Here is a 72,089-nt window from a genome sequence, read left to right as displayed (position 1 = left end):
ATGAGTAAAAGGTAGAAGATCAAGGACAGAGATGAAAATGAACACAGAAATTTAGATAGAGAAATTCATGACCACTGCACAAAAGCTAAAGAGGAATAGCTGAACAAACAGTGCGCCAAGATAGAGAAGTTTTAATGCAAACGATCCCAGGGTCTTTAAGAAGGTAAATGACCTTTCTGGAAAGAAACTTCGGAGCTCCAAGTTGGGATGCATCAAGGCAAGAGATGGATCAGTACTGGTTGAAAAGGAAGAGGTACTGAACAGATGGACTGAGGACATTGGAAAGCTTTTTGACGATGTAACAACAAAACTTCCACACTGGAGGTGTGTATACCTTGAGTAAAAATAATTAATACTGAAACTATCATGATTTGAAATACCAATGACCAAGGCTTAAAATTTGAAACTCATGATTTGAAGTACCAATGACCATTTTTGTCGCTTCATTATCTTTTGCATGTATTTGTTCCTTACTTCATCTATTTCTATAAACGTGATGTATTTATTTCTTATAATTATGTATTTTCTTGAATATGACTGTAACGCCTGTAGAAAAAAAAAATTTCTATGTAACTTGTTTGCAAAGACCAAATAAAATATCTTGTATCTTGCATCTTGTATCTTGTATCTGGGCAGGATATATTGAAGGATCTAGGATTCTGCTCTCAGAAGTGAGGTCAGCGATCAGTATGATGAGGAGGAATAAAGCTGCTGGTCCTGATGAATTAATAATGGAGATGGTCGAAGCATTGGAGAACTATGGTGTCATGAAACTAACTGAAGTCATCAATAAGATCTATGATGATGGAAAGTTTCCAGATGACCTGTGCAAATCGATTTTTATTACACTTCCCAAGAAACCTGGAGCAGTGGAATGCGGGCAAAATAGAATCATCAGCCCCATGAGCCATATCACAAAGATCATCTTGCGAGTTCTACTTCAAAGAGCAAGGAATCAACTTAGTACAGAAATCAGTAATGTGCAGTTTGGTTTTGTCAAGGATGCCGGAACTACAAATGCTGTTTTTGTTCTGCGGTCTATAGCAGAAAGGGCCGTATAAATGCAGAAAGACGTCTTCCTGTGTTTCATCGATTATACAAAAGCCTTCGATAAAGTAAGACACGATCAGTTATTTGAAGACTTAACCAAGATTGGACTAGACACAAAGGATATAAAGTAAACAGAATTAAGTGACTACATCAACATCACGAGGGGGTTCGGCAAGGATGTGTCATGTCTCCAGATCTCTTCAATGATTACTGTGAGTTGATACTTAGAAACCTAGAACAGGAAAGAGGATTGAAGGTAGGAGGACATAATATCACAAACATAATCGCAGAATCAGAGAAGGACCTGCAGCGACTTTTGGATGTTGTCGTCAGAGAAAGTGACAAGAGAGGATTATCATTAAATTAGAAGAAAACGGAATGCATGGTAATTTCAAAGAGAGGAGGAATACAATGCTCTCTTAAGATCAACAACAATCAAATAAAACAAGCCACCTCTATTACCTCGGGACTACAATTACAGACGTGCAAGAGGCGAGCAAGAAATCAAGAGAAGGATTGCACTTGCAAAATCAACTTTCTCCAGGTTAGAAAACTGAATAAGAAGCTGAACATTAAAAGAAGACTCCGTGTACTAAATTGCTATGTGTATCCAGTTCTAATGTATGGATGTGAAGCTTGGACCCTGACATCAGACCTAAAGCGACTGGAAAGTTGTGAAGTTTGGTTCCTGAGAAGAATGCTAAGAATTTAATGGACAGAAATAGTTTCTAATAATGAGGTATTTGCCATGGCAGGAACAAGACGAAAACTTCTGAATGATATAAAAGGTCGACAGCTGAGCTTCTTGGGCCCAAGTCTATACGGAAGAATGGTTTGGAAAATCATGCACTGACTGGAAGAATCGAGGGGAGGAGGAGTAGGGGTAGAAGGAGGATTCTGTGCATGAGTAGCTTAAGGAGTTGGATTTCTGAATGTGGAATTGATCTCGGGGAGAATGAATTACTTCATAGAATATGGGACAGAGAGTTGTTGCACTCCATGGTCGCCAACGTCTCAGGATATGGCACGTAGAGAAGAAGAAGAACCCTCTTCGTCGATTATAAATAATGACCGTTGTGAATAATGACCCTTATGAATAGCGACCCTCTTTCCGTTACATGAATCAGGCGCGGATCCAGGGGGGGCGAGCGGGCCTTGCCCCCCCCCCCCCCCGCAAAAAAAAAGAAAAAAGAAAAGGGGAGAGAGAGAAGGAAAGAAGGGAAAGGGAAAAAGGAGAGAAAGGGAAAAAAGAAGAGGAAAAAGAAAAGAAAAGAGGGAAGAAGTAGAACGGGGGGGGGGGGGGGCAAAAGGACTTGCCTCCCAGGCTGTTGCCCCCCCCCCCCCAATCAAAAAATAAAAGAGAAGGAAGGAAAGGGAAAGAAAAAAGGGAAAAGAGGAGATACAAGAAAGGAAAAAAGAGGAAGAAGAAAAGAAAAATTAAGGGGATAACGACACAACAAATCGTCTTCTTTCTCTAATGATTTAATGAAACGTAAGCTTCCGCTTAGCGCGGGAGGGGGAAAACTCAATACAGACGAGGATTATTTTTGGGGAACGGTACAACAAATCGTCTTCTTTCTCTAATAATTTATTGAAATGTCAAAGCTTCCGCGTTTCGCGGAGGAGGGAGGGGGAAACTCGCCCCTCCCTGCACCCACCCACCCCCAATTACGTCACTGCTGGTCACCATTACGAACCAATATTTGGCTCGCATAATTTCAAATTTTGCCCCCCTTCCCTCAGAAATCCTGGATCCGCGCCTGATGTATATACAACGGCAACAGTTTCAATATAAAATGTAAGTTCTTCTTACTTAAATCATTGTTCTGGATCAATTATTTGCCCATTGTTGTGTATTGTATTACATTTTCACTGACAATGAATTCACATTGTAATGCAATTTTCAAGTTTCCCAGACCTATTTAGGAGAACAGAAGATTGATATTGTTTAGTTGTACGATAACATCACTCAGTTTGATTTGATTTGATCGGAGTTATATCTCATTAAAAACAGAGTAAAGGCTATACAGTTTCAAACAAACCTACACCATTAAACTTCAAGCTCACCCACACATGATTTATTGCGACACTTTCAAGGCTACTTATTATTTCAAGTTCATGTATATACAAAGGGCAACAGCTTCAATATTAAACGTAATTAAATCAATGGTCTGGAAAATGTTAATGCCCATTGTTGTATATTATACAACATTTTCCATAACGATGAATATACATTGTATAATGCAATTTTCAAGAAAACCATACGTGTCATTACTGTTATATTTGTTATATGATACTAAAGCAAATCGTTTCGCTTATCGATAAGATAAATCAATGTGAAGTACGTGTCAAATAATGAAATCATTACGTGCTATTTTTAACCGGACTAGACATTTGAAACGTATACAAAATGTATACACTATTGACAGCAAGCAAGTTTTTTAAACAAAGAATTCAGAAATTGAACCACATTGCACATTTTAGTCTACACGATATGCTCTTCACTCTTAGTTGGACTGTAAACAGTTGTCTTCTAAAGTCTTCCATATAAATATAAATTTAAAGGAGGTCAATAATCATTATGAAAACACCACTTTCGTAAGGTTGACACATCAATATATATTGTGCACACATGTAACAATGTGATAATATTTTTTCTTGGGGGGGGGGGGGCGGGAGGAGGGCAATCCAAAAAGGGACTGATATGTGAACATTAATATTGATAGGTCGCTTCACAAAAGAGGCATACATAGTCCTTTTTTGTGGATAGTTTTTTTAGCAAAACACAAAATAGGTGGAAGGACGGGGTACACGTCTTCCTTCAATTTTTTGAGGGGGATCGTCCCCCATGGATAATTTGAAAAAGTGCACACCAACAAAATGTATAGCAAATACTGACTAAAGACTGCAACACACTTTAAGGCTCTGGTGGGCCCAAGAGTACAGCATTTAGACTAATAGAAATGCTAAAATCTTCTCGCTCGGTCTCTACACTCCTTCGCATAATATCCTAAAAATATACAAGTAAATATTGAATAAAATATGTATTCTGTTGGTATCACGTATGTACAAATTACACTGTATGTTAACAAGATTAAAAGTTATAGAAATAGATCAGTGTTCCAAAAATGAATATTCAGCTTGCTCTTTTAAGAAGTCCCTTCCTGCTCAGTCAAACTAAAATTTACCTAGTAAATATTTACAACCCTTCGGACTGCACACTAGATATCGGCAAAGTAAAAGTAAAGCGTGAAAAAAGTATATTGCTTGTTTTTATGCTGTAGTTTTGCTAAAGAATGTAATTTTGTAACACAACAAAACTTCAAAAACCTGTGAGGGGTTTACATATAAGACTTATCATACAGCTTTATGAGGGTAGTCCCTTCCATCACCTCCGCCTCTTTCACTGGCGTACTGATGGGGGGGGGGGGCAGTAACCCCCCCCCCCCCCAAATACAATTTGAACATGGGTTATTTTTAATTTGATACCAGTGATTTACAAGTATTGCTAAAATGGCAGTATTTTTCCATGAGCTCCCGGGGGCTCTACCCCCTGGAACCCACCAAGGGCCCTAAGACGGGCCCTGTTTGCTCATCTGGCCGTAATTAAATGCCTAAAGTCCTTGAGCTTTCGGGGGCTCTGCCCTCTGGACTCAACCAAGGGGCCTAAGGCGGGTCCCTAGATGCGTAATTTGGTGCCCAAAAGCCCTTCCGTTATGTATTTCTTATGTATTTCTTTGTCTTTCTTTCTCCATATCCTCTGCACTCTCTTTATGTATTTTTTGTTTTCCCTTTTCTATTACCTTCTCTTCCCTGGGTATACGTGCTTGCACATGAACTATATATGGCTAAACAGTTTTGTAAAAAATATATGCGCGAACGGTCAAGGAGTAAGAAGAAGGCAAAAAGAGAACAAAGACGGCATCCATGGAAGCCATGTGAGAGTGTCCACTTTTTTTCGCTTTTACTTTCACCCTTGCATTCTTTCCTGAATCAGAGTTTTCTCACACCTTGTAGACTCGTGCAGGTTATGATTTTGTGTGTGTGCGTGTGTGTGTGTGTGTGTGTGCGTGCGTGTGTGTGTGTGTGTGTGTGCGTGTGTGTGTTGTGTGTGTTCGTGTAACGAAATAAAGTATACAATAGCTTGGCAATTCTCATGGTTATGAGATACAATGTGAAAGGAATTGAGAGAATAATGGTCGCGTAGCTTAAGTCAAAGTTCCCCATTGCAGTCCTCTTTTTTTGGATATTTTTGCATTTTGTTTTTGTAAGAGGTGTAGCGCCAGAAGAAGGAAGAGGAAGAAGAAAAGAAACGGGTGAAGAAGGAGATCGGGGGGGGGGGGGCGAAAGGGCCTTGCCTCCCAGGCTGTTGCACCCCCCCCCCCCTCCAATAAAAAAAAAAGAGAGAAGGAAGGAAAGGGAAAGGGTGAGGGGAGATAAAGGGAAGGAAAAAGAAAAAAAAGAAAAGAAAGGGGATATCATTTGCAATTTTCCCGCCGGTGGATCGAGGAGGGGCAAAAGGCTCTTACCTCCCCCCGCCCCCGCTATAACAAAGAGAGAAAGAAGAAAAAGGGAAAGAGGAGAGCTAAAAGGGAAGGAAGAAGAAAAGAAAAGGGTGAAAAGAACGGGAGATCAGTTCCGGTTAATCCCGCCAACAACGTGTGGATCGGGGTGGGGACCGAAAGGCCCTTGCCAAGCCCACCCCCCCCCCCCTCGGCAAACCTTAAGGAGGAGAGAAAGGGAAAGAAGAAAAAAGAGAAAAAAGAAAAGGGGGGCACTGGCGTACTGATAGGGGGGGGGGGGCTTGGAGGAATTCAAATTCAAACGTGGTTTATTTCTAATTCCATAGCGGTGGCTTACAAATAATGCTGAATTCTTTCCGAGATTTTTCCTCAGTTTTTAGTAAATTATACTTTTGTATGCGTTTGTTGGAAAATGACAAATTCCTAAATTTACAGCCAGGCAAGAAATATGATTCTTGAGAAAAGTTAGGGCCCGGGGATTGGCTGGAATCGCAAGCCTCGAGCTCCCCCCCCCCCCCTCCACTTTTTTTTGAAAAGGTATAGTAAAGAGAAATAGGAATAAAGAGAGCAAGAAAGAAAGAATAGTTAACTAGCTGCTCATCTGACCGAAATTAAACGCCTAGAAACCACTGAGGTTCCGGGGTTCCGTCCCTTGCACCCCGCCTAGGGCCCTAGACTCCCCTGGATGCTGATCTGACGGAAATTGAATGCCTAAAACCCCTGTTTTCTGGGGGCTTCGCCCGCTGGACCTCACGGCAATTAGTGTCCTGCCAGTGTCACAAATAAGGTATAAAAATATGTTCATCTGACCGTAATCAAATGCCTAAAACCCCTGAGCTTCTCGGGTCGGACAAGGTATCAAAATGTGTTTATCTGACCGCAGGCGCGTAGCCAGGGGGGGGGGGGTAGAAAAAATAGAGAGGAGAGGAAAGGAAGAGGACGTAGGGAGAAAAAGGAGCAGACAAAAAACATCTTTGAAATTCAGACAAGAATTAAGAGTATAGAGAACGGTACAACGAATCGTCTTCTATCTCTAATAATTTAATGAATCGTCAAAGCGTATGTGCTTCGCGGAGGGGGGGATTGAATTAAGACAAGGATTAAGAGTATAGAGAACGGTACAACGAATCGTCTTCTATCTCTAATAATTTAATGAAACGTTAAAGCTTCCGCGCTTCGCGGAGGGGGGGGGCTGAATTAAGACAAGGATTAAGAGTCGAGAACGATACAACGAATCGTTTTCTTTCTCCAATGATTTAATGAAACGTAAAAGCTTCCGCGCTTCCCGCGAGACGGGGGGGGGGGGGGGGGGGCTGAATTAAGACAAGGATTAAGAGTCGAGAACGCTACAACGAATCGTTTTCTTTCGTCAATGATTTAATGAAACGTAAAAGTTTCCGCGCTTCGCGCGGGAGGGGGAAAATTGCATTCAAACGAGGATAATTTTCGAGAACGCTATAACGAATCGTCTTCTTTCAATAATAGTTTAATGAAACGTCAAAGCTTCCGCGCTGCGCGGAGGGGGGGGGGGCTGAATTAAGAGAAGGATTAAGAGTCGAGAACGGTACAACGAATTGTCTTCTTTCTCTAATACTTTAATGAAACGTCATATATAGCTTCCGCGCTTTGCAGAGGAGGGAGGGGGAACTCGCCCCTCCCTACATCCCCCTGCTTTACGTCACTGCTGGTCACCATTACGTACCAATATTGGCTCGCATAATTTCAAATTTGGGCCCCCCCCCCCTAAGAAATCCTGGATCCGCGCCTGACATGAATAGCGACCCTCTCGGCGTATTGTGAATAGCGACCTTCATTTCGTATTATGAAAAGCGACCCTCTTCTGGTATTATGAATAGGACCCTTATGAATAACGACCCCGATTTCGTATTCTGAATAGCGAAAGAGTTCCACTAACTATTGAAAATAGTGCCGTACATAGATCTGCTCAAAGAACTCACCTGTTTGAGATGCCCGAGTAACAAGACGGATGATGTTTGCATTGATGACTCTCGGTGTAGAATTCCAAGTCATTATACAACACTCTATCCATGTTATGCAGGTGAAAGAGAGTTATTGTGGTTAGGGATCTTGACTCTCATTTAAGAGGTCCCCGGTTCGATCCTTGCTTAGTGCTTATACATCATTGGACAAGATGCTTTGTCCGCATTGTCTCTCTCTACCCGGGTGTAAAATGGATACCTGAAATTGCTGGGGTAATGATACATGCAGGAATATCAGTATTAACAATGATGTTGCTACCCTGGGTTACATGTCGGTTTACTATTAAACATTAAATATATGGATGTATCTTTCCTGGGGACCGATTGACGAGTTTATCCATTGAAGTGACTCGGTAACAGTGTTGAAGGTTGATGACACAATTTGTGTATGACATATTACTTATTATATTCCTTGTACTGTACTAACCCTCTTTGACATGCAAAAAAATCCTGAAAAGTTCTCAAACAACAAAGATATATATGGTTTTATTTGGAGGCGTCGCTGTGCGACACACTCTAACAGTAGATTCTCCCAACTATTTTTTAATTTTCCCAATACCATTTTTCCTTCAAAATAAAACATAAGACAGGCTTTTAAATATCTGTCAACACTTAATAGTCTGGAATGGTATATATAACCAATTCATTGCTTTGAGACGATTTATATTCATCTAAAATGTACTTAAATTGTAATAATATAGTTGGGAGAATCAAGGAATCGTTCAGATCAATTTTTCCAATTGTTATCATCAATAATGGTCTATTTTCACTCTAACCTTCAGATTATCTTTAATTGTACATCTCGCATTGAAGTCACTACATAAGCATCATTTTCTCTTATCTGAACAATGTTACAAAGTCCCTTTAACGTGTTATCAATGAATGAACTACAATAATTCAGTCCGTATATACTATTTGTTGATACATCGGGCAAGGCACTGACAAGCATCCAGGTTGTCAAGAACAACCTTTGTTTAAAAGTATGCATTCAATTTGAATATTTAAGTTGACCGGTCTATTAACATCCATTAAAGCGACTACCATTACTTTATCGCATAACACAATTAAAACGGCTCTATGACTATGCGCATTTAAGGATTTATTACTGTACACCAGCCATTAAAAAAAATGTTGCATACGGCATTCTGTTTTTTTACTACAAATGTCAGCTTTGGCTTATCATTTGAGAAAGAATTAAAAAGATCATAATTTTTAATATTTTGACCGAATATATACTATCTGAAAAAGATCTTTCAATTTTAATTTTAAGTGTGAGTCTGATGCAATGTACTAATATTAATATATACATTTGAAAGTGAAATATATTACACACTAAAGTCGACGCAATAAAACGTGAAAGTGTGATTTACTTAGAAATGGGGTCATTACAAATAATTATATAAATTGCAATGTTTTTTTTTAATCTGTCCATTGAAACAAATGTTCTTGATTAAACATGTAATATATAATGTCTTGCCACTCACTGAAAAGAGTAATCAGATAATATGATGGATAATTCATGTTATGCTATCCCAAATGATGTTGATATATTTTTACACGATGCGCATTTGAGTGGAAAACACACCGTATAATAATATACAAATAATAATAACAACAATGATAGTGCTGCAACTACTACGTGTATAAGACTTTAGACGCTAGATGGCGTAATCTCTGTAATCATATAAAACACTGAGTAGAAGAGTTCAATGCACTAACATTCCTCTAAAATTTCGGTTGTTAGTACTTTAAACATTATTTAGAAGCTTAAAATGAGTAAGATGAGGTTTGTTTCGCTTTCCCATCTCGTACGATTGCTAAGTCTTCGAAAGTCTGATCGCAGGACGATCGTGTAGTGTTCATTCGGCTTTAGGCTGAATTTTTTTTCAATCAATCTTATTATGCTTACAAGACTTTCATGAAGTGATATTCATATTATATACTCCTTTTCCTCACTGGATGTTGAAACATTTCCTAAAGTTTTCACTTGCTTTAAGTGATATTACTTGTATAACAGACCCGAAATCGCGTTCCATAGCATAGGCTCAGATTGTAAATTTCTTAATTTGATTCCAATATTATTTGTATGACATATCGTCTGTTGAGAGCTGAGAGAATGTTGGTTCTATGTTATGAATGAGTTAACGCCCTTCTGCCTCTCTACAGACGATACATAGTACCCTCACTCGCAACTCGATTCTGAATATATGTCATGTTTTTGACCTGTTTTTTTAAATTTTGTTACCGATTATTATTATTATCAATTTTATTATAAACTGCCCAATTTATGGAGATACATACCCTAATAAGTTCTGACGTTATATACAATAAATATGAAGTATTGTAATCATGAGCTTACTTAAATTTACATGTATTTTACAATGTGCAATCATTTGATTGTAGCCCATTCTAATTCATCTATTTATTCATTGACAGCTCATTGACTTTATGTATATTATTTCTACTCTATGTTTGTATTTATATTTTTTATTTGAAATCCAACCTCAATTTTTGATTGAAATAAAGAAACATTAATAAAATCTGCGCGATCCTGTTTAAAATGAATCTCAAAACTTGTCATAATACGATCATTTTTCATTATTCCTTTAATAGTCATCTGAAATCCATTCAAGAGGCGGCGCTCTGGGAGGGAGGGACAGGGTCACAGTGGATTCCCGCTTTGTTAAGTACCCCCCAAAAAGTGCCCCCTTTTACATAGGAAAAGTATCAAATTTTACTTTGACAAGTGCCCCTTTTTCTTGTGATAAGTGCCCTCATGTTGTTTTATAAAGAGCCCATTTCCCTCCTCATAACTGCACCTTTTCACTTCTGATAAATGTCCCTACCAATATCTGATATATGCCTCTTTTTCTTCAACAAAACTGTTCCGTTTCTTCATCTCTGGTGAGTGCCTCTTTCACCGTGCGAGGAGTACTCTATTTTCAACCCTAATCAGTCCCCTTTTTACTTTGACACGTACTCTTTTCTTTTCTAAAAGGTGTCCTTTTCCCTTTTGATTATTGCCCCCTTTTCCTTTCTCCATAACATGCACCCCTAATTTAAAGCGATTTTAAGTAAATTTCTCCCTGCGTCTCGCTCTCTCTCACTCTCTCTCACTCTCTCTCTCTCTCCCTCCTTTCCTCCCTGTCCCTTCCTCCCTCCCCATCTCTCTCTCTATCTATTTCAGAGGTAGCACTATTCACTTGGGAAAAATAAAAGATATGTGAAGTGCATGGACGGCTTACAATTTGTTCAGTCCTGATATGACTTGTATTTCTGTAATACTTAACAGACCGGTTTACTAGTGTGATAAATTAATGTATGAACTACACTACTTGTAATCCAGTCTGCATACGTTATGTATTGCTATGTCGGGGAAACTGACAGCAAGATTCCATGTTTTCAAGAAAAGCCTTTGTTTAAAAAGTATACATAAATTTAAATGTTAGTAAACCGGTGTATTGCCCAAGCAGAAGTATTGCATTCGAAAAATCAGACCTTTAAACTTCCTTCGATATGACTTTATAAAAAAAACAATCCTTCAGCCCAGGGTCCGATGTGACTTTCAGTAGAATAAAGGCCAAGGACAACAAATTTAAAGTTTGTGACGCTACCTTTCTCATCGTCAAACATTCTGCTGAGATCCAAAAGGGCATTAAGGTTTGCGTACAAACTGTACATTGTGTTACATATGTCCTTATGGTTCTTGACAATGGGATAGGAGAAATATGAAACCAAATGTATGTTACAATTAAATTACATTGTGTTATTTTCCGATTATTTGATAACGAGGGTTGAATTAGGTCATTTTAGGCCGTATTTGGAAGTGAAACTTGTAGATGAATCATGAGGGGAATTGACTGCTTTAAAAAGTGCAAAAGTCATATTTGTACGGCAAAGCCGCATGACTTCTTAAAAAATTCTTGATCATTGTTTTATGTCTTCGTTTTGTTCTACTTTAAAACGAAGCAACATACCTCCACAATTTGTATGGTTATACAAATCATATTGCAAGCCCCTCACAGACTCCTACAGTTCTTATAGCATTTTAGAAAAAGGAAACAGTCACGGTTTATTCTCTGAAAGGTCATGAAGGAAATAATGAGCATCGGTGTGGATTATATAGTGCCCAAGTCTTTGTAGCGCCCTTATCTGCACATACTCATAACTGCATGAATCTAGTGAAAACTTAACACCAACGAAGATGAATTTTTCGTCTCTAATAAACCAAACATATTCATGCAACAAAACAAAAAAATCATTCACAAAAATAAAAATAAAGAATTTAAACATAGTGAGAAAAGTCCGAATTTATTCACAACTCTAGACATGCTATCTTTCACATCAAAAAAACTGAATATGAAAATTAACGTGTGCGCAGATCTTTCTACCCTGTATTAATGTCAAAATGACACCGCCGCCTTTTCTCGCGAAGATCACATTGCTCTTATTTGGATTTTGATGACATTTTCTCAAACTTTATTTTTAGAATATAAGGAATAACATGTTATTAAGCAGTCAAATGAATATAAAAGAAGATATAAGGTCATATATATGGGTCCGTTCAGAAAGTTGAGGCACTTTTTTGACATACCAGAAGTGAGAAACTATATATGTCTCCTATCAACTGTAACAATGTTTGCTCAAATTGAGTTTTGCATAGAAAGCATAGCCAACTATCTTCAGAATGCTGGTAAAAGGTAAAACAAATTGTATTAAGCCGCAAAGATTTTGAAGAAAGGCAACTGAAACAGGAACGTTTCCGGCCGGGCACTACTATATTTATTTATTGCATACAAATCTTCAACAGATAATTTCATCTTCCATATGTATTAGAAGACCTCATATACCTACGTTACATGGACACCGTCATACATTTGCCCCAACTTTATGGATTGACCCATGTACATGCATGCCTATTGACAACCAGCATCAACAATGCATCAACTAATGATTATAAAGTACTCTGCCTAAACTGAATGCTATAAGGTAACATAAACATGTAAAAAAATTATCAACATACCACCACAAGAAAATAGTAATAAACTTTTAAACGAACAGAATATTCAAGAGATTACAATAGAACACTAAATTGGCTGTAAATTAGCTTTTACTTATGACAATTATTATTCATATACATCTGACATATCTGAGTAAGCGCAAGTTAACACAGTCATTTGTAAATATATAGCCCTTTTAAAAAACAACCCTAAACTTGCCAATGTTATGAATTGTTTATAATATGTCTTTGTCAGTGAAAACTATATCTATCAACAAAATTGAATTTTGAATCAAACATTAGGCCCTTACGCAACAAATCAATTATTTACATATACAACCATATTACATCTAAACCGAAAAACGCAAGTTTGACTGTATAAACATACCATGATCATTCACAGTCTAAAATCAGTTGGATAAAACCTCGTTCAGATAGGATGTGGCAAAACTACAGCTGTTTTTTTTATAATAATGTAATGACGTAAATTTCTGTATCTTATAACACAGAGCTTAGTGAATACATGCAAGACCTTTGTTGGGCGTATGCCATTCATTTACACAAGATAAACGAATGTGACGACTTTTTTGTGGCGGATCACTGCACCATGTCTGAACAAACCTATAGAGTGCGTAAACAAAAGTGTACCCAACTTGTGTAGCTTCTAATTAAAAAGTTATAACCTATGTGAAGCTTGAATCATATTTTATTGCAAGGGTTTACAACTTATACCCTGTCTTATGATAGCATATTTATAATTGTGCTGAATGGATTACAGAGCGGCAGGCTTTTCAAAAGTTTTGGCTGAAGCAGTGTTTTGAATAAAAAGCCTAGGGGTGTTTATTTCATTCCAAAAATAATTGCTCACTTATTTATATTGATTATTAGGCAGTTAAAAAGAAAAGGTGTTAGTATCCCTTGTTTAAGGTAATCCTTCTCATTGAGTGATACATAATGGATTAAATTAAGTTGGGATGTTAACTTTTTAATGAAAGGCTACTGTCAATTCTTTGATACTTATCTCATGTGTACTTTTTATATTTTGGTTCATTAACCTTTGAGTTTTCATTCGCTAGTATGCTCCTTCCGAGTGTAAAATGGCACAGCTGACAAGTGAGCAGAGAGAACTTAGATATCGTGAGACAAGAAGTTAGTAGGCTGTTCAAAATAATCAAAGGTTAATCGAAAGAAGGTTCTGTGAAAGCCTGGATGCATTGCATCATTTCACAATGAAACACTGAAGCAGGAGACATAATTTAAAGGTTTTATGACCAAAGAAGCACATGCATGACCCACATTTGTTCCAACATCCGAAACTTGTTACAAGGTGATTTTGACAACACTTTTTAAAGACCCTGGTCCCCAGTCACCCGTGGTAGAAATATTATGAATATTGTACCATTGGACAGAAAACAAGTGACTGTTCATTACTAAATAGATTGATATGTATATGAATTTTTGATTAGAAGCTACCAAAATAGGGTACACTTTCTTGATACGCATTGTATTTGGTAAGATGCGAACATGCATTATTGTTGGGTAAAATTAGTATTACATGTAGGTATGATGTACCCAAATCGGGTACAGATTTATCCAAAAAACATACAAGTTTCCAATGTACTCAATTTTACCCAACTGTTAAGAGACCTATCTGGGTAAGTAAATGTTAACACTAATTTTAATAATATGCATACTAAGTATTCTGTATAAAATACAACACGATAAAGTAATGATCCACCACCATAACAAACCTGCATTGATAATCATGCGTATGAAATACACATTAAAGACGACAACTAATAACGGAAAATACAATATGAATATAAGCATACGATACATCTGAGTATTAAGCGAAAGTAAACATCCAAACATAACGACAGACAATGAATGACAGAAATTTTCGAATGTAAATATTGTAGTTACATTTTGGGAAACAAATATCAAGACCAGAAGATGTGAACCAAAGGACTAAAATTTAAATGGTAGTATTATTACGAGTATTTAAAGATACCATGTCCTTTTGCAGCCAACATCAAATTATGTAGAACTTTGCAGGAATTATGAATATGTCATGGATTTCCTATTTGTGAAATTTAAAGACTATCAGTTTCCTAGTATTCAAATTAGGCAAGGAAACCAGTTTACCTCCTAGACTTCACTGTCAGACACTATTGATGTGACTGACTGACATCCTTTTCTCTTTGGCAATAACATACATTAAAATGAGCTGTAACAGGTACATTAGCATTTATCTACATCAATGACCCACAAAATTAAACTGATTGAATCTTTGTGTAGCACAAAATACAACTATTCGGTAAAAGGGTCTGAAAATCGGACTATTACAAAGGTGATTACAATCACTTATGTTCATTCGACAACTAAAGGTCGTTATTTCCCCACTAAAAGCCATCTTAAAGCCCTTTCATTTTGAGGAAGGTTCTAAATCAGTATTATTTTTCAAATGTAGTAGGAGTTTAACCTTTTAATTTTGGGACATGGTATCTTTAAGTTTGCAGCAGAGGCGTGAGTGACCCTTTTCAGGTACAAGAAGTGCCCCTTTATACCATCTGTGATAAATGCACCTTCACCTCTTGTAATTGCCTCTTTTAAAATTTGAGAGGCATCCCTTCTATTTTGACACGTGCCTTTTTTTCCTTTGTATGCACTTGTTTCATTCTTAATAGTGCCCCTTATTCTTTCTAATTAGTGAAATTTATTTCTGATAATTGCCCCTTTCCTTTGTAATAAGTGACCCTTTTCCATTCTCATAACTACCTTTCCCCATTTCTGGTAAGTGCCCTTTATTAGGTGCATGAAGCGCCCCATTTTCACCTCTGACAATTCGGCTTTTTACTGTAAAATGTACTCTTTTTCTTTTCTAATATTAAAGTATCCTTTTCCTTTTGGATATTAGCCCTAAAATTGATATAATTATGTTTCAGAGGAGGCGCGATAGCTCAGGCGGTAGAGCAGTGGTCTCGTTATCCGGTGACCCGCGTTCGAAACCGAGTCGATGGTAAGGCATTAATCCTCATTGCCAGGTTCCTCGGAGAGGACCTTTAAGCCGTCAGTCTCCTTGTTGCTTTAATACTAACAAGCATTTACTGCTTTCTTAGCTGTCAGGCAAAATAACCACCACTATCACTATCACTAATTAGATTGTGCTTAAATCCCCATCAGGATTGTTTTTTCCTTCTTTGGAAAATGTAATTCTTTTGTACAGCGACATCCCAAATCTTAAAAATCACACCGAACTGCAAAGTATAACGTTTATATTTTGGACTATGTAAAGATGTATAAACATTGTATATTTTCACTTCAAGATTTCCCTTTGTAGGTAACCCTATTTTTACTTCAGAAAGTGCCCTTTTTGTAGGTGCCCCCTACAATTTGAAAGACGCCCCCCCCCCCCGCCCTGGTTGGCAGTACACCTTAAATTGTTTTTTGTTAAATGTTATATATGAAAACCGTTTGAAATATCTAAATTTAGCATTCAATAATTTGCATTTTGTAGCTACGGATATGATGTCAGCTAATTTCAATATTTAAAGTTTTGTTGAGTCAGTTTTTCACAAAATAGCCACCATCAAAACTATTTTTTCTCAGAAACTGAATGTAAAAAAAAAGGGAAAAAAAATTCTTTCAAATTGCCTTTAACTGTTAAAAGCAGAGTGGTAACTCAGAGTTTTACAAATGAGTGGGCCTTTACAAAAATTTAATATTGAAAGGAAATGTGAGTTGTGCAGGAAAATCATTACTCACATTCTCCAGAGATATGTTCATCGTTATCAGATTTGCTCAACACAGACTCGTTATACGGATTCTCTGTTCCTGTCACTGTCGTCTGTTTGATACTCATCAGACCTGCATCTGTCGTCAAGGGTAAATCCTGGAAACAGCAACCCAGGTGTTCCCGCAAACGCGCACGGCTTTGCGGTTGTCGGAGAACGTAGAAAACAAAGATGAAGAATCCTTGGAGAGAGTTGAGTAGGATGAAGATGACATGGACTGCGAGATTGAGTTGTTCGATCACGGTGAAGTATCCAACCAGCCAGGTCAAACCGAGTAGGAGGAGGACGCCAATCCCGTTTTTGAGACGGCGCATGATCTCGTGGCGGGCTGCTGAATTTGATTCGCTTGCTTTCCTGCCACCCGATTTGATGCGCATGAGACGACGCATAACAAGAGCGAAGATGATCAGGTTAAGAGCGAGAATGAAGGCCATTGGGATCAGCAGACCGCCCACGAGAGGCCATTTCTGAAGAAAACAGCTGTACAATTGAAAAGGGAAATAATCATCTTAATATACAGATTTACAAAATGCTAATCTAAATTCTGGTAATGGCTTGTATAAAAATAGATGCAGAAATCAAACAATAGCAGTGAATAAAGATGACATAATAATAATAATAATATAATAAATAATTACTTATAGAGTGCACTTATAAAATAACTTACTCAAGGCGCTATACAAAACAAAACACACAAATCTTTCTCCAGAATTTTATCAACATAATATCATTAGTTACTCTAAGTAAATAAAACCTTTTTAACATGTTTCTGAAAGGTTTGTAGGCATTGAATGTTTCGAAAGATGTTCAACTTGAAATCATCAAAATAAACCGCAAGGTTGCGAAGTAATCAAAGTAACCAGTCTTTGGCTGGAAGATTAGCTCGATTTCCTCTGCTTTTTTTGTTTTCGTACATTCATACTAATTTCGATAGTTGCAGTTTTCAGTGAAGTTTGGTTATTATCTGAAAGATTTCTTTTCTCTGTTACCGTAGCAGCTGAGAATTAACTAAATCTGATTCAACTCAATAAATGACTCCATATCAGGAAATAAAACACGATGGTCTTTACAAGAAATTAGACAACAACACATTCTCTAACATTCTGAATGTTTGTTGGATAGCATGAGCATAATGTAGAGAGTACTTACTAGTCGGAGTTGGCGTAATTCTGTCTCGAGATAACACCAGTTAGGAGCACTATCGCAGCAGGTAATCCTGTCAAACAAATACATTGATATCACATGGTTGATTAATAATAATAATAATAATAATAATATTCATTTGTAAAGCGCAATAATTATGTGGATATATTCTATTGCGCTGCAAGAGCTCGTAAATGCTGTGCTATACATACTATATGAACAAGTGAGTTTTCAGTTTTGATTTAAAATTATTTAGTGATGGGGCTTTCCTTATTTCTAGTGGTAATTTATTCCATAATCTAGGGCAGCACAGAGAAATGACCGGTCCCCTAGGGTTATTTTGGTTTTATATGGGGTATTTGCAAAATAAATGTGTCTTGTGTACTACGAAGGTTACGACCATGAGTTTGGAATTTGATATGCAACAATTCAGTAACGTAATACTCTCTAATGAAAAAATAAGAAGAGGCATGAAAAAAAAAGAGAAAAAAAAGGACAAATTATGTTCCAGTAAGAGAAGAAATGCAAATTGATCAAAAAATGTATAGGCCTACTTTAATCAAAGTTTAGCAAGGTGTGACTGATCAATTTATTGATTGATTCACACAAATATAAAAAAATATTAAAAAAATTATTGATTAATTTCCTTTTCAATATGAACATGATAAGCTTATACAAAGTACATATAAATTCAATAGTTGAAAACAAAATGTAATAGTATAGTATTAATGACTGCTTTGAGAGAATAGTTGTTTTATTACGCTCAAGGGAAGGTTAGAATTGTGCTATTCCCCGAGGCTTGCCGAGGGGAATAGCCCAATTGTAACCTTCCCGAGAGCGTATGAAAACAACTATTTCTCGAATATTAAAGCAGTCATTAATACTTTTATATGCCGAAAAAAAATAGACTAAAAAATGAAAAATTAAAAATATTTATTAATTTTGTCGAAGACGGGATTCGAACTCTTGCGTACAACAAGAGGTGTACCGAAAACCAACGCTTAGACCACTCGGCTATGGCCCGCCGTTAACATGCTTGGCAGTTTTCTCCAATATATACATTAAAATGGATTGAAACCGGCTTCGCGTGTGATGAATGCTTCGCAAAAGCTCCATATACGGACTCTTCTTTTACTTTTGCAATGCATATTGGCACGAACTTAGATCAAGATCTATCGGCAGATGTTGTTTTTTTGTTTTTGGAAGTTTATTTTCGTCTTCATGTCAACAATGCAAGATAAAATTGTCGGTAAGATCGATCGAGATTCAATTGTATTGAAATTACCGACCAATCCTTCGCACACATACGGCATCCTCCATCGCTCAAACCATTTTTTAACATGTAAACCTATGGGGTAACCATGGAGGCTGACCAACTTTTTTTAATAACCATGGTTATTAAAAATATTGAAATGTTTTATGCATGGTTACCGAGAATTTTACAGGAACAGTTGAAGTTTATGAATGCAATTCGACCAATCAGATGGCTGGATTTCTTAAGTGAGGTATATAAAATTGTATGATAAACAAAATAGATATACAAATACTGAAACAGAGGAGCATGCTAAAGAAGCACTTGTATGGTGCGAGGCCCTAAAACATAGTTGAATGACAACAGGCCACAAAAGTTTTGGTCAAAGAAGTTATAACAGCAATTTACCCCATGCAATGATGGAGGCTTTCATCATGAAGAGTGGGATATACGAGTCCATGACACGGACAACCATTAGGAACATGTTTATCCCTTCAACGCCCATCCATGACATCGATGAGAGCGTGGTGAAGTGGAGGACAGCGGCGATGACCCCACACAGACCTGGATCGACCTCAGGTTCTCCGGATATCGGTCGAGTGCTGTCATGATGATGAAGAAGACGTACAGGAAGAGGAGCGTGATGCAGAGACACATTAAGATCCGGATGTGCTGCAAGTGACGAAGTTTCCTGGGGCAAAGAGAAACACATACTTAGTATGAAGGAATTTTAAAATCTTCAGAGCGGAGTAGGTGAGTTGATTATGTTGACCTACTAAGCACATTGTAATTGCTAGTGAAAGTTGACAACAGAAGCATCACTGTTTGTAGACACTACTCCTGTAATAAGCATCTGTCATCTGTAAAAGGCTAGTTTAGATATTTATATAGCTTTTAACTTTACAAATGTTCAAATAAACATTAAGAGGGAATACCAAAAACATTACACAAGATGCAATGACAACTAAGAAAGCATAATACATCTTGTGTATTCAATTAAATAAAAATTGGTAAGGGTTTAAGTGATTGTAAAGAGAGTGAGATTACTTCCATGATAAACAAAAGCTTGGTTAAACGCTAGACTGACTTAAGAAGGGAGACCATTGTAGTCTCTCTAAGGGTTGAGAGCTTGTGTTGATATAAGAAGGGTAGGAACGTGGAAGTTTAAAGGCAATACAACTATGTATAAAGTTCATTAGTATGAAAGTAGAAAAATTAGAGAAGCAGAATAGCGAAGTTTGTAATATATCTTACCAAAAAAAAAGAGTTATTCGATTGTAGCAGCGACCATGAAAATCTCAGAATATGCAGTTCTTATATACAATTTCCAAACAGGAATAGCAAATCGGTTGATTGTAGTAAAACAAAATCATTGTTTTAAAGCTAAAGTAATATCAGTCTTGAGAGGGAACTTTACAACATAAAGAGTTTAATACTCACAATACCAACACTTTAGACTCAATTTCCACTGCGACAACGATCATTGAATATTGTAAAATCGCATAATAATGCTTCCAATATGTTCATTTGAACTAAACTCAGGACCCCACACCGAGACTTTGTATTACCTTTAAAGAGTAAAAGTCTGCTGATGTTGTATTTTTTTCTTGAAGTCTTACCTATCAGTGATGTACACAGCCAGGGTCACCAGGAGGCCTACAATAGAGAAAGAACATCCTATGTAGCTGAGGATCCTAAACACTTGTTCAACTCTCTCTGATCGTCTGGGGCTGCCACTTACGTCCTGGTGAGAAACAGAAGGCAACAAAATGTGGAAATAGAATAAGCCAAATTGGAGATAGATGTATATAGTTGTTTTTAAATGTCTTAAGGATTTATCTGCAGACTCTGACAAAAATGTTTTTCGAGAAGTATTAAAACAAATAAAAACATCATAATTATTATTTTATGTTCTTACCATAAGGACTGCAAAGTTGGTAAGATGATTGCACTGGCATTCAGTATGTGTCTCAGAAGTGTTTGTCATATCACAGCCATCGCTTTCCCAAGCATTAGTGGAATATTCCCAATACACACACTGTGGACTTGTTGCATTTTGCTGGAAGTATATAAAATTGTTTTGGGAGAAAAAGACTTGTAGTTCCTTTGACTCTACAAATTAAGACAGGTTTTAAGTGAGTTCTCTTTTCATATCTGTATTCAATATTTACAGAACATTCTTTCATGTCGTTAATAAATATGATTCAGGATTTTTTTTTTACTTGAACATTAAAGAAATATTATGTATGCAAAATTCATTATACTTTGTTAATCTTGCCTGGAATATGAATAAAAATCAATTAATCAAAACATTTTTTATTCATGGTGATGTCCCCAATTTTTGTTTTTTTTAAATAATCACTGCCAAAGTCACGGAGGGGCATTGTTTAGCCCTCTTGAAAAAATACTTTCAATTATGCATCATGAAATGTATTGTGCATACAAAATTAAAAATTACAAAACATTGATGAATACAAATTCAATATCCGCCTCGGTGGGTTTTATAATTTTGGACAAATGACTTGAAGTCTGCCCTTTGAGCAGGTCGTATCTACAAACTAGCTTATGAAAAGACTGTATCTTACCTGTTTGTGTGCCAGTGTTATGGTGACCGGAGCATTCAGAGTTTTGGTTTCACTCGTACCGAGGCTCGCTCCGATGACATTAGTATTGATCGTGATATTACGACGCCCATCATTGCTTCCCACTTGATTGTCTTGGCCACCGTCCATTACAAACAATGCATCGTCTCGGTAAACAGTAAATGCTATATTCCCCATGGTGCCTTCATCAATGCTATCTGGTCCAATGACGATAGCTGCTTGGACAGTACCACCTACATTACCGTTGCCGCGATTGTTGGTGGATAGCTGGATGTCACTTTCATCAAAAGATTGGCTGTCATCGCCGATGATGGAGAAGGCAATCCCATCACGGACACCATCAGACTCAGAGTTGAGTACCTAAAGAATGTATTAAAGGCCTGGTCAGATATGGCGCAGTAACACGCTGCCCAAAAAACCCAGCGGAAATGGATGGGACTGCGCACAACAAAGGACTTCCGCATGTTCACTGAGATCTGTGTTATATGACATGGGAGTCGAACCCTCAACCCTTGGACTGAGAGTAGTGGATAAACCACCAAACCACGACACTTCCACATGGTGGCGAAGTGTTTGAGCAAACCGGTACCTATAGAGGTGTTGTGGTCTAAGAACTTGATAGGAGATGCAAGAATCGTAAATTCGATCCCCGAACTAATTCTATATGAAGCACAATACAGAGTACCATATTACTAACTTCAAGTCATATTCCCTTGTCCTCTGGGTTACTGGTTCTAAACAACAGAGCCTGCACATGAGGTTCGCTGCGAAATCATTCTATGGCCTGGGGCAGGGCACCCCTGTTTAGCACACAACTGTTTAGAACCAGCAACCTTGACAATTGAGCCAGTATGAAGTCACACATCGGTAGTGTATTCAAATCCAGATTTGTTTGTTTATCATCATACCTGTATCACGAGGTTTGATGCCACGTACTGCAAGGTCTGGCTGGAAGGCAAATTGACGGCTAGAAGGATTTCCTCCAAGGCCTCGGTGGCTCTGCTTACAGCACCATTCATCATCTGAGCCTCCATGATCAAGCCTTTTTCTAACGTGGCCAGGATGCTTAAGATGTCGACGACAAATGCAACATTCTAGTATAAACAAAAAACAAAAAAAACAACGACAATAATGATGGTGATCATAGGCCCTAATGATAATAATAATAATGATGAGGATAATAATAATCATAATAATGATATTAATGATAATATTCATGAAAATAGCCCTTACATTAATCATATTAATAACAACAACAATGAAAATAATAATGATAGTAATAATATCACCAACACCATTGTTCAAAAGATATTCTTCATTTTGACTTTGTTATTGGATGTAAAAATAAATTGTGTTTGATATTTGCTTCTGCTACGTTTACACTATGTTCCCAGGGGCCACAACAATCACGTTTCAGGCCACCATCGACAAAACGGGATGGACGTGAGACAACGCGGGGGACGGAATGGGCTAACGTGACAGGCCGCTATTGCCGTGGATGCCGGGTCAGATTTTTAAACTGTCAAAAAATTTGCCACGCCAGTCACGGAGCGAATGAGAAACCTAGTAGGCGGTAGTAAAACGGGGTGAACACAACGAAACGTGACAGTACGTAATGGGCCGTAACAAAACTTGGAGGCGGTCCGTAGTGGGACGGTTTACCGACCCGGCACGCTAAGGCGCGTTGCATTCTACTACGGCCTGACACAATGGGCAGGTGTCAGGATACAATGATTGCTATTTCTTGGGAAGCTATTTTTTATACCGTGTGCACAAATGTGCTTCAAAGCTGCCCGGCATACACGTTTCATCCTAAGAAAGCCTAAGCAGAAGGTGAAAAACGTGTCAGAACTTGATCAGAACGTGAGAAACGTGAGGGACCCCATCAGGACTTAACGGGCCAGTAGGGAACGTACTCGTATCCGTGGCAGACCGCAGGCCGTACCGCAGTGTACCTTGAAGCCTCTTGGACAGCATTCCCTTTCCTTCCAACGCCCCTTAACGGAAACCGTGAGAACACTTGGCGAGACCTTACAGAACTTGAATACGGAGGGAAAAAAATGCCAAAATCTGCCGTGGCCGTCACAGGAAGATAGAATTCAATGAAGTAGTGATGGACTGGAATTGAAAGCATCAACCCTGGTGAATGATCCCGACCCCTTTCCGTGGATGATGATCTGATCCGCCTCGAGCTTCAGGCAATGAAACACAAAGTCATGGGACCAGTTCTCAGGCTGGTACTTTGTATAAACGACCAACTAACTTAATTTGTGTCTCAACGGGATAGGGTGTTATGTATTGACCCCCTGAACAAGCCATCCCAAGGAAAATCATTTTAAGCGCAAGTATACCGCAATGGCCATCCCACTGCAGACACCATGGCAACCTGTTCCAGATGGTTGGAATCCGGACACCACGCTTCAAGATGTGCCAACGATCTCAAATGCCGACATTGCCAAAACCGGGCAATCGTAAAAGTGCCCAGCGATCGCTAAACACGAAGAGGAGAAAAATAAAAACTTCTCCTACAAAAAAGAAATAATTTATTGAGCTGTTTTAATATTGGATATGGAAATAGGACGCTACCTGTATTGTATTTCATGACTCTGGTCATACATCAGTTTTAGGACCTAAAAGTGCACTAGAAATGTCAGGTAATGATACACAAGGTCAGTGGACTTATAAACATTGTGGATGTATGAAAGGTATATAGGCCTATGTCCCATTTGTAGGCCCCAAAAAATGAAAAGGTTAAATTCCAACGGCATTTGAAAGACAATACTAATTTAGAACTTCCCTCAAAACTAAAGGGCTTGAAAATGGCTTTCGGTGGGAAAATGAATAACAACACTTAAGTGATTGCAATCACCTGAGTAATATAGTCTAGATAGATTTACAGACCCTTTTACCGAATGGTTGTACGTTTTGTGCTGCACAAACATTCAATCAGTTTAATTTTGGCCAATACAAGTAGGTTATTGATGTAGAAAAATGCTCATGTACCTGTTACAGCTAATTCTATGTTATTACCAAAGAAAAAAAGATGTCAGTCAGTTACTCACTAATGTCTGACAGTGAAATCTAGAAGGTAAAAGGGTTTCATTGCATAATATGAAAACTAGGACACTGCTAATGTTTAAATTTCACACATAGGAAATTCATGACATATATTCATAATTCCTGCAATGTTCTACATAATTTGATGTTGCTGCAAAAGGGACAAAATATCTTTAAGCGCTTAACTGTATATAAATATATTATCATTATTATTATTATTACAACAATATGCTATTTTATGGCATCCCAAGAGAGAGATACATATAATGAAATGCATTTTTTTTTCAATTGGGTGATCTTTCATCAAATCAATGAATGCTTATTGTTCAATCAAAAGTCAATAAAATCACCTCTTGCATTGGTTGAGGAATCGACCCTCTCTGGTGAAGGATGTCAAATGCAGCATTGACAACGGCAGAAGTAATATTCGGGTCTTGGGAGATCACAGTCAACACTGACAGGATGTCCTGGGTGTTTCTTTCAGCAGTCGTCGGATTCTATCAACAAAACACAAAGTTTTAAATGACGGGTTACCAACTTTTATTCTAGAGTAATTAAGATATTTTCTTTAATCAAGTTTAATTTGATATAACTTTTAAAAATCAGCCTATATTTTATGTGAAGGAAATTTAAATATGAATTAACACTATAATACAGCACAAACTAATTCAAACAGAGAATGGAGGCGAACAAACAACAAATAACATGTCTATTTTTATTAATCATACAAATATGTCGGATCGTACAGAGCACCAAAAGAATGGGGAGGAGAATTGTAAAAGAGATAATCCATCGATGGAGATCTTGATTAGTAACAAACAAGAGGCATTCACCAAATCTGATGACCATGAGACCAAAAGGCTAGACTGCATGTTTAGATTTACTATAAAACCAAGTAAATGTATCAGATATGTTTATATGTAGGCAAAAGCAAAGAGAAGAGGAAGAAAGTTATATGGTAGTGAGATCAACAGATCGAGAGAGAGAGAGAGAGAATATAGAAACAATAAACTCATCTTTTGACAATTTTTGCATTTGTGCGTATGCATCAATTTTGAGGTTTAACAAATGTCTATGAGCTAAATCTAGGTCAATCATAGCTAAAAGTGATGATTTGAAATTGCTATCAGCAACACAGTTCAAGTGAAATAAAAATTGAACTAGAACATTCAGTACGAACGGCACAATCGAAAACATGCGCACAAATTTTTGAATTGTTCAAAAAGATCTTAAACGTGTATTAAATTGGTCAAATAAGCGATTGGACCAATTTTATATTTTGACGCGCGCATCCCCCATGACGTGCATAGGGACATGGGTGTGACCAAAAGTAAATCCATGACGTCAAGTACATGTACATGTTTATGCATATCAAATAACATTCAGAAATGACAATGTATGAATGAAATATGGTCAATACTAGAAAATTATCAAAATGGCGCCTAGATGACGTCATGCATCAGTAATAATAAAATTTTCTGTTCGGTTAAAAAATCTTGCATTTGGTAAATGTCAAGAAAAATTCATTGTCATTAACCGTGTCATTCATGAGATATGAAGAAAAAAAATCCCTAAAGAAAGAAGAAAAGAAAAAAGATAAGATTACGACAAAATCAATAGGTACTCTGCCATGCTGCAGATCACCTAATAATAATGATTAACACATGCAATACTACTATTATCACTATTAATTTCCAAATAATGATATTAATACCAAAAAGTAAGAGATTAAAGCTAGATGTTTTTTCTTCTAGAATCGATTAGTCCAATTTATCTTTTATTTAACTTTCAATCTTAAGTTTATTTATTGTGTGGATAAATATGATTTTCAAGCATTTAAGGGTTAAGAACATTCCGCAGTAAGATTTATGTGCACCTTAGATGCACAGGGCCAGCTGATCATGTATTTACTTTGCACAATACCAGGAACTCTATAACAGACTAGAAGAAGATCAAGTTTACCTCTCGTAAGTAGATTAAGAGTTGATCAGCCGTTTTATTGCCACCGCAGTTATCTGAAGGTACCCATGCACAAGGAGAGATATAATCACCGGAGCAGACGGCTCGTGCTATTGGCTCTCCATCTTTAGACAAAAAACAAGTTCCGAATAAATACATTATAGGTCTTATATTACCACGGTATACTGTGTGTAGATGTTGGGGGTATAGTGGTTCATTCTTTTGACTCTCAATTTCAGGGTTGAGGGTTCGAATCCAAGTCTGACACTAATGTCCTTTTGCAAGATATAAATCCACAATTACAACCCTCCACCACCCAGGTGTAAATGGGTGCCTGGCAGTTGCTGGGATAATAATGAATGTAGGGCCCCCATGAAGAACAGCATAATACTGATGCGGTTTCTTGGGTAAAAAATATTGTGATTATTTTCTTCTTCTTTATCTTCCTCTTCATCTTCTTATCACTATTATTAATACTAATGCTATCATTATTAGTATTACTATATACTACTGCTGTTGTATTATGATGTTCTTGTTTTATCAAAGAACTTTCCAGTTGGTAATAATCTTGACATTCATGGGTTTGCTTTCTCATGTAAGCTCAACTATCTTAAGTTTAAAGAAAAAAAATATTCCTATAATTAGAATATCAGAAATATTTGTATCATTGTACCATTGACGGTGAACCATGGACATTCTCCACTCGATTTACTCCACGAATGAAGGTCTCCTGACGAAAACTGGACAATACCATACGAAGATGGCCAAGAGGTGTTTGGACATAGAACTAAGAGAGAGAGAGAGAATTTAAATTTCATAATCTGTCATTGCAGTTCTTGAACATTTTAAGAAGTGATGCAATACGGTATTAATATTGCTCTTGGTTTCCTTTTTGAAAGTCTGTGCAATAGTGTTAAGTTCGTTGCACACCAGACGATCCTACGGCCATCAGATTTTTTTTAAGAAAACGCAATTACCTTAGATATGGAGAGTTAAACATACATCATCTTTCTGACCTGTATTTTCAATAATAAATACTTATCACTGACATTTTAGTGTCTTTTTGCTTTGTAGTCGACTGAAAAGCATGTTCGGCTTCAGATCACAGAAAACTCCTGGGCCCCATTTAACAAAACATATCATCAGTGACAAATGACAGTTTTTTCACAAGCTAGTGAAATCCTTGCTTCTGATAGGTTATCAGCAGATTTGTCACTAATTTTTGTCAATTGTCATTAAAAAAAGGCTTTGAGAAACGGGTCCCCTGGTCCGACATTGCTGCAAACTGGGCTTTCCCCCAAATTCCTATTTTTCTTTAATTCATATGATTATTCAGAGTGGCGATCACTAAGAACACATTCCAATATTCATATCAAAAGCGATAGCATGTGTTTCTTATATCGGATTGCAGTTAGATCATTTAGTATTTACTTGGCATCAACCCATAGCAGGACACCAGTTGCACCAATTTTAGTCCACTTCCAATGCAGTACATTGTGCAGTGCTACAATAATAGTGAATCGATTGTAACTAATCATTATAGTTGATAAATTGGTAACCAGTTTGAGATATAAAGTCACTATTTTTATGTAAAAATTGGCATTTTTTTGGTTAAATTTTGCAATTGTTTTTCATATAAGTTGAACTAAGAAAAAGAATTCTTTAAACTATTAAGAAGGAGTGGAAAACAAGATTCATTCTTGCCAAAAGCTGATTAATACACAAAATTAAGAAATATGAAAAATACTGAACTCCTGTAGGTTAATATGATTTCAATTGAGCAAGATTCACCTGTACTGAGTACCAGAAGGAGGGAAGAGTCAACGTAACCATTAGAAACTTCCTCCACGTGAAATAATCCACTCCACAGCAGGTCCATTTCATCTTGTGTAGTCATGCTACTGTTGGCTATGTAGGCTCTCATATCAATCAACACACCATCATCTGGTAGAAGTTGATTCACGTGAACGTAAATAGTGCCGTTGGTGTCACTCTCTGTGACAAGCGCCTCAAACACCGCCTCGAACTAGATATAAAATGATGCCCACATTATCGTGGATGTTTAATCTAGTCGAGTATTTTTACATAAGATGGTAAATTTTATGTAAGCATGTGTGTTTTATACTCTACGGGAGGACTGGCGCAGCTCGTTACTGCTCGTTACTGCTTCCGCCCAGCAGGCGAGCCGAACCAGCCGAATCAACTTCTGTTGATTGGTCGAGCACTGTCTGCGTCGGCCAATGAGCCTTGTGCGTTATTGTTCCATTTATCAATCAAATTATTGACTGCTGCGCCGGTCATCCTGTAGAGTATAAAACATGCTTGCTTACATTAATTTTTATCACCTGACGAAGTGTTGCAGCAGCGCACGAAAAGTCGTGATCTTTTAGATCCCTTATTTACCACATTGCGAGACAAATGAATATTACTAGCGATATTTTTTATAAATGTTATTTGTTTCATTTTTTTTGCCTAATGGTTATAAAATACACATGATATCATTATACAATGGTTATTAATTGCAGTGATATCAGAATTCAAAAGTTAGAAAACAACAAGATGTATCACTGATTATTTGGTAATTCCATTTATAAAATGCATGAGATTCATATCTCAGTAAGCTACGCAAATTTCCACATCAAATTCATATTAGACAATTGAATGAATGAAACAATAAACCAATGAAAGAAACAGGTAAAGATTATTGTTTTCTGACTTTTTTGTTACTGCAAAAATAACCAAGGATTTACCCTAGCTCAGAAAAACTGGGAACCGTGAAAGAGAATGTATATCATTCTAAATCAAAGATATTGCAAACGACTTAAAAATTACAATCCTTTTACCTTTACTTTAATAGCAAGCACAAGGGTCTTGTAATCTGAAGATTCTTGATCAGCGTAAAATGACGTGAAATTTCTTACAATCCTGAACTTCAGATGAAAAATAGATATATCTGTATTAAAGAAAAACAAACATGTACATACTGTTAATGTAATCTGATGTTTCACAAAAGTTGTTGCACCAAGTTCACCTGAATCATATTGTGTGAAATAAATTTACATTCCTATTAGGCTACATTCAATATCTCCCCCCCCCCCCCAAAAAAAAGTAGTGTTGCAACATGCAGATGGAATATTGCTGTGATCCAACGTTGCTTACTTTCTGTAGAAATGTGTTGTTTGATATGTAAATGAGGTTATATAGACGTGGTAATGTCCAGTGGATACGTCGCCGGACTGTGGATCACTTGGTGCGCGGTTCTAGTCCCTCTGCGGCACTTATGTCCGTTAATCTACATTTGCCACTCTTCACCAAAGTGTAGTCAATGGGTATCTGGTAGGAATTTATTCCTTGCATAACATTACAAAATTGCTCTAGTATTTTAAGCACAATTGATTGTTCGAAACACGTCACATGACACGCAACGTTTTTTTGCAGTTCGTACAGGAGTGCAAAAAAATGCCCAACGAAAAGTAACTTTGTACGCTCCATTCCAGCGTATGGCGGGAGAAACATATCTTGCATAAATTTTAAAGAGTTGCATCCATGGAAATGTTTGCGGAGTTGTAGCTGAAATTGCGAGTTGCTCCAGTTCTGAACGCGAGGCCAGGGGGGCATTTCACAAAACTTGTCATCAGTGACAAATGGCAGTTTTTGTTATAAGCTACTGAAATCCCTGCTTCTGATTGGTTATCAGCAGATTCGTCACTGATTTTTGTCATTGAGAGAAGGCTTTGTGAAACAGGTCCCAGGTCTGTGACATTCACAGAGACCAGCACTACATACATGCCAACCCTCACAAATAATATGGATTATTCTGATTTTCAGGATTTCTAGGACCTGATTTTCTTTTCTTTTTTAGGGGGGGGGGGGGGTTGTTTTGATTTGTGTTTTTGTTTTTGGTGTTGCTTAAGCCAACTTAAGCTTGTTTTATCATGTGCCGCGATTTGATAGTTCACATATTGTGTGCATTGAATGGCTGCATGATCGGCAGCCAATTTTTATTCACTTTTGGTACAGATTTACGGCATATTGCCAGTTACACTGCCGCTGCTGCGATTTCTTATTTTCGAAGGCATACCGAGCTAAAAAGTCATAATTCCTATTTTAAAATGTTGGCAGGTATGGCACTATATAGTTCAAGAAACTGTGGCATTAAGCCTTTATACAGCGATGTTCCTGGTCCATCTTCGCAGCCTCAACTAAAGCCATTATCGGAATCAACAGCAAAGCATCCACAAACATTTACATGGATGCAACGTTGACATTTGTAAATTTTTGCATCAAACTCCACTGTAATAAATGCGTTCAAACTCAAATTTAAATTTATTTTTGTTTATTTTTGCCTTCGACTTAATAGGCCTAGTATAATAGGATGGATTTAATGAAGGAATTCCAGCTTGCAAAATGTGGAATCCCATGGACTTTTGGATAAGTAGCAAGGTCTAACTATCTTTTTATTTTTCTAGAACTATTACATAACTCTCGTAGGCCTAGACTCTTACGTTAATCTAGACTTTTGTTGTTTTGATTGTCATGCCTATGTCGCTATTTTATGAAACAAATAACGCACTTAACCCTGTTGTGCATAATGTAAATGCAGTGCACGCTCTGTATCTTCAGATGGTGCACACTGTGAACTCGGCTCGTGCAGAGAAGCGGCACCAATCTAAAGAAACCTCGCTTGCAATACATTTACACTAAAGCACGCTGGGCCGTGCATTGTTTGTATAATACTACTTTGTAGGTACATCAAGTATCCTCTGGGTTGGATACGCAATACCCTGGACTACAATGACATATTCCCAATAGATAGTCCCAGGTAATCATCTTTTATTATTAGGGCGATAGTATTTGGTGAATTCGAAGATAAAGATGTAATTGTCTCGGGTCGTTGTCTTAAAGTAAAATTTTGGATGTAACTGTTTTTGTATCAAACAATACCCTCTTCCCCCCCCCCCCCAAAAAAAATGAAATAAATGAAATAATAACCTCTGATTCTTAGCAGTGCTTGCTTGCTTTCAATATGAGGTCCGTTTTCTGGGATACCAACACAGCTATAGTACGCCTGATCAGGGGGGCTCATCTCATCGATGACATAGTTGGATATATCACGGGTGTCAGGCACCTTTCTCCCATCTCTCCACCAGTCAAAGTGCTGAACATTTTGGAATTCACAGTTCAATACTACCATCTCTGATATACCTACAGTTTTATTTCTAGGGTGAGTGGTAACGGTCGACACACCTAGTACGGATGAAGAAAGAAATTTCATTACCATTAATCATGACATTTTTCTTTATACAAATCTAACAATGACTTAAGGTACTTTGTCCGAATTGCAGGCCAAAAAAACGAAAAGGTTAAATTCCAACGGCATTTGAAAGATAATATTAATTTAAACTTTCCCTAAAAAAGGGGGAGGCTTGACAATGTCTTTCAGTGGGAAAATAATGACTATTAGTTGTTGAATCGACTTAGGAGCTATAGAGCCATTAGTTGTCGAACCGACTTAAGACCTAAAGAGCCAACAAGTAATAGTCTGATTTTCAGACCATTGTACCGAATGGTCGTACGTTTTATGCTGCACAAAGATTCAAGCAGTTTAATATTGGCCATTACAATAAGTGGGTTATTAATGTAGACAAATGCTCATGTACCCTTTACAGCTCATTTTATGGATGTTATTACCTAAGAAGAAAAAAGCCCGTCAGTCACTCAATGGTGTCTCACAGTGAAGTCTAGCAAGTAAACAGGTTTCCTTGCATAATTTGAATATTAGGACACTGCTAACGTTTAAATTTCACAGATAGGACATACATGATATATTGATAATTCCTGCAAAGTTCTACAGAATTTGATGTTGGCTGCAAAAGGGACATAGTATCTTTAAGTGATTTGTTCCAATGAACACAAATCATAAGGACTGTGTTGTTCTTACTAGAAATTAATTCAAATGTTTTTTGGGGCGCTATTTAGCTGTAACCACATTCACATGTTCTCAAATTAATAATCTAAATTTTTAAGCATTATCTCAACAAATTTGTGATAAGTATGTTGCTTGCAATCACGTGTGTAAGCTCAAACACAATTCCAATTCCTATTACAGATCTAAAAAATGACATATAGATTATTGCTTTAAGATTATTATATTTTTCCAAAAATTGTCTAGTAGAATATTGAATCAATCGCATAAAAGTTTATAACAAACTAATTGATAACTATTTGTTATTTTGTGAATGCTGATTACCTTTTGTATGCATTTTTATCATTGTAAAATTATGACACTTTCAAAATAATGAATAAACCATTTGTTTTGCTCTCATACTCAAAGGAAACAAATTTTAACATTAGATATTGGAACAAGAATAATGAGATGTAACTAATAGAAAATGTTGCCATTTCTCACCTCCTTAAATATTGATTTTTAGAGTGCTAAAACCAGAGACAAATTTGATCCATGGCTGAGGCATGACACATAGTCATAACAACAATTATTCTATGTAAGTGGTGGTTTTGACTTAAAAACCTTTTCTGATATACAGTCAAACCTGTCTATAGTGACCGCCCGAGGGAAACAAAAAGAGTGGTCTTTGTAGACATGTGGTGTGTGTAGACAGGTTCATTTAGTACATGTTTCAATGAGAAACCGTTTTCAAGGGGGAAAAAATGTGTTCTTGTAGACAGGTGGTCACTATTAAAAGCGGGTTTACTTGGTACTTGGTTGGGTAATCCCTTTGGCAGCTCACTCAGGAAGCTATACTGGGATGGTAGGTGAGGCAAGTGACTACAAGGAGTGTCATGAATTGCTGGAATGGTGTGTGGACAAAGCACTTGTCAATTTACAGTAAAATATGCTAAGTCCAGTGCAAGTAAAAACCAAGCTAGTAAGCTTATATGATGTGAGAACCAACGGGGGGCTGCATCGTTCTGATGGAGGGTAGAGCAGCCTCCTTGAAGTTGGTTATTCCTGTTGCATTGACTGCAGAGCCTGGCAAATGGTTCCAGATCCTTATTGCTCTTGGGTAGTATGAGAACTTGAAGGAGTCGATAGTTGCAACAGGAATTACATACTTCAGGTTGTGGTCATGTCTTCCGAAGTATGTAGCGGGGATAACAATAGTTGGTGCAGGTATGGAGACAAGTCGGTGATGGATCTTGTAGAGAAGGGTGCATTGGTCGAGGATTCGACGTGTGTGAAGCGTGTCCCACCCTAGAGCTGCCACAAGAGCTGATGGTGATGTGGTGTATCTGTAGTCACGGTACACAAAGCGAGCCGCTGTTCTTTGTACTTGCTCTAGCATTTTTGTGACCGTGACGCTGTGTGGGTTCCAAGCCTCCGAGGCATACTCCAATTGGGGGCGCACTAAGGCTGTGTAGGCCCTGGACTTTACATCCCTGGTACAGGGTGAGAGAGTCCTGCGAAGAAGACCTAGAGTACGGCTTGCTTTATGCCGGATGGTTTGGCAGTGCTTGTTCCAACGGAGATCAGCAGCAACCGTTACTCCAAGGTACTTGTACTCTTTCACTCTCGGAATCAGTCCATTTGACAGGTGGTATTCTCGGATGCTGGGAGTACGCTTCCGTGTGATGGTGAGGATAGCGCACTTTTTCACGTTGAAGTCCATCATCCAGTTTGAGGACCACCTGGACAGCTGTTGGAGATCGTCCTTTAGGATTTGATGGTCCTCAGGGCATCGAATCTCACGATAGAGGGTGCTGTCATCTGCGAAGAGACGCATTGTGGACTGGATGTTGTCTTGGATATCGTTGATATACAACAGGAAGAGGGTAGGGCCGATGACGGATCCCTGGGGGACTCCAGATGTTACATCCCTCCATGTTGATTTGGATCCATCAACTACGACTGCCTGCTGTCTATCAGTGAGGAGAGACATTATCCACTGGAGTGAGTCACCACTTATTCCATAGTACTGAAGTTTGGTTGACAGGAGAAGGTGTGGTACTCGATCAAATGCCTTCTTGAAGTCCAAGAAGATTATATCAGCTTGGCTACGCTGCTGTAGGATGGAGGACCAGTCGTGGACGGCTGTTGTCAATTGAGTGGTTGTTGACAACCCTCGTCGGAAGCCATGCTGTGCATCAGTGAGGATATTATTCACTGCAACATGCTTCGACACATGGCTCAGGATGATGTGTTCCATGACTTTGCAGCAAACGCAGGTAAGTGAGATCGGTCTGTAGTTGGAGGGGTCACACTTTTCTCCCGACTTGTGAATAGGGGTAACCAGTGCTTGTTTCCATTGGGCTGGAACGATGCCACTGTTGTAGCTTTGTTGAAACAGGAAGGACAGTGGAGAAGCAATCTCGTGAGCTACCAACTTTAGGAGCTTGGGTGGAAGTTCATCAGGTCCGCTGGCCTTTGAAGGGTCCAGTTGTTGGTCCAGTTTGACTGTAGTTGATACAAATGGACCCACAATTGCCCCCAACATATCCTGCAGATATTTCAATTACAGAAAAGAGATCATTGAAATCTGATATCATTTGTATTTGGCAAACAAGCATTATTTAGTTTAGAACACATGAAGCTCATACCATCTTGTGTTTGGTCAATGTTGCATGTTGTTCCCGCGTAGAGCGACGAGCAAGCACACTGTCGTTCAGCTGGTATGCATGTACCTCCATTGAGACAAGGATTCAACGCACAGTAGCCTATTGAGAAAAACACATTGGTTCAGTGGTAGAGCAGTGATCTCTAATTGACTCTAAACAAGAAGGTCCTTGGTTCGAAGCCAAGTGAATGCGCTATTGCCGTTTGACAGAGCAATAATCCTTGATTACCAAGTCCCTTGGACATAATAAGTCACTTCTGAGATAACACTTGTACAAATGACTCCCAAATATCCATATTCTGATTCCAATTCCAGTTTGCAATAGGTTACCTTAGGTTGTGTTTTGATACCATGAACCTTCATATCAAATTTCATTAAAATCTGTCAAACAATACTAAAGTTATGGATCGGAAACCAGATTCGCATATTTAATGAGCTATGACCTTTGACCTACATACTAGGAAATTGAACCTAGGCTGTGTTTTGATACCATGTGCCTTCATATCAAATTTCATTAAAATCTGTCAAACAATACTAAAGTTATGGATCGGAAACCAGATTCGCATATTTAATGAGCTATGACCTTTGACCTACATACTCCGAAATCAAACTTAGGCTGTGTTTTGATACCATGAACCTTCATATCAAATTTCATTCAAATTCGTCAAACATTACTTGAGTTTTCAAATGGAAACCAGATTTGCATATTTAATGAGCTATAACCTTTGACCTACATACTCCGAAATTGAACTTAGGCTGTGTTTTGATACCATGTGCCTTCATATCAAACTTCATTAAAATCCATTAAACATTACTGAAGTTATCGATCGGAAACCAAATTTGTTACAAACGGACGGAAGCACGGAAGGACGGACGGCAGCGTTACTACACTGTCGCTCATAAAGGTGGAATTTTTTTTTTTTACCCCAATTTACGGAATTATTTTTAAAATAATAGATCTAGATAATATACATTCTCAGATTTTATTGAATAATAATTTGCCAATGTGTGTTTTGCGTGACTGCTGAAGCACACAGAAGATTTGTTTATGTTGGGAACCGGGGTAAAATGCAATAAATTATTGAAAATTTAATGCATTTTCTGTGTTCTTTTATATTCATGGAAACTGCCCCCTACCCTAGCCCCTCCCTGCTGCGTACAGTCATGGTTCAGTGACAAAGCAATGGCCTCGTAACTGTGAGGCCCCAGGATCAAAACCGTGTCGATGTGCTATATTAGTGCCCTTTTGTTGGGCATTAATCCTCATTACTGTCATTTATGAATTAAGAGCGTAGGTCCCTAGTTGATAAGCATTGTAGCACACACATGCTTCAGCAGTCACGCAAAACACACATTGGCAAATTAGTATTCAATAAAATCTGAGAATGTATACTATTATCTAGATCTATTATTTTTTAATTATTTTTAAAATAATTCCATAAATTGGGGTAAAAAAAAAAAAAATCCACCTTTATGAGCGACAGTGTATATCCTGTCCGACTTCGTCGGCAAGGGGATAATGAAATTATTGTTCTAGACGTGGCTTACGCCAAACTGTTGTTCAAGTCTGCAAAACTTACCGCTCTGACAATATGTGCCAAACCATCCCTCAGTGCAATTACAGGTGAACGAGTTCAGTCGATCGACGCATGTTCCTTCATTTAAACACGGGCCGGAATAACATTCGTCAATATCTATTTGAGAAATGGGATTTCAACTAAATTACTTGAGGTATTTATTAATTGTTTTACTTTATTTATTTCTTTATTTTCCATCCAGTATCTACTCCAATGGATTAACCACATTTCACAGCCAGATTCAATATGCCCTATACGGTAAGTGATATTATGTTACTTGTTTATATCCTGACTGAGTGTGTATGTATAAATTGTGATGCAGAATAAAACACTGGCAGACTATTTGACTCACAAACTAAAGAGTGATATCTCTTGGTATCGAGTAGATATAAGAACAAAAAGTTGTATATGTGTTTGTATAAATATCGGGCGTATGTGTACATCAAATTACTCTTATTTATGTATTCTTCATTGCATGTTCCTAATTACAGAATTACAGAATAAATTAAAACACAAACACACACATGATCAAAACAAACAAACAATACCGATTTCACAGGTGAAGCCCTCCCATCCTGGAGGGCAATCACAAGAGAAGGCGTTCAGGAGGTTATTACACTCTGCATCGTTTAGGCATTGGTTTGAAGAACATTCATCAACATCTGTGAAGTAATTCAATAAAGGACATATAAACTGTTCAAAAATCAAGTTATGCAATCCAAGATTGAGCGTTGATATCTCTCTTGCTGCTATTTATATTGACATTGCTTTCATTGAAAAGCCAGTTTATAACCATTATGTATAGGATTAAGTAAAAAAAAAAAAAAAAAAAACGTTGCCAAATGCAGTGTTATTGTCAACAGTGAATTCTCCATTTGATTAAAATGTGACACCTTTGTAAAGGGGAATAATGAAGCCCTTTAATGATACCAACATCATGTATGATAACAATATCAAACTTGAATTGGAGAACTTGTTTTGAGGACTTTCATTTATTTGCACTGATTTCTACAAGAGCATCATTTCAGAAAACTGTCATCTGCAGGCTGATATTTCTTTAGAACACGCGTAACAAAATAAACACACGTTTGTAGCAGTTTTGTGAAACAACGCCGAGATAGCCAACGACTGGGCACATCCCCAATCCCTCTTGGACGTTACCTTTAAATTTTGTCCCCAAAACAACAAATGGGTGGGTTACCTTGTTTAAGGTTATTGCTTAAGCCGAAAAGCAATTGAATTTAGTAAATATAATTACTGAACTACAACATGATGTTGCTGATACCATGTAGTGACACTGCAATTTACAATTTGGTTGTATAAGAATGATAAACATATGTCTTGGCACAAAAACTTTCAGGATCGTAAAATCATGATACATCAGACGAGAGAGAGAGAGAGAGAAAGTGGAAGAGAAAGAAGGAAACTAAGGCAAAACAAAGAAAACTAAAGAAAAACATAACATAGATTAAGAAGAGAGAATTAGGATTAAGAAAAACGAAGAGATAGAAAGTAATTGGAAGACACAATATACTGGTTAACTATGTTACACCATGTTCACTGGGCCAAAGAAACACAGGACCAAATTGCTGTACAACTAACAAACATGATGCTAAGATCTTACCAGGGCACGAAACTCCATCTACGTCAAGATAATATCCTGGGTTACAGGAACACACAAAGCTACCCGGTGAGTTGGTGCAAGATTGGTTGCATGGAGATCCTTCTTGACACTCGTCTACATCTGTAAAAACGATTAATTGATGATTAGAAAATAATAGCAACAGCAGCAACAACAACAGAACTAACCAGAGAAACAGCATCAACAATAACAGCAACAACAACAACAACAACAATTTCAATTATTTAAACATATTTGTGGGTTACACCCAGGAAGCATTACATTTAACAACAACATAAATCACCAGAGAAACGGTAGTAGCAAAACACGACAGCAGCAGCATCAACAGTACAACAGCAGCAACAATAACAGCAACATCAACAATATCAACAACGGGAAATTATCATAACAACAGTAATGACAAGATCAACAAAAAGAACAAAAGGGAAGCATATTATACGAAGAGCGGTTTTATGAATTTCGAACACGGGGGAGGGTCCAATTTCTATCAAATCTAACAAGAAATAGTAAAGGGGGTCTAACCCCCCCCCCCCCCCCCCCCCCCCGTTCTCCTTGATCTTCCCTTTTCTTTGTTTGCCTATAGCAATGTGTGACTTAAATGGCGTATCCAAAAAGGGGGGGGGCAGAGTTTTGGCTACTTTTTGGCCAAAATTATCATCTATCGTCAATCTTGATCAGGGGTAATTTTTTCCTATCATTATTATTAGCAACAGAGATTTGATGGGCCTATTCTATGTAAACATGTGCCCTGATGCTAGAAACAACAACATTGTCATTTAGGGTTATGTTTGCAAAAAATAACATTTTACATTGATTTATGTCCAAATTCCAACCAAATTTTCAGTCAGAAAACTGATGTAAAACGAACAAAAAAATATATAAAAATGTGTACTGATTTCGAAAAAATTAATCCCATATAAAGGACTTGCCCAGTTTGGACCACTTTGATAATTTCAATATCAGGCTAGCGTCTTTTTTGCGACGCACTGGTTGAACGATGTCAACCCGCCAGCTTAAACATTGACGTTGAGGGCGCTGTTAACTGTGAATCCAGCCCTTTAAAGATACTATGTCCTTTTTGCAGCCAACATCAAATTCTGTAGAACTTTGCAGGAAATATGAATATATCATGAATGTCCTATTTGTGACATTTAAACGATAGCAGTGTCCTAGTATTCAAATTATGCAAGGAAACCCGTTTACTTGCTAGACTTCACTTTGAGTGACTGACTGTTTTTTTTTCTTCTTTGGTAATAAAATGAGCTGTAAAGGGTACATGAGCATTTGTCTACATCAATATAAACCCACTTCTTGTGATGGCCAAAATTAAATTGATTGAATATTGCGTAGCATAAAACGTGCGACCATTCGGTACAATGGTCTGAAAATCAGACTTTTACTTACTTGCTCTATAGCTCTTAAGTCGATTAGTAAATAAGTATTATCTTTCAAATACCGTTGAAATTTAACCTTTTCATTTTTTGGCCCTGCAAATGGGACATGTACCTTTAAGAACATTTTATATAACTGTAACTCAATCTTGACATAAGTTACCAAGTTCACAATTCATGCCGCGCCATCCTACATGACAGAGACAATCATAGGCGTTCTCCAGGTTATAACAAGTCCAGGTTCCATTTTCATTACATGGTGACGATGCACATTCATCTATATCTAGAGATATAATGCAAAAGGAAATGAAGAATAATGTTGGCTTTGAATTTATTTCCACGCAAGTTATTAAAGTTATACACCTTATTTCCTAATATTTAAATATATTTATATTTAGCTTACAGCGTCATTAGACGGACATATGTAGCGAAAAAAATGAGTCATTTAGTTGACATGGTCATTAGCAGGACGTTTTTGTGTCCTGTAAACGATTGAAAAAGAGAAGTACTGCCCTTTACGTACGTTTGCAGGCAGAGGAAACTTAGAGACCTCCCAAGAAACAAAAGGTTTTTTCATTAGTCATTAGTTTAAGGGGTTAGGTTTAGGGTTAATATTCCAGTTTTTATGACGTCCAGTTAATGTACCATTTAGGGTTATATACCGGTATATATAAAACACACACATACATATGATTTGAGTTTACAATTGAAAATCTAAAAGAAATACTAACAAATTTTCTCAATAACGTCACTGAAATGTATTCAAATTTAGTAGCAAACCTTTCCTTTTAAATAATAATAGTGAAATCACCACTAAAAAAACCTTTTGAAAAGAAAGTACACAACATATCACAGTTTCATTTCATAAGGAGCTAAATTCCTTTAATCCCAAAAGTAGCTAAATCCACACAATCTAAAAATAATCAAAAATAATTGGTAGATTTTTTTTCTTATCATATATTATTGGTCCAGGGCAACACCTTTACATAAATAACAACATGAAAGTACATGGCTAAAGGGAAAGAGGAGAAATGAACAAGTTGATTTATTCAGAAGTGTATTTAGCTCCTTTTGGAATGAAACCGATATGGATTTAGCTCGTTTTGGAATGAAACATTAAATTGTACCTAATTTTTTTAAACTTCCTGGTGAAATTCTAAAATGTGATATACTGGGTAGTGCATTTTGTCCCCATGTAGGAACTCATTATCTTAGGACAAAAAAACTCAATTTTGGAACCAAGCTCTTCATATATTTATAAGTAATACGCAATATGATAATTCCGTTGCCAAGAAACGCCCCCATTTTAGCGCAATGCGCTTATATGTATAGTTTGTTTATAATTTGTTGCACTTGCTTTCAATTTATAAGTTTCAATTCGCTTTCTATGATGTAACAGTAAAACAATATATGATAAATCTTTTGCCAACTTACGTGCCATTTAGTGCAATACACTCGTACACATTGTTTATAAACATTTTGCTGCATTTGTATGTAAATTTTAATTTTGAATTCACTATCTGAAGAAATCTAATTGAAAACGGTCATAGTGAAAAAGTGAACTCTCAATGATGATCATACGTTACTATACAAATAATATGAATAATATCGAAAATAATATCGCTAATGACAATCGATTGTCTCGCAATGTATGGTCAACAAGGGATCTAAAGATCACGACGTTTCGTGCGCGGCTGCAACACTTCGTCAGGTGATAAAATAAGAATAATGATAATAGTAATAATAATAATTATAATAATAACAATGAAACCAATTATAGTTAATATTAAAAACAGTAATATCCTAGATTAATATAGCATTTAATGTATCTACAATGTTTCAAGGTACTCTACAAAATAGACACTTTATATCGACATGGCATTTTTATTGTTAACGAATCAAGAAAGGTCTAACACTCACATTCCATAATAATTTGTATTGTATTAGGCTTACCTATACATGTAAATCCATCAACATGCAAAGAATAGCCCGGGTGACAAGAACATAAATAAGCACCGACGGTGTTGTTACAGATGTGAGTACAGACATGGGTAAACAGGCATTCGTTGATATCTAGTAGTCAAACATGAAAGAAAAACATGCCATCCATTTGAGAAGTTAAACAAACATTTCACCTCAATCAGAGAGTCACTTTTGGAGGAGAATGACTGGCCTGCAATATCAAAATAAGTCCTGCGTGACATTTAAGAATCGCCCGCTGCAATATGAATTTTGTACCTTCACCAATTTACCTTATATTTCTTCATAATAAACAAAACAAGTGTTCATCCAACTTAGTTGTGAAGGTTATCTGTGATTAAATGTAGTTATCATAGGGTGCGAATCTTGGGCATTTTTAATATATTTCCAATGAATATGAATTTAGATCAGCCTATTCTCTGTAATCACTATACACTGTAAATAAACAAAGAATTTCTGATTTATGCCCCTTCAATATACACCAGGTAAAAATGCTGGAATATATTTTATAACAGGGAACCTCTAATTGTTGAAAAACATCTACTTTAATTTGATCAGTTGTTCATCCAAATTCAATCATGGATGATATAGCATCGACCTTAAAAAAGGGGAAAAATAAAAATCGCCTTTGCCATGGGTTTAAAAGAATGGTGGTCTGTAGTAAATTTCATCTTGTATGTGAATGCATATAGTTTGAATGGTGGCCATTTGATAAGTTAAACCTTAATTTGATTACTTCGGTACACAGAAGCACATTTTACAAAACTATGAAAGAATCCCGCTGTTGACACAATACTGAACTGATGGACTTCCTGCCATTGCATACAGTTTATTGCACAACGCCATCTCTACGTCAAATTGGCAAAAGTGCATAACCCAATACTTAATTTCCACTTTGCAGAGAACCCAATGTGAAAATCAACAATGCAGCTAGGGAAGCTGAGATTTACGGTACCATACTGCTAGAGCTGACCTGAGATGGCGCTAGAGGGGATTTTGCGGAAGTGCTTCTATATAATACAGTATTGCTGAAAGATGTCCATGGTTAGATTTTTTTGATCGAGGTGTCAATAAAAGAAAACATGACAAGCTATAATAATAGTGGGTTCTTGTATAGCGCTCGGGTATGTCAGACTTGACACTCTTGGCGTTCTCGATTATTACCCTGGATTTACCACGGCTGCCATTACGGCGCTCTAGCATTTCAAGGAATTAATTCCTGCCAGGTACCCATTTACATCACATGGGTTGAGTGTGGCAAATGTACATGTATATCAATGTCTTGCCAAAGGACATTAGTGCCGCGACCGGATTCGAACCGCGGACCTTGTGATCGACAGTCCGGAGACATATCCACTCGACAATGACACCTCTACAAAGTGAGTATCTTTATGTTTTGATGGTTTGTTTTACCTGATTGTTAAAAAAGCATTGAGAAGCGTGTAAGTAAGCAACCAGGAGAACGGTGGCTTTAAGTCCCCTCCAAGGGAATCGGTAATGAGGATTAATGAAAAAGGATCTACGATCCTTCATACGATTTTGGGGGTATTGTAGGAGGCTTCGATGTTTGTGTTTACATTATCTAAGAGCATCGTGCCATTTCTTGTATTGTAATCGCAGGCCAAATGTAATCTAGGCATCACCATGTGTCTGCAGCTGCGGTAAGGATGTAGGACAATAATGCATGGATTACACTTGGCCTGCGATTAGTCTACGAAGCCCGTGTCCTGCGCGTATCTCCAGATAATGTATACACAAACATCATAGCCCGTAGACTCCTGCGATGCCCCAAAAATTGCACGAAAAATCGAAGACTAATTTATCGTAAGGCGCCCTGGGCAAATGTAATCTAGGCATTACTTCTGCTAGTTGCTTGTTATGCCTAGGTCACATTTGCTCTACGGCTAGAATACGGCAGCCGTACGCCTCTGAAATCGAAAGATACTTGCAGCGGCCACGGCCAGGATAATAACGCAGAATTATAACTTTTTGTCATTTCTAGATTCGTCGTAGCAATTAGACAAGCCTCAGCCATGCCATAAAGCGGTTCCATGGTGACTATACGTCAGGTGTACGGTGGCCTTGCATTTGCGATGCGACTGACCTAGGGTCTTATGAATTAAAATTGACTTTTGCAGAACCCAAACCAATTGCGGCTGCCGCAGGAATTCCATGGGCGCCCTAGGGCAGCCTTAAGGCCACCGTGCGTCGTCACTTCAAAGGTCATACGGCAGCCGCCGGTTTTCTGTCACCACAAATTCAAAATACGCCGTGCAGCTACCCCAACATATTTGACCGCTACGGTATATGACAGTGGGAATGCTGCGGTGGACCTGTAATTACTATTGGCCGTATATAGTTTAGACCGCACAGCCGCCGAGGCACATGTGACCTAGGCATTATTCTTACGATCCCTCGTGGGCGCCTTACACCCTCCATATAAACATATTAATTGTCTTCCTTTCTCTAATATTTTGATGAAACGCGACAGCTTCCACGTGAGGGGGAAACTCTTTTAGACGAGGATTAAGAGTCGAGAACGGTACAACGAATCGTCTTCTTTCTCTAATAATTCAAGTAAAACGTCTAAGCTTCCGCGCTTCGCGTGGGGGGGGGATTCAAGAACAGTACAACAAATCATCTGCTTTCTCTCATAATTTAAGGAAACGTCAAAGCTTCCGCGGGAGGGGGAAACTGAATTCAGACAATTAGGGTTAAGTGTTGCGAATGGTACAACAAATCGTCTTCTTTCTATAATAACTTAAGGAAACGTCTAAGCTTTTGCGCTTTGCGCGGGAGGGGGGAAATTGAATTCAGGCGATTAGGGCTTATTAAGAGTCGAAAACGGTACAACAAATCGTCTTCTTTCTCTAATAATTTACCTAAACATCTATGCTTCCGCGCTTTGCGCGGAAGGGGGAAAACTGAAATCAGATAAGGGTTAAGAGTCGAGAACAGTACAAAGAAGCGTCTGCTTTTTCCCATAATTTATTGAAATGTCAAAGCAAATTCAGACAATTAGGGTTAAGAGTGGAGAACGGTACAAGAAATCGTTTTCTTTTCATAATAATTTAATGATTCATCAAAACTTCTGCGCTTCGCGCGTGGGGGGGATTCATTCAGACAAGGATTAAGAGTCGAGAACGGTACAACGATTCGTCTACTTTTCCTAGTAATTTAATGAATCTTCTAAGCTTCCGCGCTTTGCGCGGGAGGCCTTTCACCGCTTGCCTGCTCTTTAAGTGATTTGCTTAAACACTACCGCCCTTCCCTAAAATAAGATCCTACCTACGCGCCTCCATTAAATATATAGCTATGATGTGGACTGAGTTGACAAAATAATTTTTATATTTATGTCGTCGAGAAAAATGACCATTTGCGAATACGCAAGTACTATAGATACTTCATTGGAAAAGCAAATTGGCCTTCGGCCCCCGGGTTTATAGGGTTAAATTTGTAGATATTGGGACATTTAATTTTGTTGGTAATCCTTGGGCGCTACACCTCCCCCCCCCCCCCCCCCCCTCCCACTGAAAAAGGTCTAGCGACGCCCCTGACTACAAGAAGCCCTGGGATGCTCGCCAAAAGCCCATTTAACGTTTGCAAAAAAGTACTACTGCTGCACGTATTACCTACCTCCATCAAATACCATAGCCACATGCAGGGATTACTGGGCAGGTAGGAAATGCTCTTCAACAAATGTCTGATGCAAGGATTGTCTGCAAACACGGTGTAAAGCAGACACAGAGCTAGAGAGGCGCATATGGCCAGTTGTTACCAGGGCTTGATACCGACAACATCCTAGACTTTCTGTGTCTGATCTTTGGCAATATGTCAATAGTCCTAATAAACCTTCGAACGGATGACATGATGTCACATTATTTCCATAACAATATACTAAAGTTTGTAACGTTTGGACAGCAAATTACCAACAAAGTCTAGCTTGGACTTTACTTACCGTTACACGTTGTGCCATCATGATGAAGCTCATATCCTGCTGTACAGGAACAGTCGTATGATCCGGCAATATTGGTACAATTCTGACTACATGCATTCATGTCTGCTGAACTACATTCGTCAATATCTGCAAAATCAAAACAGACACAAATGATGCCAATAACAGAGGGTTTTAGTCCTATGTTCTTAATCCTACTCTTTAAATGAATTGGTGTCGGACATTATCACATTATCACAATTAAAAGCTTAAATAAAGGTTGCAAGCTGTCAACCTGTGAGAACGACAGCTCACAAGACTTCTGTAAAGCAATCTGAGGCTCCATGAACCCAACATTCAGTCTTGTGAACTGTCGGTCTCGTTAGGATGTCCGCCTACTCCTACTGCCTACTGGGCTGTCGGTGTACTGGGATGCCAGGTTAGGTTACACGATCTTGTAATTTTTGATAAAAACATTATTTTGTCAAAGAACCCGGTATCTAAAGGAATGAAGGAAGAAAGGTTAGAAAGTTATAAAGAAAAAAAAGACTGATAACAAGACTTTTGTTGTTTTCAATAGAAGTTCATACAATTCTTTTACACAGCTCGTCTATACACCTCACTACCAAAGCTACCAAATTTTATACCGAAAGCCTTAAGTTGAGCATATTAATTCACCTGGGAAATCTAGAGAACATCTTAACATATGAATGTTAATAAGTTGGCCAAAAAGTTGGCAAATATAGTTGACAATATTCTATTCGATGGGTAATTGATAACGTGGTTTTACATGAACCACGTCCGAAAAACACTAGTGCGTGAAATGTATTATTTCTGTACATCGATGGATATACCAAAAAAATAAATCATTGGGCATAATAAGCTTAACACATGATCTCAACATATAATTAACAACAACATACTTTGCATCGTTCAAGGAGCAATTACAGTGAGAGCTGTATTTTACCAGGTCGGTTGTTCAGTATTTTGAAAGAGACAAAGTGCAACAAATTATGACTTGCAGGTATAGCACTTATGAAGTCATTACCATTGTTACATTGGAAGCCAAGCCAACCAGGCGAGCAAGTACAGGAATAAGAGCTGAGGAGATCAGTGCATACTCCATTGAAACATGGATTTGACAAACACTCATCAATTTCTGGAAAAAATGAGATGAAAATGAAAAATAAATTTCACAATATACATGTACATTGTAAATCACAGCATGCTTCCAAATTGTGACTTGTATTTGTGTGCTAGTGATTTTTGAACAGAATAGGAAGAATTGTACTTCATAATTGCATATAATTCTCTTGTGATTAAAGATGGAGTTGACTTCTGGTCATGCTATTTTATTGTGAAAGCATCGATGTGGAATCGACCACAAAAGGTTGATCATCTAGCATATAAGAATATTTTTTGTGTGTATTGCAAGGTTCTGGAATCATCAAAATGATAAGAAATTTGGCCAAGTCTTGGTAAGATACAAACACTGTACACAGAAAGATGTATATGGGACTACGTCACAAACACGTGGCGTAAAAATCCTACCCCCAGTTTTACGATGTTACATGACATATTTCGAATATGAAGGCATTTGAAGAGCCATGCTTTTCAGGGAACATGTCTTATATGATGTTCTTCCACACTTGCATAATAAGAATGATAATGCTCACAAATTATTTTTTCACCTCTTCCCAGAAAGTGTCTTTAAGACCTCACTTTAAAAACTTTTATGTATTGTATCAATGGAAATGTTTAATGAAATGTGAAATACATTTACGTTTATGGGCAATAAAGTGCATTTGGAAGAATTTTACTTAATAAATGTAACTTTTATATGAGATTTTATTGTGTCAATTATTTTGTTTTAAATCTCCAACTCTATTTCCTATCTATCTCCTTCATTTCATTTCATTCATAGGCTTTTGGATATCCGATTGGGAGGAGGGGGAGGAGGAGAGGGGTGGATGTGCCCCTGTACCCTTGAGGATGTGCCACTTGTGTATTTGTACCATTACATGTCCTCATATCGATATCAAGACTGTATCCATCATTGCACGAACAGATGTAGCTGCCTTCAGTGTTTGAGCATTCTTGACCGCAGTCACGGACTACAACACATTCGTCCACGTCTGAAAAATTACAAATGGAAAAAGAGTCGCCGTAATATCGACTGAACATTATGCCTAGGTCGCATTTGCCGCAGCGTTCCCACCGTCAAAAACGGTTGCGGTCACATATGTTAGGGTAGCCGCACGGCGTATTTTGAATGGGTGGAGAATGTGCAGCTGCCGTACGACCTTTGCAGCGATGACGTACTGTCGCCTTAGGTCATCCCTGTGACGGCCGTACCTTTTTGACATATACTAAGGCAGACGCAAAGAAACCGCAAGGTGTCCACAAGGCGGCCGAAAGGGGGACTATACGGCGACCGTGCGGCCAGACTGAAGCTGCTGCTTCTCCCCCTGAAGTGTGTAAACGCAATACTACCGCAAGCCCGACGTACGGTCGCCGTTGACCGCTCTACTGCGTGGCTACGGCGTGTGTAATCGCTACAGCGAACCTAGAAATGAAAATAATTATAACTCCGCGTTATAATCCTATGGTGACCCGTACGACCTGTAAAGATAGGGATACGCCCTGAGTGACCTTGATGCCACAGCAGATTCTCTGCGGCCGCCGCAAGTGTCTCTCAATTTCGGGGGCGTACGGCCGCCGTATCCTAGCCGTAGAGCAAATGTGACCTAGGCATAATCCTGCGGCGGCCGCAGAGAATCTCCGGTGGCCTCAGGGTCACCCCAGGGCCTAGAGGCGACCTTACGTCATCACTTTGAAGGACGTACGGCAGCCGCAGATTTCACAAATTCAGAATACGCCGTGCGGCTACCCTAACATATGTGCCCGGGGAAATGCTGCAGCGGTCCTACATATAATTACTATTGGCCGTAAATACTTCAGGCCGCACGGCCACCGCGGCAAATGTGACCTAGGCATTAGGACAAGATTTTCACACAATCTTACGTCTCTCTACTTTCATTTACAGATTCGATAGTATACACTTAAAATTATTCATGTGCTGTTACTATTTTATTTGCTGAACGGGTAAATAATGAGTCACAGTTTTTACATAATTCTCATGTTTCTGTAACTTCAAGTTGCATTGCAGGTTGAATATATTCGTTGTAAAAACTGGGAGTACTCACAATGCTGTCACTTATCAAACCAACAAAACAAAACTTAAGTCTTGCAGTGATTACAAGGTTAAAGGAAAATAGCATACAACTCTTAATTTAAGCAGGAAACCGGTGAAGCAGACTGGTGCAAGTTTGAACCAAACCGGGCAAGGATAAGAAAGTTATGTATTTTGGAAAGATGTAATCACTGTACGTATGGGAACTCAACTTCCAATTGGCTGAATCGACAATGTTCTGTGATGTAGTTCCGGACAACTATCCCATTTGTTCCAACACACAAATGACTCAAATGGCATTTTTTCATGACTCTGGAGGGTCTTTTATTTTTAAGGGACCTTTAATAATGTATTATCCATAATATCTTTTAGTACTGCCTCAAGGGAGAAAGCAATTGGGAGAAAACATAAATTATGATAAAGGCCTACACAACAAACAGGGAAGTTTGATTATTTCACAATCGACTGACAACATTTCCAATTTGATATTTGCATCGATTGATCTCATATTCAAGACAGTCAAACACCCTTATTATTTGTCCTATTTATTCCAAACTTTCGCAATTCAGTTTGTCTTTTTTATTTCTGCCTTTATACTAATAAACCAATTACAAGGGTTGGATTCCCCTTTAGCTTGATTAATATCAATATGGATGATTCGTCCAAAGTATTACATATTTTGAACATCCAAAACCAGGTTTTTAAACATCAAATTTATAAGACTAATACCTTGACACGATGTTCCATCTGGCTGAAGTTGATAGCCTTGATAACAGGCACAGCTATATCCCATACCCATGCCATTATCGATGCACTTCTGACTACAGTTATGACCCAAGGCACATTCATCCACATCTAGAATGAAGAACAAGGGGGGAAAGAAGGATAGGAAGAAGAAGAAGAAAAAGAGGAAGACGAGGAAGAGGAAAAGAGGAACAACAACAAGAACAAGGAGAGAAAACAAAAGAAAAAAAGAGGAAGAGTAAAAAACAGAAAAAGAGGAAGAAGAAGGAAAAGGAAAAAGAAGAAGAAGAAGAAGAAGAAGAAGAAGAAGAAGAAGATGAAGAAGAAGAAGAGGAGGAAGAAAAAGAACAGAAGAAGAAGATGAAGAAGAAAAAGAAAAAGAGGAAGAAGAAAAAGAAAAAGAGGAAGAAGAGGAAAAGAGGAACAAGAACAAGGAAAGGAAGAAAAAGAAAAGAAGAGGAAGAGAAAAAGCAGAAAAAGAGGAAGAAGAAGGAAGAGGAAAAGGGAGAAGAAAAAGAAGAAGAAAAGAAGAAAAAGCAGAAGCAGAAGAAGAAGAAGAAAAAGAAAAAGAAGAAGAAGAAGAAGAAGAAGAAAAGAAGAGTAAAATGTTATTACAAGAAATAAATATTCGAAAAGTGCTTTCAAGGCTCTCGTCAGTATTGGGTTAACGAATGTATGATCCATGTTTCAGTGACAATACTCTGCTCTCAATTTCGTACACATGACAGAACATTAACCATGTTGACATTGAACTCAAAATCATAACTAATTTCCATAAAATCAACATCCAAGTGAAACTTTAACCCTAAGACCAAAACAAGAAGAAGAAAATGAAGACAAAAAAAGATGAAGAAAAAGAAGAAGATTTCAGGAACATTTGAAGAAGAAACAGATGTAGAGGAGGAATAAGAAGGAAGATGAAAAAGAAGGAGAAGAAGAAGAGAAAAAAATAGAAAATGAAGAAAGTGGAAAAAGAAGAAGAAGAAAAACAAGAAGAGGAGGAATAATAATAAGAAGGGGTTTTAGGGACATATAAAGAAGAACTATGAGAAAAAGAATAAGAAAAAATAGGAAGAAAAAGAAGAAAAATAGGAAGAAAAAGAATATTTTAAAAGAAGAAAGGGAAGAAGAAGATAGAGAAGGAGAAGATGAAGAAAAAGATAGCTTTACCGGCATCAATATTATTCACAAAACAAACATATTTGCTGCTAGGGCTCCGGGTATTGGGGTAGCCAAGTTACGTTCCATGCTCCGGCGATAGTATTTTCGTCCCGCTGTTCAAGCCGTACACAGGGCAAAACTCCAACCTTAATTCAATCTTAAACTTTGGTCTTATAATATTCACTATCCAACCTTAGACCCAATCGCAACTCTTACCATAAACCTAACCCCATGACTCTGATGTAATAAAGCCCAACGCAGATGTAGGGTCATCGGGGTACCATCAATTGATGGGCTACCATACAACGAGAGGGAGGGGGGGGGAAGGATTGAATTGTTCTTGTTAATATATATATGTATTTAATATATCCGAAATATAAAGAATCATATATTCAGAAGCTGTCTTCATGTTTTTTCCTGGTTGTTTTATAAAGAGACTTTGAAACTTTTTTCCAGAAGATGTTGCTTTTGAAGGAGTGGTTAATTCTTGTGTTCAAGAATTACTTATATGCCGAATAAGTTTGATGAATAGTTACCTTCATCACATGTAGATCCAGTCCATCCCTGCATACACGTACAAGAGAAGGCATCTTGAAGATTTGTACAATTTCCTCCATTGTGACACGGTCTTACGTAACACTCGTCAAAATCTATCAGCGGTAAGGACAATCAAAATACATTCTGAGTCTAATTTAAAAATGGAATTTACAAAGATAATGCTATCAAAGCCTACACGCTTACTACACATTGTACAATATTATTTGTTTGCATACGAGTATTTCCCAGTATTTACCATTATTTGCTACTATTTCCCATTATTATCTATATAAGGCTTCCAAGTGGTACAATAAATCAGTGTATCTAATATCTTTAGCGCAGTACCGGGATGACAGATCAATATTGTTTTTGTATTGCTCTGTCATCCGGGAACTTCAATTGTCAATACGATATTGCTTGATTACTTATTTCTGTGTTTTTATTGTAATTTTAATTAAATATTTTCCACAAAATGTGACCCCTTTTTGCATATAAGCATGCAGGTATCAAATACGCTCTGATTATAACATTATTTTTAGCTGATAAGGCACACATTGACACGTTTTGTACAAATGCATTCTCATAGATGTTTGCAAAGATCGTGAAAATAGGGTATCTACTTGACTAGGTCAAAGAAAGTCAACATAAAGTCGCTCACACATGTGCAAGGTTACACTTAGATAACGTGAAACCCCACATAAAATGATATAACCGGGATTTTTTTTTAAATTGTAAGAATCCGGGAGATTCTTTGTGTGTGTCAGGATGTCAGGAGACAAATTTGGGAGGGTTGGCAGCTCTGCATCATGCCTTTAAAAAACAAAATTGTATTGGGCCGTCTAGCCTTCCGCATCAAATGCACACAGCTGAGAAAATTCAAACAATGGGTACGTGCGCAGGGTTGCTTGGAGATACAGAAGCAAGTACAATGCAATAATATACTCATTTGACAGGTTAGTCATAACAAATTTAATAATCGAAAAATTACTGAGAGAGAAATTATTCTAATCACGGTTATTGCAATTGATATTATGTGAAGAACTTTAGACCATTCACAACTTTGTATCTGCCAGAGCTTTCTAATATAAATATATATATATGTACATATTATTTTACAAGCGAATAGACTTGCCTTCCTCGCACCTCGTTCCTGTCCAGCCGTTTACACAGGTACAGGTAAATGCATTCTGAAGATTGTTGCATAAACCATCGTTAACACATGGATTTGACATGCATTCATTCACATCTACGAAATAAAAAATAAAGAAATGATACCATGTATTTCGCTCTAGTTTATTTGTTATCAATTGAAGGCAGGAAATTTAACTGACAACACTTTCACTGCTGTAATGGATTTTAAATTGCGCCATATTTTGGTGAAAGTGTACACAGATTGATTTCTGGTTCATGTACCCAATCATCATCACCACTGTACCTTAAGCTCAGTGATCATCAAGCGCACTCTTTCAGTTGGTGATGCACTGTGGGACATTGCTAGCAGTAGATGTCAGTTAAGTAAATCTGAAGTGGTGTCAGTAGAATACCCTGCTCTCATGTCTGTCGTCTTTTCATTGACTCAGCAACACATTGATTTGATTGTATATGTCATTTTTTCCAATAGTTCATGATTCTGAGAGTTACGAGAAGAAGAACTATGCCCGGTAAATATATTTTTCAGAAATGCCCAGCAGTCAATTAAAAATCTATACATGTAAATATATGTTCATCGCTTGGATACATTAGTTTCAAGCACTAATAATGCTACCAATGTATCATCATATTTAGTGATGTTGTTATCATGATTATTATTATCATTATTTTTTAAATATTTATCGTTATGAATGTCATTATTATCATCTTAATTCTAATTATTATTATTTATCTGACAAGGACATTAATTTTGTACGAACATCATCTTACATCAAATCAAAACACATACAAAGAGTTGTGCTTGAGGTTTTACATGCACAACAAAACATAATAATACAAATAATAATATTTGGTTCTTTTAAAGCGTATATCACATTATATCGTCATTACGGTATGTGCTACCAAAGAGCTTTGGACATTATTACTCCGGCTTTAGCATGGCTGCCATTACGGCGCTCTAGCTTTTCATATCATTTCATTTCAAGGATTTAATTCCTGCCAGATTCCCATTAATCTCAACTGGGTCAAGTAAACCAAATGTAGATTAATGTCTGGCCGAAGGACATAAGTGCCGCGGCGGGACTCGAACTGCGGACCTTGTGATCCACAGTCCGGTGCAATATCCACTCAACCACGACAGCTACAATGTACATCAAAAGGAAGGAAAAAATAGTCACCAGTTTGACATCTTGTTCCCGTCCAGCCAGAATCACAGACACACTGGAATGCATTCTCAAGATCGATACAAGACACTGCATTAATACACGGGTTAGACAAGCACTCGTCAAAATCTGCAAAGAAGGAAAAGTCAGATCATTCTTGGTAATGGTCGGAATATCAAACAATCAACCTTTATTACAGGTAAATGTGAACATAAAGACAAACAATTAATGCAATTTTTTATAACAAGATTAATATTTATATGTATTTCAAGAAAGCAAATATTGCACATGATACAAAACAAGACAATGCTCATGCCTTATTTAGAGCATGATGAAAGATAACATAAGACAAAGAGAGAGAGAAAGAAAGAGAGAGAGAGAGAAACCTATGACAAATGAAAATAGACATAAAATACAAGCTTATTAAAGAAAGCTAGTGCTTGGGCAGAGCTGTATACTGCACTTGATATTCAAGTTATTGTTATACAACATAAGTTTATATTTTAAGTTAAAAAACGGGTCATTAAGTGAAGTCCTAGATGTACGTGTGTTTGGTTGTTCTTCCTTTTCTCTCTGTCTTTCCTTTCCTTTTTGTTATACTTCGCTTGTTTCCTATAGGCCTATTTTCTAATTTTATTCCTTGTTTTGCTTTTCTATCATTTCTTTCTATCCTTATTTCTTTGTACATCCTTCTTTTGTTCTTTCCTCAAATATCTTCCTAAGGTAAGTTATTCTTTCTATCATTTTACATCTATCATTATCTTTCCTTATATAATTATTTGTCTTTCGTTATATTATGTATGTTTTTGTTTTTCTACCTATCCTTATGTAGATGTTTGTCTATCTTTCTATAAATTTCTAGCTATCCATATTCATTTCTTTATCTTTCTTCTCTCTTCCCTTATGTTTCTCTGTTTTTTCTTAGGTATTTCTTTGTTTTTCTTTCTATCATTTTCTTTGGCTAAATGATCGCCCGATGGTCATACGAGATGGATTCAATGGGAGATCAAAGAGTAGACAGAAATAACCGTCTAGTATGAGTCATTCTTAAATAAAACTGACATTTCACAACATTCCCCAATACACAGACGGCAACCCGACAAGACTTTTCCGGGTTAATCATTAATTTAGGATCTCAATGAGCAAGGTTTCGTAAGTCAAAGTAGATATTTCCATGTTATTTAAAAAAAAATAAGACCCAGTGTTATATTGCAGCCAAAGTGGATAATATATGAAGACGTAAAGAGTGAAAAGACTCGTTGCAAATCTCATTTATCTCGGTCCGGCCGAACCGAACCATTCGTTCCCTACACTACCCCCATATGACGTAATTCAGTCTATGTATAGAGGCGGTCAGAGAAGCAAGATGTGATCTCAGCAGAACAACCGTCGATATCAGGACTGAAGCTTTCGGTCTAATCAAAGAGATGATCGCGCTCGCTTGTTTGTTACTCGATCTATCCCACTCCAGCAAAGCATACAGCCAATGATAATGCGTATTGACCTCAAGCACTTCATACTTGCTGAGAGGCAGGTATAATACACAAATACACACACCACACAATTTGAATGTTTTAATTATTCTTTTTAACATCAGTAAGCTAAAAGGAATTGTATTTTAGGTGTTATCTATATTCTATTGTCACTAAAGTACAGATTATGAGTGAAATCAGTTGTGTTTTGTACAGAGGTGTTTGAAATGTTGAGAATCAATAAAACAGCGTTTAGTACACAACCAGGATAGCTATGTGTGAATCTATCCCACTCGGCCCGGGAGCATTAGTTCAAGATAACATTACACAAACAGTCAGTACAAGGGACTAGTGCATTCACAATTACAAAACAGTATGCTTGAAACCCCTCATCATTAACACTAATAGTTACATAAAAAAGTCAGTTAATTCCTGAATATGTGAATACTATCGCAACAGGTATTTACATCTGTCCATTTAGCTTACAACATAAAGTGGAAAAAAGGAGATTTTTTTCTGTGAAAAAGCTGTTTCAGCATGCAGGCGCCCTCATCATTTCCAAAAAAAAGAATGCAGACGATTCTCAGCAATCTTATAAGATTAGTTAGAATCCTAGTCTTCTCGTTATAGTTATGGTAATAATTTCTTCATTATTTCTTCATAATAGTCTAATTACCTTAATCCTAACTCTAAACCTAAAGCTCAACTGCAACCCTCAGCATAGCCTTAACCCTAACCATAACCCTAATCATAAAACCGATTTACAACCCTCAGTTTAACATTAACCCTACTTCTAACCCTAAATCTAAAATGTACCTGTGGTGTGGTCTAGCGCGTTGTTTTTTCAACCTTTGTAATAGTCACGGCACACTAATTTTTTAAAAACCTATTGCTAAAAACTAACTGCAATCCTAGCCTTATAATAATAACAAGTTGATGTACCCAGTGACACATCATTAGCACCATGCAATATGCTGTTATTTGTATGGCCCTGCAATTATTCGCTTAAAACAAAACGTGTTGGATCATCAAATATCTCTCAGCAGAACAGCTGGACAAGGTGATCCTTCCAAAACTATTTGTCATATTGCATATTGCGTTAGTAGGCCTACGTATTTGTATGTTTTTACACTCGGTAAATAAAGCCAAACCTGGCGTTGAAACAATTTAGTTTTTAAATTAGCTTATATATTTTCATTAAAACTTATGAAAAGACACGGACGGTGATTGGCTCAATACTTAGTTATCATATTGATATTCGATTCCAAAGAATTAGGTACTACATTTACAGAACAATTATTATTAAATTTCAGAGGGCCTATGTTATTTACCTAGTTCTGATATAATAATTTCGGTCACGTTAACCTCTGCCAATCAATCACCAGTAATATGATCATAATTATTTTCGAGAAATCAACTCAAAAGGTAGTTTCAATACCCAACTGTACATCACATAGAAATCACGTTCAGATTATAATAGGCCATTGTAATGCTAAAATATTTCAATATCTGAAGGACAAGGTTATCTAATCTGCCTTAGGTTTATTTGTTGAAAGTCTTTACAATTGTAATCATCCTAGAAGAGTACCCTTTTGGGGGCAAGAAATTAAAAAACAATACCTGACAATGGAAAATTAGTAATACGAGATGGAGAGGGCTTATAGTCCTACCTTCTTCACACGTTGTCCCTGTCCAACCAGATTGGCAATCGCAGACAAACGCATTGAACTCATCTTCACATACACCATCATTTCGACAAGGTCGAGATTCACATTCGTCAATTTCTAACAAACAGAGGAAGAGAACGTGAAAAAGTTAAAACAATTAGGCAGCAACCATTATTCAATTCACATGCTTGAGTACAATAAACTCGCAATGATATGATAATGACGATAGGTTTTTGTATAGCGCTCATGTCTGCCAGAATTGGCAGTTCATATGCAGGCGCTCCACTATTGATGGCTGATTCTCAATACACAATGATTGAAACCATTCTAGTAATATTAAATATAAATAGTGACTGTTTAGACGGGCATGGTTAAAGCTATTGCCTAAGCGATGTCAAAACTGTACTGTGCCCGGCCGAGACGTAGTTGAGCTGCAAAGTGCAGTCTCGACATTTAATACCAAGGTGGTAGTAAACGTGACCCCCAAATAGGCAGTCGATATTTATTTTTTACTTACCGCATATAAAATAATATGATATCGTGTAATGCATTCTTCGTTATGTAAACCAATATCATACGTATCACCTAATTCGTCTAAGTGACGAATTAAAGTCTAGTTATTATTGTTATTGTTATTATTATTATTATTATTTTAATATGAGTATTATTACCATCATCATTATTATTGATATTGTTATTTATTTGACAAGGACATTACTTTTTTGTTATGAACATCATCTTATATCAAACCAAATTACATACACAAATTGTGTTTGAGGTTTTACATGCAAAACAAAACATCAATAGAAAGGAAGAAAAATAGTCACCATCTTGACATCTTGTTCCCTCCCAGCCGGAATTACAGGTACAACTGTATGCATTCTGAAGATTGTTACAATGCGCTCCATTGGAGCACGGGTTAGACGAGCACTCGTCAAAATCTGCATAGAAGGAAAGGTTAGAACATTCTTTGTAATGTAATAAATATCAAATAATCTACATTTATTAGAGGTAAATATGCATATGGTACAAAAACATTGTTGCATTATTTTATGACAAGATGAAAACTATATATTTATAAAAAAGCAAAGACTTCACATAATAAAAAAATTAATAAAAGATCGTGCCTTAAAGCAAGATGAACAATAACTTAATACGAAGAGGGAGAGAGAGAAAGAGAGAAAGAGAAACCTATGGCAATTGAACATGAAAAAACAGCTTATTAAACAAAGCTAGTACTTGGGCAGAGTTGTCTACTGTGCTTGATATTTAGTTTTATACAATAAACATTTATAATCTAAATGAAACTCTAGGTGAAGTATTAGACGAGATCAATTTCTCTTCTTTTCTGTCCTTGATGTAGGCTACATGTATTTCTTTAGTTTTCCTTCACTGTCTATCCTTTTTATTAACAAAATGCAAATTTGAACTCGGTTTGTTTCCATTAATAACTCTGTATCACATTCAAAAGTGTTACAATGTGGGGTTCCTCAGGGTTTTCTCCTTGGTCCCCTTCTGTGCATTATATACATAAATTATTTCAAGAATTCCTCTGATACCTTTTTCCCTTTTTGTTTCCTAAGTTTGCAGCTGATTCTAACATTTTCTATTCACATCGTTACCCTCATATTCTCTAAGATACTATAGATATAGAATTACATTCTGTGAATGACTGGAGCCAAGCAAATATGTTATCACCCGATATAGGAAAAACTAATTTCGTGCTTTTTACCGGTAGTAATACAGTTAGCCGATTACGCAGGTGGGTGCATTCGCGCGTCTGGGATCTCAGTAGGAGCAGGCATGCGCAAGATTTGATGCACGCTGACGATAGTCTAGCACTTAATTCATACTGGCAATCTCGCTCAACAAGCCTAGCTTTTCTGAGATTACCTTTTTCCCCTCTCAGTTAAATCAACCAATATAAAATATTTTGTATTATTTTCGACTTAAATGTACTGTGTAAACTTATTTTCTGTCGTAGATACCAATCCGTATTCGTTACTGTTATAATTCATTTATTATATTATATTAATAAAACTGCATGGTTCATACATGTTATTTTAGTGTTGGATATTTGAGTGGAAAGAAAGGAAATAACAAAAGAAGCACCCTCTTTCTAATAGTTCCGATGGAGTTCGGCGAAAGATAATCTGCATTTGCCACTCTTCAATCAGATGATAATAATTTCCTTGAGTATTAGAGCACCTTATTTGGGCGGCATGGTTAATACCAGGTAATAAAAGTACATTGCTAAGAAACATTGGTATGAATTACTATGAATATTACCAAGTCACCAGTATTATTATTATTATTATTATTATTACTATAATCATTATTATTCATCTGACAAGGTCATTAATTTTTTTATGAACATCATCTTAAATCAAATCAAATCACATACAAAAAAGGTGCTTGCGGTTTATATCTAAAACAAAACATGAAAGGAAAAATATAGTCACCGCTATCACATCTTGTTCCCGTCCAGCCAGAATTGCAGTAACAACGGAATGCATCCTGGAGATTTTCACAAGTCACTGCGTTAATACACGGGTTAGACAAGCACTCGTTCACGTCTGCGTAGAAGGAAAAGTCAATAAATAGTCAGTCTAGTTGTGATAGTGTAGAGAATGTATGAATGCAAGTGATAATTTTGTGTATCTATTGAAACATATCTGCACAGAATTAGGTTACATTTGTTAAAATGAATATATGATATATTTTTTCATTGATACCAGTAGTTTGAGATCAGTATGGTATCTTGTCTAATCCGGGAAATTGTAGAGCGCCGATATCTACAGTAGTTACCTAGTCAAAGGCACTGATGAAGTTGAACAAAACTACTTGATATACCGTTCATGATTCACTTGAGAAAGACTGTGAATAGTATCTAGTTGTGAGCAATGTGGTATAGGTATGTCTTTATTGGGTTTTTAAATTATACATTAGGTCACAAAGTACCGAGGAATACTGTTCCACAACCAAGGTTCAGCAAATGATTCATCACCAAGCAGAGAGCGTGTTCAAGGATTCTCAATCATATTTACCTCATGATCATAATCTCAATGATTATAGGGGGTGGAGGGGGGCAGCATGTCTAAAATATACACTGGGGAAAATCCATTGATTCCATGTAAATTAAATAACTTTGTATTTTACTCTCCGTTTTACAACATGGGAGCAACTAATAAATGGTCACTTTCGGGAACTGGAAATAACAATGATCAAATTGACTAATGTTATGATGATGTCTGGCCAGGAACATTTACCTAATAATTAAAGATTCATTACCTCCAATTTGATTCGTTGGGTGGTAAAATATTGAGTTTACTTACCTAGCTCACACCTTGATCCCGTCCACCCACTAGGGCAAGAACATGAGAAATGATTCCGGTCGTTTGAGCATTCTCCTCCATTCACACACGGATCAGATAAGCATTCGTTTATATCTTGGAAAAAGAGATTATAGATGAAATCATAAAATAATATTAATGCATACAGAAAATTTGTGTTTGTCCCTCAAAGAAAGGGGAAAAACACCACCCAAAAACACACGTCCTGAGTTCGAACTATATTGTATCAAATACATTCGATAACTTTGTGATATTAATATCATATCTGATATTAAATTCCCTTTGATGTGAATATAAGGTGCGTTTCATGTCGATGATTAATTTATTGTCATACATTACGGTGCATTTAAATGGGCCAATCTTGACTAGTTACAGTATTGTTATTTGTTGGCTCCATTTGCCATATGTATACAGCGCGTATACAAAAAGAGTACCCACTTTCGGTAGCTTCTAATTAAAATGTTATAACCTGTGTGACCTTCAGTTGAATCGTTTCGTATTGTAAAGAAGCACCAATACCCTGTTTAATGATACCATTTTTTTTTAAATTGTGCTGCCAAGGATGACTGAACAAATAAAATCAAACAAACGAACAGCAGGATTTTCAAAAAGTATTGTCAAAATCCTTTTGTACCAAGTTTGGGCTGAAGCGAAGAATGTGGGTCAAAAGCCATTATGTCATGTGTTATCTCATTCCACAACAATTGTCCTTTTATTTATATTGTCTATTAGACGGTTAAAAACAAAAATGTTAGCATCAACTCTACCTCAAATAAATGCTTATTCCAAGCAAAATTTATGACATTCTCTCCGTTATGATGATTACAATCTTGTAATCATTTGCATCCCTTGTTTAAGGTAACCTTCTCATTGAGTGATACAAAATGGAAACAGTTCATCTGGGGTGTTATCTTTTTTATGAAAGTCTGCTCTCAACTCATTTGATATTTATCATCATAAATGTTCTTTCTTGGTTTTGGGTGAAGTAAGTTTTGAGTTTTCGATCGCTATTCGAGATAAACACCTCGCGTGTGAAATGGTGCAGTAGACATGTGAGCAGAGAGAACTTAGATATCAAGAGACAAGAAGTTAGTAGGCTGTTTAAAGTAATTAAAGGTTATCCCGTCGATTGAAACAACGTTCTGTGAAAGCCTATTTACAATGCATCATTTTAAACAATGAAGCACTGAAGCACGAGGCACAATTTAACTTTTAAAAGGATTTAAGACTAAAGAAGCAGTTGCATATGGCTTGACCCACGATGGTTCCTTAAGCCCAAACGTGGAGCAAGGCGATTTTGACAACACTTTTTAAAGACCCAGGTGCTCATTTAGCAGTGGCAGAAATATTATTAATAGGGTATCATTGAACAGAAAATAGGTTACTCTTTATCATGAGAGAGATTCCCCAAGTCACATTGGTAATGATTTTTCAATCAGGAATTACCAAATCGGTTACACTTTTTATTGGGAGTGTCGTGGTTGAGTGGTTAAAGGCGCTTGACTGGAGATGCGAAGATCGAGGGTTCGAATCCCGACGCGGCACCTTTGGCAAGATACATGTATTAACCTGCACTTGCTACTCTTCACCCAGGTGTTAAATGGGTACCCGGTAGGATGCGACCGTCATTGTTGGTCAAACAGTTTTTGAGCGTCAAGTAACGCCTGGCTGAAATGCTTCCCAGGGAGCGGAGATTGTGTGCGGGCAAGCACTAACTCCAATGACCGGGGTAGTAGTATATTTGTAAAGCGCTTAGAGACATTTGTATTAAGCGCTATATAAAAGCTAAGTATTAATTATTATTATTATTGATACGCCCTGTAGTTATTTGTCATGCTGAATTTGTATCTGCAGATTTGGGTCATAAATGTAATGTGCGGCATCATGCGTATCAATAACGACCCCGAGACCCTTTGAACATAATTTCTCTGTCTTTTTCATCGTAGTCATATTTAGGGACACTTTCTTGTTACAATATGGTTCGGTTTTTTGTCTATTCTTATTTTCCGCATAAGAAGAAAGGATTATGATATACATGTACATGTAAATACCAATACTGGATACAAAAATGAATTAATGGCTACAATGATAATGATAATAATAGTACTAGTGATAATAATAATTAAAACGATAATAATACAAATAATGATAATCATAATAATAACTCGAAATGAAATCGTGTCACAACGATATGCATTCCATCTGTCTACGTGTCAGACGAAGGAGAATCTCTTGGACTATCCAGAGCAATGTGTACGAAGTCTGTAGCTTCAGTGATAATGGAGATAGGAAGGGCGAAAGAAATGTTACCAAAACGGCCCGAAACGGACAAAATGGCGCCTGGATGGTCACGCATGATGGTTTCAGGAGAACGAAAAAAGTAGTGACCTTGCCAGAACGCTAGATACTACGCCTACAAATTTTGAAGGAAATTAGATTAAAGGAAGGGACCTAGAAATGGCTCGCAAGCACTAGGTGCAAAAACCAATGGGATTTGGTGCATGATTAACATGTGGCACAAACGGCCGCACATACTAACACAATCATGCAGAGTATAAAATGGCGTCATACACGGCTCCCTTGACGAATTTTAAAAATCCGGCTTCGAGAGGCCCTGTGTTTGGCCAGCCATAATTCGCTTACTAAATTACAAGAGGAAAAATGGACGGTAGAGGAGCGAAAAGCAGTCTGAAAAAAATGACGTCATAGCCGATATGTGTTATAACTTGGCGGAAACTCGGCAGAATTCCTATAGTGACCTTTGTTCAAATGCCATTTACTCACAATTTTTCTGTGTGAACATATACCATACTTGGTATCATTCGAAAGGGCACTTCATTGCGGTGAGTTTGACACCATTCTCATTTGCGCGCAATGTACTGCACGAATTAAGCGCACTATTACATAATACATAATCAAATTTTACCAAACTTAGCAGACAGTTGTCACCTATATGGATACATGTGTCAGCCAAGTTTCATTGACATAGGTCTAAGGATCGTAATTTTAGAGCAAGTTGAAGTTACTTCTCAATTTCTTGAAAATTGCATATTTGGAGGGCATTTTTTGCAAAATCGGTCAGCATTAGGGTATATAATTTTGCATTTGGCTGGAAAGGGCATATGTTCAAGTATCTAAATCCAAAAAAAGATACAGGTTTGCCAAGACACAATAGAGATACAGCCACAGAAAGAAAGACAATTCCCAGAACTTTAAAGGGCGCTATCTATGTTTTGCATAGCCATTGGAGCGTGAAATTTGACATGGCTATGCACAATTAGGAGATAAAGATACTGTGAGATTTAAAAACAAAACAGAATTTCTATAAGAAAGTTATGGCAGTTTTAGATTTTTAGGGGTCCATTTTTCAAGAATTTTAAAGATACCAAAGTACCATGATGGCATTTTGAAGGTCAGGTTATGCGTCGCAGATAAAAGAACATCTCTTGGAGTATCTAGGGGAATTTGTTAGAAGTTTGTGGGATCTAGGATGGTGGAGATAGGAAGGAAGAAAGAAAGGCCTTAAAATGGACCAGAAACAAACAAAATGGCGCTTGGACGGTTATGCATGAGTGATTTCGAAAATCGAAGAATGTAGTGACCTTGATGAGATGTTAAAGACCAAGCCTATGAAATTTGAAAGGAAAAGGACATGAGGAAAGCACCTAACTAGGAATAACAAGCACTATGTGCAAAACAAATGCAATTTCCTGAAGATAAGGAAGATAAGGAAAACACTAAGAAGGAGGAGAATATTAATGGGGCAGAATGTGAATGAAAACAAGGCAATGACGATCTAATACAACATTTGAAGAGAGAGAGAAGAACAACAACAAAAAAGAAGAAGAAGATGAAGGGAAGAAGGAGAAGAAGAAGGAGAAAGAGGCGCAGACGAAGAAGAGGAAAAAGATTTTCTTTTAAAGTAATTATGAAGAGTGGGCATGTTTTTTGTTAGGGTGATGAGACGGGGTTGGGCATAGTCATGTAGTCTGGTTGGTCAGGGGCTAGCGGAAGGGGGGGGGGTTGGCGTCAGGACGGGAATTAATGGGATACAAGAGAGTGGGATAGAATGGGATAATGGGAGAGATGCTAGCGAGGGGCGTTAATGGGTATAAAAGAGTGGGATATAATAAAATAATGGGATATAAAGGAGGGGCAGGGGAGTGGCGTTAATGGGTTATAAAGGAGTGTACATTACCTACTCCGTTTTAGGTGTTATTATTAATTATGAACACTTGATAGGACTGTTTGATGTAGATGAAAAGGGGCGGGCATAGTGATTTAGCTGCGATGGTTATGGGTTTAGTGGAGGGCAGGCGCTGATCCACAGAGGGGGCGATGGGCCAACCCCCCTCCCGCTGCTCCAAACCATCCAGGCTGCCTGATTATGCCTGTCCCCTTCTCATCACCCTTAACAAATCCTTTATTCACTTTTCATAATTAACAAAACTCCTTAAAAGGAAGTAGGTATAACATATACACTGTACCGTGTGAGTAAAAAAAAAGTTTATACCTAGAAAATTGTTAATTTTTTAATTAGCTATGGACAGTAGATTATTATACATTTTATGAAAGAGCGTTTTATCCCAAATCATTTGATATCATTTTTGTGTAGTTCGCGCTTGTATGAACAGGAGGCATTGTTCGCGAGAGTGCAAAAATCGACTTGCGCCAAAGTGGTGCCTACTGTCAGTATGTGATATGTTGGGATTAAAGTGAGAGAATGAATTGAATCTATCAAATGAGATGCATTGCATATGCTTTTTGCAGACGCAAATTCACACATTAACACACAATGGCGCGCGCACAAGTGTTCGTTGATATTTGATATTCGATATCTGATATGTGTAGCATGATTAATTTTGTTAGGGATGTTATTTGAATCTGCTTTAGTAAAACGAGCTTGAGGGGATCTATCTTATTTCAGGGTAATGATTATTAATGTACCGGTTAACATAAACCAATTTCTCACTCTAATCAAACTTTGAACATTCACTGGAATTTAGAAAGCTGCATTTATCACCTCTCAATCTCAACTTATACTAATTAAGTCAAGTTCAACCATACAAGATAGTCTTTCATTAGACTACAAAAGAAAACAAAAATGTAAAGTTTCACTGAAATTTATAACTGATATTTAATCAATAGACACAAAATCTGTGTACTAAAACATCAACTTGAAAATAACAGGACACACTTCCTGTAGGGCTGTGATATAAAATCAACGACTATCAAACAACTTGTCGCTAAAAAGGAAAAAAACAAATATTCCCTTTACCTAAAAGTAAAAAGCTAAAACTGTCCTTTAAAATATGGCTGTATATCAATACAAAAGTCAGTGACTACTGACACCTTGATGCTGCACTTTCTTAATGCTAGAAAATATTAATGGTATCAGGTTTGTAAAAGAAAAGATGCAAACATACAAAGTATACCGTCTAGGACAATGCTTATGTACTATTACACAAAATTAGTGCTTGAAAGCGATATATTATGACAAAATCAACCTTGGTTGAGTCTGATACCAGCCTATAATAATGGTCGAATGTTAATGCCTTAAAATAAATTAATGAACACAAACAAATTGTGAACCATACTAGAAAGTGAAAAACGGTACAAATGGCCATCTTGGACTTTGCTAAAGCGTTCAACAAGGTTCCACATGAACGACTACTGGAAAAGCTTCACTACTACGGGATTAGACACCATACACAATTACACATCGGTGGCTTAGGAATTTCTTGACATTCCGAACCCAGAGAGTGACTTGTGAAGGTAGTATGTCATCAACAAGCAATGTTCTATCCGGGGTGCCCCAGGGGACAGTGCTCGGGCCGTTACTGTTCCTGATGACCTTCCAGACCTGCTGAAAAGCCAGACAAGACTATTCGCAGATGACTGTTTGGTATACAATAAGGCTGTGCATAACAGTGTAATGAGGTACCCGAGTACACTCCCAGGCTCACAAGCGAATACTCGAGTATTCAGACGCCATGTTTTTTTATAATTTTTTTGAATTTTTTTAAAAAAAATTGATTTTTTTTTTAATTTTTTGATTTTTTGATTTTTTGTGATTTTTTTTCTTTTTTTGCTACTACCATACCACTCCCCAGTTTCCCAGGTCCCTCGCCGAAAATGCATGCAATTTTACTTTGAGTTGCAGTTGAAGGCGCCGATTTAATAAGAATAATTACAGTAAACAATGCTGTTTTAAAAACCAAAGATGGCAGAATAATCCATTTTCCTCCAAGTCCAAACAGAAATCTGGACATTTGGTCCCAGTTTCCGAAAGGTGAGTTTGACAGTGCTTGAGTTGGGAAACATTTTTACCGACGGTACCATGCCAGCGGTCGCCGCTCTCCCTGGCACAGGTAAGCGTGGGCCTGGACATTTATTTTTTTTATTTATTTTTTTTTTTTTCCAGCCGAATATTCAGGTACGAGAAATCGTACCTGAGTAGTTGTCAACAGTGCGGGTACTCGAGCAGTCGACTACCCGTCGCAGCCTTAGTATAATTTCAGAAACACACTCTAGCATGCATCACCTGCCATACAAGTTAGCGACATGCGGAATACCGCCCTGCTGACTCCAATTTCAGAAGGTTCAGAAGGTACAAGGGTACAAAATAAGTTCTTCTTGACATGAATGATGGCGATTATTTCATAAAATGATCTAGATGTTCTAAACGTGAATTCAACGTGATTGTTGGTATAAAAACATGCACAAGAACAAAATCAATAGTAGTCTATACAAAACAGCCCCAGGTTAGATTGGCAGTTGTCAACTTCAATGCTTCACTGTGTAAACATGGTAACTACTTCACATGTAGCTGTACTAGATCTGATAGGAGTCTGTGTATCACGCAATGTTATGTTTTTTTAATACTAACCATCAAACTGTGGTCGAAGACGAAGAAACCTGGCTGGCTTGATTGTTCTCGCTAAGTAAAATAGGCCTACTGTAAAGATGTGTCGATCGCGTGTAGTCCCCGGCCCCCCACGAGTCGCTGTTAGCGTAGTGGCCGTGTAGTAGACCAGCTCCCTGGGCGACGAACGCTACACCGACGGACGATCTTAAAACTGGAAGAAAATCCGTTGAAAATCCGATGGAGAAAGACACTAATTGATCTTTACTCTGGTCGTTGAAAGTGGAGGTTCCGTGAAGTTCACGTAGATCTAGCTGCAATCTGCACAAACTAACTGCTGAATGGGAAACTTCCCAGGATGAAGTTCACGTATGTAGCTACAAAGTACAATGCAGACTACACATTGAACGGGAACCCCATCACATAGAACTGACAAGAAGCTATGACCCTATAACCTATAGCTATGCGAAGGCGAGGTCAGTTCTTGGATGAAATCGTTATGACGAAAATTGCGTTGAAAACATGAAGATCAAATGTCCAATCAGGCCCAAGCAAGAGTTGCTATGCACCTCACTGAAGTAGTAAACTGAAATTTGGGCACTGATAAGTTGAAAAAGTCATAAAAAGTAGTCAATTATGACCAAGAGCACAAAACATTAGGGCTCTCAACTGTACGCGAGAGATGGGCGGTGTGCCAAAAAACGCATTGAATCTAAAAACGTGGTTATTGTTTACATTCTATACGCACTATCAATACTAATTAGAAAGTAAACAAGAACATGAATCAATTTTGATTTTGTATCACTTTATTATCAATCTTCAATAAAGGAACATGGTATAAACATAAAAGAATTGCACAGTCACAGACATATAATAAGAGTAGTCCAGGTCATGGCTAACTGCCAAAGCAGGGCATACAATACAAAACATATAAACATAAAGATGTGTTCATGCCAAATTGTTTCGTTTCAGATTAAGAAAAATACACAATTTAAAATTCACTTTACTCAAATAATGTATACAAATGCTTAATCGTTTTGGAGGAATAGGCTCACGTGATGCAACAAAATATAACATCAGTGGCATGCAAATTCAGCCCACGGTTGCACCACGATAGCCCTCTTTATAAGCACTATTACTTTTGTTATTACTATAATCATTTTTAGCTTTATTATTATCATTGTTATTATAATTATCATTATTATTATCATCATTATCATCGTCATTTTAATTATCATTATCATTATTATTGTGTTTATTTTTATTATTATAATTGTTGTCGTTATTATTATTATTAATATTATTACTCATTAATGCCTATATTAATGCGTATATTCTAATAAATGGTGATTCAGAGTATAATTTTGTTGATAATACTTTGTATAAAAAATGTATACATGTAAACAGAAATATTATACTTAAACAAATATTAGCACTGCACTACTTGTAGCTACTTGCTCCCTTTATTTAGAAAACAATGCCTAATCGGTGACCATTGGTCCCCCATGATCCTCTTTTTCTTATGTTATTTGACTGAGTTGATGAGATAACAACCTGTCCATGTGACCTTGCAGAGTGCTCTAATTTCTCCTGTAAACTATACTGATAAGCTTTAATCAAAACATGAATATTCATTAAAAATGACGTCAGATAACGGCAGTGCTACACTGCAATGATCGAATTAATACTCAAATCCGAATTGTTTTATTCAAACATCACATTAGCAACTTTGGCGCAAGTCGATTTTTGCACTCTCGCAAACTCCTGTTCATCCAAGCGTGAACAAATACCACACAAAAATGATACTAACTGATTCGGGATGAAACACTGTTTCATATATTCATAGATGATTTTATACAATTTTCTAGGTGTAAACTTTGTTTGACTCACACTGCATAGAAGAAGACAAAAAAGAAGATAAAGAGAAAAAGGGGAAGAAAGAGGAGAAAAATGAGGAGACGAACAAAAGGGGGAAAAAGAAGAAAAAAGAGGGGAAAAGGGAAGAGGAAGAAGACAAAGAAGAAAAAGAGGAAAAAAGAAGGGGAATGAGTAGAAGAGGAAGAAGAAGAAGAAAAAGAAGGGGAAGAAGAAGAAGAGAAAGAAGAAGATTAAGAAGAAGAATGGATGAATGTACAATCATAACAACATTTTTAAAAGGCCTGGATTGCGCTACCGTGTTTGTTCATAAAAGGGCTCTGCTCATCTACTTTATCTTATGCACCGCCCTCTTGATATACAACATGATATATTTTGATATAATATTAAGTTCATGTAACTTACCAATACAAGGAGGGCCTAAAAACCCCGGACAACATCTAGTCTGAGACGAATAAACCGTACGGTAAAGTGTTCTACAAGAAACCAGTACAAAAAATTGTGTTAATACACGACTTAACATCCTTCATTCGTTTCAATTTTGATAATATTAGTTTGTTTTTTTTATTTTTTTATTTCCATAGCAATAATCAAATATCTGAACATATAAATTGTAAACATATATACACACGGCACATAGGCCATTTCAGTGGAATGAACATTATGCCACCGTTCTTTTATTGACATAATAAAGAAACACATGTTCATTAATCATAATGGAACGAAAGTCAAATTAGAATAGTAAAAACCATAATCAAATAAGAATAGCTCAAGTTCCAGTTAAGTTCATTAATTTACTATTTTCAAATAAAAGTGCATAACATAAAGAACATTTAAGAAAAATACATTTATGGTAACAATGATGTTTTACGTAAAATCATACTAATAGAACATTATTAAATTGACACAATATTAATAATAATAATAATAATAATAATAATAATAATAATAATAATAATAATAATAATAATAATAATAATAATAATAATAATAATAATAATAATAATAATAATAATAATACTGAACATTTATAATGCGCCATGTCTGTCAAAAATGACACTCCTGGCGCAGTTGTGTGGAAGTTGTATAATTGTTATTATTATTATATTATACACATGTAGATAAGATAATTGAGAGAGAGAGAGAGAGAGAGAGAGAGTGAAAGAGAGAGAGAGAGAGAAAGCGAGGGAGGAAGAGAGCTAGGGAGGGAGAGAGACAGACAGACAGACAAAGAGACAGTGATAGAGGGGAAGGGGGTGGTTGTGACACCACTACCACTTCGACTACCGATGACTTTTTGGTTGGAAATTCTATATTTTTGAAGTGACCAGGACCAGCGATTTTCTTGAGAATTAACAACAAAACCAAAAATTTAATATGAATAATCGATAATAGTAGGTATCTCACCTGTATCTTGTACAGCTAAACAAATCAAACAAGCCGCAATCTACGTAGTACTTCTGACTGTAGGCTTGGCTGGAAGACACAGTAACTTCATAGGAACTGCATCAAATAATTTATTGTAAATCGGAAATAACTTTGATGATTTTTTTTTTGTGGTTAAAATAATGTATATGTGGGTGCTCTATTTGTCATAATGTACTTATTGTACCATATCCATCAAAAATGCAAAGATATATATATACATATATATATATATATATATATACACACATTGTCGCTCATAACGTTGGAATATTTTTCTTTATTCCAATGTATGGATTTTGTTTGACAATGATTTATTCCTAATTGATCTAGATGATAGTATACATTCTCAGATTTTATTGAATAATAATTTGCCAGTGTTTGTTTTGCGTAACTGCTAAAGCATGTGTATGCTAATATGCTTATCAACTAGGGGATCTACGCCCTGAAGTCGTAAATGACAGTAATGAGGATTAATGCCCCACAAAAGGGCACTTATACAGCACATCGACACGGTTTTAAGAAAAATCTTAAAATATATCTATTATCCCTTTAATTTGTTTTAGTTTACTACCTATTTCAAAATAAAATATAATTTGTAAATTACCATAAGAGAAACAGAAGGGGAGGGGGAGGTGGTGGTGGGGTGGGGTGGGGAGGGAGGGAGGGGTAGAACAAAGCCATGCGCAATACTCATTATTATGTTATTATATATTTATGCGTAATTATTTTATTCATTTGGACGCCTGAATCAACAAGCAAACATAAGCTTCCTACTCATTTTCACAGTTTGTTTAAATTAATTTAACACAATGCTCATAATTTGTATATTTTAAACTGTCTGTACTTTATCACATCTATATATTTGTTTGTTTTTTAACGAAAATAAAGTCTTTTGAATTGAATTGAATTGAATTGAAGTTTTGATCCTGGGGCCTCACAGTTACGAGGCCATTGCTTTGCCACTGAACCATGACTGTACGCAGCGGGGGCTAGGGTAGGGGGCAGTTCCCACAAATAAAAACAAAACAAAGAAAATGCAATAGATTATTAATATTTCATTGAATTTTCCCGGTCCCCAACAGAATTTATTTTTCTGTGTGCCCATGCTTTGAGCCATAATGCATGGCTGTACAGAGAATTTTTTAATGTTGGAGACCGGGGTAAAATGCAATGAATTATTCAAAATTTATTACATTTTTTATAACAACCGTGCAGATGTGCTATATTAGTGCCCTTTTGTGGGGCATTAATCGTCATTACTGTCATTTGTGACTTACGGGTGTAGGTCCCCTAGTTGATAAGCATATTAACATACACATACTTTGGCAGTCACCCAAAACAAACACTGGCAAATTATTATTCCATAACATCTAAGAAAGTATACTATTATCTAGATCTATTAGGAATAAATCATTGTCAACAAAATTCCATAAATTGGGGTAAAAACGAAATATTCCAACGTTATGAGCGACAGTGAATATAAATATTCAGCTCAAATTTCACTTTGATTATTATCATTTGTTTACAAAATGCTTCCTGTGAATTTAGAACAATCTTCTGAAGATATTCGTACTCAATTAAATACCAGAAGTAATGACTAACTTTTATCTATATTACTAACACAACAAGATTTTACTAACACTACCATCATAATCGTATTATTATTCCTATGGACCCCCACTTGTTGTTCAATTAAACCGGAACTCATTTTGCTATAAAAGGCGTAAAAGAATTATGCATTATTGTTTTGCTTTTTCTTTGTGATAATGTGAGGCATAAACTTTGCGTTCTAAAGGAGGGAATGTTACTGAAATTTACAACAATCGCAAATAGAACTGTTTAAAAGAAAATGTGAAGGTGTGTTTTATTGATAACAAAAGGGATGGATTTAATATAAAAAACCAATCATAATTATTTGGAATACTTACGAGTCCCCAGACGAGCATGAACCGTGAATGGGTGTGACCAGTGATGCCATAGTAACCAACACCACGACCAGTGGAAG

The 72,089-nt window shown here is 37.1% G+C and overlaps 1 protein-coding gene across 1 annotated transcript; it reads right to left on the bottom strand.

Annotated features, from left to right (window-relative positions):
- Window positions 1-19,247: 19,247 nt before the first annotated feature.
- LOC100889793 lies at window positions 19,248-66,966 on the bottom strand. The gene is made up of 29 exons (XM_030994384.1): window positions 66,806-66,966; window positions 59,899-60,012; window positions 59,026-59,139; window positions 57,391-57,504; window positions 56,567-56,680; window positions 53,440-53,553; window positions 52,245-52,358; window positions 51,112-51,225; window positions 49,400-49,525; window positions 47,493-47,612; window positions 46,526-46,636; window positions 45,502-45,627; window positions 41,517-41,636; window positions 39,727-39,846; window positions 38,155-38,274; window positions 37,079-37,192; window positions 36,534-36,647; window positions 34,937-35,053; window positions 31,373-31,627; window positions 29,224-29,333; window positions 28,172-28,406; window positions 27,054-27,167; window positions 26,384-26,505; window positions 24,772-24,918; window positions 22,273-22,458; window positions 21,347-21,724; window positions 20,680-20,820; window positions 20,381-20,505; window positions 19,248-19,452 (listed from the first exon to the last, which is right to left on the bottom strand). The coding sequence occupies exons 7-29, from the start codon at window positions 52,342-52,344 to the stop codon at window positions 19,248-19,250; spliced, it is 3,420 nt and encodes a 1,139-aa protein (XP_030850244.1). The 5' UTR covers window positions 52,345-52,358; window positions 53,440-53,553; window positions 56,567-56,680; window positions 57,391-57,504; window positions 59,026-59,139; window positions 59,899-60,012; window positions 66,806-66,966.
- Window positions 66,967-72,089: the final 5,123 nt, after the last annotated feature.

Source organism: Strongylocentrotus purpuratus, unplaced genomic scaffold (genome assembly GCF_000002235.5).
Source record: "Strongylocentrotus purpuratus isolate Spur 01 unplaced genomic scaffold, Spur_5.0 spur5_scaffold_21, whole genome shotgun sequence".
NCBI classification, from domain to species: Eukaryota; Metazoa; Echinodermata; class Echinoidea; order Camarodonta; family Strongylocentrotidae; genus Strongylocentrotus; species Strongylocentrotus purpuratus.
This window is presented reverse-complemented; position numbering and strand designations above follow the sequence as displayed.

Bases quoted from the DNA above. Each gene is read 5' to 3' on its own strand.
- LOC100889793 (XM_030994384.1), bottom strand. From the start codon at position 52,344: ATGTCAAATCCATGTGTTAACGATGGTTTATGCAACAATCTTCAGAAT. The intron at 20,821-21,346 runs GTAAGATACAGT...ATATACTTCCAG, and splicing joins TAACACTGGCACACAAACAG to CAAAATGCAACAAGTCCACA. The intron at 19,453-20,380 runs GTAAGACTTCAA...TCTTTGCCCCAG, and splicing joins GCTGTGTACATCACTGATAG to GAAACTTCGTCACTTGCAGC.